This window comes from Triticum urartu, chromosome 2A, assembly GCF_056163025.1.
Source record: "Triticum urartu cultivar PI428250 chromosome 2A, HENAU_Tu73, whole genome shotgun sequence".
NCBI lineage: Eukaryota > Viridiplantae > Streptophyta > Magnoliopsida > Poales > Poaceae > Triticum > Triticum urartu.
In genome coordinates, this window is record NC_141874.1 from 58198426 (window position 1) to 58270514 (window position 72089).

Consider the following 72089-nt stretch of genomic DNA (forward strand, 5'->3'; position numbering starts at 1 on the left):
GAGCACGATAACAATTGGAAGTGGTTCATGGGGGCGGTAGCGGGTAATAGTATTCTCCTTTGGGATCTATGACCTGGTCGAGCAAAAATCCCGCTATTTCCTCTTGAATTGCTTGTATGCGCTCCGTTGGTAGGAGCTGCTCCCACACCTCTTTGAACTATTAAGAAGGAGATCAATATGCATGTGTATTAGTTGTGTGACTAGATATTGATAATGGTGTAAAAATTGTGAATAGTGTTCTCACAAACGTACCCACTCCTGTCTTTGAGATTTGCTCCTTTCGGACGCCATCATGCGAATGTTCTCGCAAACGTAGTATGCACGCAGATTATTCCCCGACGCATGCTTTAGGGCCTTTACGAGAATGGAATTTGATCAGATAATAATTAATCAAGCATGATAATTAAAGAGATGGCAGCTAGCTAGTACTACTTAATTACTTACCTGGGGTCGATACCATTTCAGATCTTGTTTCCATGGGCCTGGAGTGGCCCTGATGAACTTTCCCAAGCCCTGCCCGCCGACAAAGAAAATGAATAAATGGGTTATTAAATAGTTGTTATCAGGAAATGACGAACTAATTAAATAGGCTGAGATATAGTTAATAATGATTGAAATTACCTGTTGACTATCCCCTTCACGATGGTGTAGTTACTTGCTTTTTTAAGTAGTGACTCTAGTACTTCAACTGTTCTTTCATCAACTTTAATGATTAACAAGATCCAGTGAAATCTGCATGCACACACGTTTGCATGTCTTAATTAAGCGGGCATATGTAAGCACTAGTAGAAAACAGAGCTTTAAAACCGGTTCGTAAGGGCCTTTAGTGCCGGTTCCATAACCGGCACTAATTGGTGGGCACTAAAGGCCCCCCCCCCTTCAGTACCGGTTCGGCATGAACCGGTGCTAAAGTGCCACCACGTGGCGTGAGCTCGCGCCCTGGTATGGGAGACCTTTAGTACTTTTGGAAAAAAAATTTGATTTTTTAATTTTTAATTTTTCTGAATTATTTGGTGATTTAGTCTCTAATCACCTATCTTAACTGCTCAAGTGTGGATCACTCATTCCAAATCATCTAACTTCCCGACCGGTCACCCATCCCTCTCACTACTCCAGCCCGAGCACGCTTAACTTTCGGGTTCTATTCTCCTTCGTTTCCAAGTCTGCACTTGTTGTTTTCCTGACAATAGTAAGATGCCAATCCTATTAACCCTCAGGAGTTTAGCTTGAGCATGAAGTCACACATTTCACTGTTTGAGTTTGAAACTATTATTCTAAAAAACAGTAATTATTTAGTAACACTAATATTTCTTGAATAAGTTTGACCATAGTTTGACCACAGTTTGACCATAGTTTGACCAGATTTGACCAAAATTCAAAAAATTGAAATAATTATTTAGTAACACTAATATTTTTGAATAATTATGTAGTAACATTAATACTTCTTGAATAAGTAGTTTTCCCAGATTTAACAATTTTTTTTAAAAAACCATAAATTTGACCATATCTTTTTTTTCCTTTTGGAATTTGAGGATTCTAAAAAATTGCAAACAGGCCGTAGGCGGTCTCCATCGGATGCGGATTTTCGTGCTGAATTTTTTGGTATATTATACGTTTTTTTCCGACATCGTATGCAAAAGTTATAGCCGTTTTACATTTTTCCTACACTTTTTGCAAAACATGTCCAAATTTAAGTTTTCAAATTTTCCTAACTAGTAGATGTAGTAATATAACTACCTCTCGAAGGATTTTATTTTTTGAAGTTTTTTATCATTTTCTTTTGATTTTTTCAGAACTGAAATGGCGACACACGAGGGGGGGGGGGTAGAGTTTGAAAATTGCCCTATAATGCCGGTTTGTGTCACAAACCGGTACTATAGGTCAGACCCCTTTAGTACCGGTTCGTGGCACAAACCGGTACTAAAGGTTAGCCCTTTAGTACCAGTTCGTGCCACGAACCGGTACTAAAGGTGATCATGGGGCCCCAGCCTGACGCCAGCCTGCCATCACCCCTTTAGTACCGGTTCGTGGCACGAACTGGTACTAAAGGTTCAACACGAACCGGCATTAATGCATAGTCGTTCGAACCGGCACTAATGGTACCATTAGTGCCGGCTCAAATTCAAACCGACACTAATGTGCTTCACGTTTGACCCTTTTTCTACTAGTGAAGCAAAAACATGTAGCTAGCTAGTAGGCAAAAAACAGAATTTGTAGTACAAGACAGTGTGACTCACTCGAAGTTGTAAGGAAGTAGTATATCTTCATTGTATTTGAGGCGCTTGAAGAACTCTAGCATGCTTTCCTCTACACTTTTTTCGTAATACAGATCTAATTTCCATGTGTATTCATTAATGGTATTTGGGTCAACGAACCCAATGCCATAGCGTCCACCTTTTTCATTTCATAAATCTTCATCCTGCATAATACCATAGAAAAGAATATAGTGAGGATAATTACAGGTAATGATTGATCAAAATGATCACTACAGCTAGCTTGAGACTTAAATTACAGAAAGAAATCACTTACAGACAATAGCAACTGACGATAGATTTGTCGAGTGCGTCTTGATTGTATAACTAAAACAGTTCTGAATATTCAACGGCCAGAGCTTTCTCATGGTAGTAATGCTCCTCCTTGACATTCACCATGAGGGACTCTTGATTGGAAATCTTGGTAATGTCCATGTACCATCGATGCAATTCATACATTCTCATTGGGAGGTTCTTGACCTCGTCTGGCTCGACCAAAGGTTGGCCCCAGACATATTTCCGTTTTATTTCCTCCTCTCTAGTCGGAGACATGGGCTCGATATCGAGGAGTTGTCCAACAGTGATCCCGATCGTTTCAGCCTGCGCAATATGCTCCTCGGTTATTACCAGATCGCCCACCCCGGGAACGTTAACGGTTTTCCCACAATAATATTGGGCACGCCTACTCTCATGTGTTGTTGGCACAACAAGCGGGGGGATTGATTGCGCCGCCTGTTCTCCCAGCTGGGGAACGGTTTTACCGCTCCTTTTGCCAGCTGATTTTCTCGAGCTCGAGCTCACCTCTTTCTGTAGATGTGCTCGATTTAACTTCTTGATGTGGCGCTCATAGTCTGTGTCAACAGGCTTGGGAGCTGGTGCTCCAGCCATACGAATGAAGTGGTCAATCTTTTCCACATGCACTTTCTCCCTTGGCAGCGATGGCGGTTTCGGTGCAAAATGGGCTTCCACCTCGGCCTTCGATATGGCTACGTTTTCCTCCTCGGACTTGTCGTAAGGCCTCTATGGAAGAGGCGCGAGGCTTGGACCATATTGAAATCGCTTGCCTCCGCCTGTACCTCCAGTACTACCTCGACTTGTACCGCTACGCACCATAGCTGAGGCGACTCTCTTCCGTGATTGCTGAGGCGGCGAAGACGGCTGATGTGGCTGAGTTGGAGGAGGAGGAGTGGCCTGAAGCTGTTCCGGACTTGGAGGAGGAGTGGCCTGACGCTTTGTCAGACTTGGAGGAGGAGGAGTGGCCTGAAGCTGTGCCGGACTTGGAGAAGGAGTGGCCTGACGCGTTGGTGGACTTGGAGGAGCGGGAGTCTGCTGACTCGGTGGCGGACTTCGACGAGGAGTCGGATGACGCGGTGTCGGTGGCCTTCGAAAGATGATGCAATCCTTTCTCCATAGGATGATACGATGGTTGGCCTCTCCCAGTGTGTGCTCATTGTCACCTCCAGGAATGTCAAGCTCTAGCCCCGAATATTGGTCCACCACCTCATCAACCAAGACACGAGCATAGCCCGCTGGAATCAGGTTGCAATGGAAGGTTGCCTCGGGGGGATTTGTAAAAGCAAGGGCGTCCGCCACCTTCATGGATATGTTCTTCATTTTGAAGTGTAGCTCGTAGTTAGTGTTCTCCATGATGTCATCCACTAGGTAGCTATCCAGCAATGCGTCGCCCGGGGCAGAACCCACGCTGCTTCTCGGCATGAATGGGACGGTGCTATCCAATGGTGGATCATCCGCTAGCTGCCGAGACCCCCTTTGTTGGCTAAGTGAGTCGATCTGCTCCTGCTGCCGCTGGAATTTGACTGCCAAGTCCGCGTGCGCTGATTCTAGGCCTTGAAGGCGTTCATAGTCTAGCTTCCTCTGCTCCTCCTCCATCTTCCTCTTCTTCTCCTCCGCAATCTTCTTTCTCGCACGGGTTCTGTAGTTGGCGTTCCAGTCCGAAAACCCCTCATACCACGGCATAGCGCGCATGCCTCATGTTCTTCCCGGGTGTTCAGGATTTCCCAGGGCGCGCGTAAGCTCGTCGTTCTCTCTGTTGGCCTCGAACACCCCCGATCGAGCCACTTCTATTGCAACAAGTAGCTTATCTTCGGCTCCGTCCAGACATGCCTTCTTCGAAACTTTGCCTGTCTTCAGGTCCAACTCCCCCCCATGCGCATAGAACCAAGTCCTGCACCTGGAGGGCCAGCTCAATGTTTCTGGAGTGACACCTGCATCCAGCATCTCTTTCTCAGACTTATCCCACTTAGGCATTCCCACCACATAGCCACCTGGCCCCAGCTTATGGAACTTATCCTTTTTTGCGGCATTGGCCTTGTTTATTCTCGGCCGTTCCTTAGATAATTCTGAATCCTTGAATTTCACGAAATCGTCCCAATGAGCGCTTTGCCTCTCTAGTGTTCCCTCGAATACTGGAGTCTTCCTTCCTCCCTTGACATACTTGGCCCATTCACGAATCTTGTGGTTCTTGAATGCAACCGCCATCTTCCTAAGAGCAGCGTCCTTGACTTTCTCCACATCTGCATCTGTGAAATGATCTGGTAGGGTGAAATGTTCCATGAGCGTTTCCCAAAGCAGAAGTTTTTGTCTGTCATCGACAAAAGTAACTCCTGGACGTGGCTTTGCTGGCTCTCTCCATTCTTGAAGGGAGATCTGGAGTTGGTCCTTCACAAGAACTCCGCACTGACGAATGAACTTGTCCGCAATCTTCTTAGGCGCTAATGGTTCGCCATTAGGTTTGATGGCCTCGATATTGTACTTTACGCCCTCCTTCAACTTTTTGTTCGGGCCTCGTTTCCTGTTGCCTGAAGATTTGCTCGATCCGGACGGCTGAAAGAAGAAAGATCGATTTGTTAATATATCTTCAAGTCATTTAAAACATGTGGTGATCACCAGATGCCTGCTTATATAAATATATATACCTCGCGCGGTCTTTGTTGTTTCAAGATCAAAATTTTCTTCGTCATGTTCATAGTTCATGACTTCATCAATTCGGTCGTCGTGATCGAATATCATATCACCCTCCCCGGTGTTGTTTAGATATTCGGAGCCGTCATAATCTTCTTCATTCTGATCATCATCTGGCCCGCGAGGATTGCGTATGATCTTGAACAGGGCCTCTTCTCCCTCTCTGCCGGTATTGTCCGCCATAGGTTTTGTTTAACTAATCCAAAAGAAGTATATTCAAATTACAATGCATGGATGCAATCAATTAATAAGGAAAAACTGAATCAATCATAGTACATAATAAGCATCATCGAATATAATCTCGAATACGTCGTCTCGAATAATAGATATAATCTCGAATACATCGTCTCAAATAATAGATATAATCTTGAATACATCGTCTCGAATAATAGATATAGTATCGAATACATCACTAGCTAGCTAGCTAGCAAGCTAATAAAGATCGAATACTACAGAGTAATCTAGGCCACTCGCGGTTCCTGAGGTGCGGGCGGTGGACACCCAAAGAGAAGGAACCATCACTGGATCACAGCTTGGGTGATCCCCCAAAAGAACCCGCCAGGTATTGGAGAACCTGACGTCCATAGCAACCATGTAGCGATGGACGTGCTCGTCCTCCTCCCTGACACGGCGACGTACCACCTCCGGCGGGGCCGGCTCCCTCCGCACCGAAAGTGGCCCACGCGAACGCCACCAAAGGAGATGAGGGTCGACGACGGGACCCGGGGCCGGATTCCTCACCAAGCGTCGCGCCCCTGAAGGTAGCACCTCCCAGTGCCAGCCCGGCGGAGCCCAGTCCCGGACATGGGTCCTTTGAAGCAGGACGTCGTCGCGAACGGGTCGACGGCGAGGATGCGGGTCGGGCATCGTCGACAACAAATACTATATGCCGCAAAAGTAAAGTAACATTTTTTAAATGATGGATTGTGATTTCATATATGCAAATTCTAAATTTTATAACTAAAACTAACATTTCTAATATTTCTATAACTAAAAAACATTTCTATATAACTAACATTTCTATATAACTAACATTTCTAATATAACAAACATTTCTATATAACTAACATTTCTAATATTTCTATATAACTAACATTTCTATAACTAAAACTAACATTTCTAATAATTCTATAACTAAAAAACAGAAAGATTGCTAACAATTCTATAACAATGTGTGTGTGTGTGTGGTTGGCGGCCGGTGCAGGAGCTCACCGGCGAGGCGCGACGACGGTGGGCGGCGACGGGGACGGAGACGAAGACGGGGCGGCGACGATGGGGACGGGGCGGCGACGACGGGACGGGGACGGGCCGCGCGGGGACGACGAGAGGACGGGCCAGGCGGGGACGATGGGAGGACGGGGCGGGGCGCGGTGACGGGGCGCGGCGCGGCGACGGGGATGGGGACGGTGACGGTGACGGACGGCGACGGGGGCGGCGACGAGGGGCGGCGGCGACGGGGCAGAGGAGAAAGAAGCAGGGAGAGATGAGAAACTGACAATTTTTTTGAAGTGTTTTCTTATATAGAACCCACCTTTAGTACCGGTTGGAGCCACCAACCGATACTAAAGGTCTGTTTTGGCCAGGCGAAGCGGCGGGAACCGCACCCCCTTTAGTACCGGGTCGTGGCACCAACCGGTACTAAAGGCCCCCCCTTTAGTACCGGTTGGAGCCACGACCCGGTACTAAAGGGTGTGCGCTGCCAGGCGAGGGGCGCAAAATTTTAGTCCCACCTCGCTAGCCGAGGGGCACTCGCACCTGCTTATAAGCCCCGCCGTCGCTGCTGTCTCGAGCTCCTCTCTTAAGCAGGCCTTCTGGGCCTACCTCTTCTGCGATGCCCTGTTGGGCCTACTGGGCTAGCGGGCCTGCATCCTGGCCCAACTAGAATTTGGGTTTCTAGTCGTATGCAGGCCGCTGTGGCCTAGTAGGTGGGCTTTTTTTCTTATTTTTTTGCTTTATTTATTTTTGTTTTGTTTATTTTAGAGTTGTTTTTTTGCTGTATTTAGAGTTTCTTTGTGAATATTTTTACTTTAGGTACAAAAAATTACAAACTTTCTATTAGTACCGGTAGTTTACAAATTTGAATAGTTTAAATTTTGAATTATTTGAAATTTGTGTGAATCACTAGTTTGTGAATAACTTAACTTTGAAAATAGATTTTTCAGTGATTCTTTTTTCTTATGTTTAATATTAATGTGTTTTATCATTATATTCAATTTGGTAATGCTTAGGTTATTTAAAAAATGAAATGCCTTTGTAACGGATGAGTTTTTGTCCGAAACCCTGATACTTCGAAAGAGATTGTAAATTTTGTACACGAAGTGCATCCAATTTTTGCGGTAACCCTCTCTACTTTTTTGCATATGCTATGTGGGTGAAATTATGATACCATGCCAACTTTCAACCTTTTCTGGGTTCATTTGAAATGCTTTTCAATTTCAGGGTCATTTAGCTGAAAAAATCAGTAAATGCATGAAAGAATTTGCTTGCACATAAAATTTCTTCGCGTTTCAAATGCCAAAACACATAACTAGCTACCCTAACTATTACAGAGATTCCCTCCTGGGTGTGAAACACAGAAGAAAGTGATGATAGTGAAGCCGATCACATCCTAGATCTTTGGGTGTCTTCGCATGTGTCCCTTTGCGCCGTAGCCATGGAAAATCTTCATCATTTAACTGGATGCTGTTGGGGAACGTAGCAGAAATTCAAAATTTTCCTACGTGTCACCAAGATCTATCTATGGAGAAACCAGCAACGAGGGAAGGAGAGTGCATCTACATACCCTTGTAGATCGCTAAGCGGAAGCGTTCAAGTGAACGGGCTTGATGGATTCGTACTCGTCGTGATCCAAATCACCGGAGATCCTAGTGCCGAACGGACGGCACCTCCGCGTTCAACACACGTACAGCCCGACGACGTCTCCCATGCCTTGATCCAGCAAGGAGAGAGGGAGAGGTTGAGGAAGACTCCATCCAGCAGCAGCACAACGGCGTGGTGGTGATGGAGGAGCGTGGTGATCCAGCAGGGCTTCGCCAAGCACTGCGAGATATGAGGAGAAAGAGAGGGATAGGGCTGCGCCAAGAAAGAGAGGAACTCATGTGCATTGGGCAGCCCAAACCTCAACTATATATAGGGGGAGGGGAGGGGCTGCGCCCCCACCTAGGGATCCCTCCCTAGGGGTGGCGATAGCCCCCTAGATCCCATCTAGGGGCGGCCAAGGGGAGGGGAGAGGGGGAGGCGCACCAGGGTGGGCCTTAGGGCCCATCTGCCCTAGGGTTTGCCCCTTCCCCTCTTCCTCGCGCCTTGGGCCTTGGTGGGGGGGGGGCGCACCAGCCCACCTGGGGCTGGTCCCCTCCCACACTTGGCCCATGCAGCCCTCCGGGGCTTGTGGCCCCACTTGGTGGACCCCCGGGACCCTCCCGGTGGTCCCGGTACATTACCGATAAAACCCGAAACTTTTCCGGTGACCAAAACAGGACTTCCCATATATAAATCTTTACCTCCGGACCATTCCAGAACTCCTCGTGACGTCCGGGATCTCATCCGGGACTCCGAACAACATTCGGTAACCACATACAAACTTCCTTTATAACCCTAGCGTCATCGAACCTTAAGTGTGTAGACCCTACGGGTTCGGGAACCATGCAGACATGACCGAGACGTTCTCCGGTCAATAACCAACAGCGGGATCTGGATACTCATGTTGGCTCCCACATGCTCCACGATGATCTCATCAGATGAACCACGATGTCAAGGACTTAATCAATCCCGTATACAATTCCCTTTGTCTATCAGTACGATACTTGCCCGAGATTCGATCGTCGGTATCCCGATACCTTGTTCAATCTCGTTACCGGCAAGTCTCTTTACTCGGTCCGTAACACATCATCCCGTGATCAACTCCTTGATCACATTGTGCACATTATGATGATGTCCTACCGAGTGGGCCCAGAGATACCTCTCCGTTTACACGGAGTGACAAATCCTAGTCTCGATTCGTGCCAACCCAACAGACACTTTCGGAGATACCTGTAGTGTACCTTTATAGCCACCCAGTTATGTTGTGACGTTTGGCACACCCAAAGCACTCCTACGGTATCCGGGAGTTGCACAATCTCATGGTCTAAGGAAATGATACCTAACATTAGAAAAGCTTTAGCATACAAACTACATGATCTTGTGCTAGGCTTAGGATTGGGTCTTGTCCATCACATCATTCTCCTAATGATGTGATCCCGTTATCAATGACATCCAATGTCCATGGTCAGGAAACTGTAACCATCTATTGATCAACGAGCTAGTCAACTAGAGGCTTACTAGGGACATGGTGTTGTCTATGTATCCACACATGTATCTGAGTTTCCTATCAATACAATTCTAGCATGGATAATAAACGATTATCATGAACAAGGAAATATAATAATAATCAATTTATTATTGCCTCTAGGGCATATTTCCAACAGTCTCCCACTTGCACTAGAGTCAATAATCCAGTTCACATCGATATGTGATAAACACTCAAGGTCACATCCCCATGTGACTAACACCCAAAGAGTTTACTAGAGTCAATAATCAATTCACATTACCATGTGATTAACACTCGATGAGTTCTGGGTTTGATCATGTTATGCTTGTGAGAGATGTTATAGTCAACGGGCCTGAATCTTTCAGATCCGTGTGTGCTTTACAAATCTCTATGTCATCTCCTAGATGCAGCTACCACATTCTATTTGGAGCTATTCCAAATAACTGTTCTACTATACGAATCCAGTTTACTACTCAGAATAATCTGGATTAGTGTCAAAGTTTGCATCGGCGTAAACCTTTACGACGAACTCTTTTACCACCTCCATAATCGAGAAAATTCCTTAGTCCACTAGTTACTAAGGATAACTTTGACCGCTGTCCTGTGATCCATTCTTGGATCACTCTTGTACCCCTTGACTGACTCATGGCAAGGCACACTTCAGGTGCGGCACACAGCATAGCATACTGTAGAGAGCCTATGACAAAAGCATAGGGGACGACCTTCGTCCTTCCTCTTTCTTCTGTCGTGGTCGAGCTTTAAGTCTTAACTTCATACCTTACAACTCAGGCAAGAACTCCTTCTTTGACTGATCCATCTTGAACACCTTCAAGATCATGTCAAGGTATGTGCTCATTTGAAAGTACCATTAAGCGTTTTGATCTATCCTTATAGATCTTGATCTCAATGTTCAAGTAGCTTAATCCAGGCTTTCCATTGAAAAACACTTTTCAAATAACTCTGCATACTTTCCAGAAATTCTACATCATTTCTGGTCAACAACATATATTCATCAGAAATTCTATAGTTCTCCCACTCACTTCTTTGGAAATACAAGTTTCTCATAAACTTTGTATACACCCAAAACTTTGATCATCTCATCAAAGCATACATTCCAACTCCGAGATGCTTACTCCAGTCCTTAGAAGGATTGCTGGAGCTTAGCATACTTATTAGCATCTTTCAGGATTGACAAAACCTTCCGGTTGTATCACATACAACCTTTCCTCAAGAAAATCGTTGAGGAAACAATGTTTTGACATCCTATCTGCAAGATTTCATAAATAATGCAGTAATCGCTAACATAATTCCAACAGACTCTTAGCATCGCTACGAGTGAGAAAGTCTCATCGTAGTCAACTCCTTGAACTTGTCGGAAAACATCTTAACGACAAGTCGAGCTTTCTTAATGGTGATACTTACCATCATTGTCCGTATTCCTTTTAAAATCCATATGTACCTAACAGCCTTACGACCATCAAGTTGTTCTTCCAAAGTCTACACTTTGTTTTCATATATGGATCCTCTCTCGGATTATATGACCTCGAGCCATTTTGGAATCCAGGCCCATCATCGCTTCTCCATAGCTCGTAGGTTCATTGTTGTCTAGCAACATGACTTCCAAGACAGGATTACGTACCACTCTGAAGTAGTACGCATCCTTGTCATCCTACGAGGTTTGGTAGTGACTTGATCTGAAGTTTCATGATCACTATCATAAGCTTCCACTTCAATTGGTGTAGGTGCCACAGGAACAACTTCCTGTGCCCTGCCACACACTAGTTGAAGAGACGGTTCAATAACCTCATCAAGTCTCCACCATCCTCCCACTCAATTCTTTTGAGAGAAACTTTTCCTCGAGAAAGGACCCGCTTCTAGAAACAATCCCTTATTGCTTTCGGATCTGAGACAGGAGGTATACCCAACTGTTTTGGGTGTCCTATGAAGATGCATTTATCCGCTTTGGGTTCGAGCTCATCAGCCTGAAACTTTTCACATAAGCACCGCAGCCCCAAACTTTTAAGAAATGACAGCTTAGGTTTCTCTAAACCATAGTTCATACGGTGTCATCTCATCAGAATTACGTGGTACCCTATTTAAAGTGAATGTGGTTGTCTCTAATGCCTAACCCATAAACTATCGTGGTAATTCGATAAGAGACATCATGGTATGCATCATATCCAAAAGGGTGTAGTTATGATGTTCGGACACACCATCACACTATGGTGTTCCAGGCTGTATTAGTCGTGAAACAATTTCCACAATGTCTTAATTCTGTGCCAAACTCGTAATTCAGATATTCATCTCTATGATCATATCATAGATATTTTATCCTCTTGTCACGACGATCTTTCAACTTCACCCTGAAATTACTTGAACCTTTCAATAATTCAGACTCGTGATTCATCAAGTAAATATACTCAACATCTACTCAAATCATCTGTGAAGTAAGAACATAACGATATCCACTACACGCCTCAGCACTCATTGGACTGCACACATCAAAATGTATTACTTCCAACAAGTTGCTTTCTAGTTCCATTTTACTGAAAACGAGGCTTTCAGTCATCTTGCCCATGTGGTATGATTTGCATGTCTCAAGTGATTCAAAATCAAGTGAGTCCAAACGGTCCATTTGCCTGGAGTTTCTTCATGCATATACACCAATAGACATGGTTCGCATGTCTCAAACTTTTCAAAAACGAGTGAGCCCAAAGATCCATCAACATGGAGCTTCTTCATGCGTTTTATACCGATATGACTTACGTGGCAGTGCCACAAGTAGGTGGTACTATCTTATATCTTTTGACATGAACATGTGTATCACTACGATCGAGATTCAATAAACCATTCATTTTAGGTGCAAGACCATTGAAGGTATTATTCAAATAAACAGAGTAACCATTATTCTCCTTAAATGAATAACTATATTGCGATAGACATAATCCAATAATGTCTATGCTCAACGCAAACACCAATCTCGATGGTAGAGGGAGCGTGCGATGCTTGATCACATCAAGCTTGGGAAAAACATCCAACATATATCGCCAGCTCACCTTTAGCCAGTCTCCGTTTACTTCGCAACCTTTTATTTCGAGTTTACTAACATTTAGCAACCGAACCGGTATCTAATACCATGGTGCTACTAGGAGTACTAGTAAAGTACACATTAACACAATGTATATCCAATATACTTCTATCGACCTTGCCAGCCTTCTCATCTACCAAGTATCTAGGGTAATTCTGCTCCAGTGGCTGTTCCTCTTATTACAAAAGCACTTAGTCTCGGGTTTGGTTTCAACCTTGGGTTTCTTCACTAGAGCAGCAGCTGATTTGCCGTTTCATGAAGTATCCCTTCTTGCCCTTGCCCTTCTTGAAACTAGTGGTTTCACCAACCATCAACAATTGATGCTCCTTCTTGATTTCTACTTTTGTGGTGTCAAACATCGCGAATATCTCAAGGATCATCATATATGTCCCTGATATATCATAGTTCATCACGAAGCTCTAGCAGCTTGGTGGTAATGACTTCGGAGAAACATCACTTTCTCATATGGAAGATCAACTCCCACTTCATTCAAATGATTGTTGTACTCAGACAATCTGAGCACAAGCTCAAAAATTGAGCTTTTCTCCCTTAGTTTGCAGGCTAAGAAAATCGTCGGAGGTCTTATACCTCTTGATGTGGGCACGAGCCTGAAATCCCAATTTCAGCCCTCGAAACATCTCATATGTTTCGCGACATTTCAAAACGTCTTCGGTACCTCAACTCTAAACCGTTTAACTGAACTATCACGTAGTTATCAAAATGTGTATGTCAGATGTTCGCAACATCCACAGATGACATTCGAGGTTTAGCACACTGAGCGGTGCATTAAGGACATAAGCCTTCTACGAATCAATGAGGACAATCCTCAGTTTACGGACCTAGTCCGCATAATTGCTACTATCATCTTTCAACTAAACTTTCTCTAGGAACATATCTAAACAGTAGAACTGAAGCGCGAGCTACGACATAATTTGCGAAGACCTTTTGACTATGTTCAGGATAATTAAGTTCATCTTATGAACTCCCACTCAGATAGACATCCCTCTAGTCATCCAAGTGATTACATGATCCGAGTCAACTAGGCCGTGTCCGATCATCACGTGAGACGGACTAGTCAACATCGGTGAACGTCTTCATGTTGATCGTATCTTCTATACGACTCATGCTCGACCTTTCGGTCTCTTGTGTTCCGAGGCCATGTCTGTACATGCTAGGCTCGTCAAGTCAACCTAAGTGTTTCGCGTGTGTAAATCTGGCTTACACCCGTTGTATGTGAACGTAAGAATCTATCACACCCGATCATCACGTGGTGCTTTGAAACGACGAACTTTCGCAACGGTGCACAGTTAGGGGGAACACTTTCTTGAAATTTTAATGAGGGATCATCTTATTTACTACCGTCGTTCTAAGCAAATAAGATGTATAAACATGATAAACATCACATGCAATCAAATAATAGTGACATGATATGGCCAATATCATATAGCTCCTTTGATCTCCATCTTGGGGCTCCATGATCATCTTGTCACCGGCATGACACCATGATCTCCATCATCGTGTCTTCATGAAGTTGTCTCGCCAACTATTACTTCTACTACTACAGCTAACGGTTAGCAATAAAAGTAAAGTAATTACATGGCGTTGTTCAATGACACGCAGGTCATATAATAAATAAAGACAACTCCTATGGCTCCTGCCGGTTGTCATACTCATCGACATGCAAGTCGTGATTCCTATTACAAGAACATGATCAATCTCATACATCACATATCATTCATCACATTCTTCTTGGCCATATCACATCACATAGCATACCCTGCAAAAACAAGTTAGACGTCCTCTAATTGTTGTTTGCATGTTTTACGTGGCTGCTATGGGTTTCTAGCAAGAACGTTTCTTACCTACACAAAAACCACAACGTGATATGCCAATTGCTATTTACCCTTCATAAGGACCCTTTTCATCGAATCCGATCCGACTAAAGTGGGAGAGACAAACACCCGCTAGCCACCTTATGCAAGTAGTGCATGTCAGTCGGTGGAACCAGTCTCACGTAAGAGTACGTGTAAGGTCGGTCCGGGCCGCTTCATCCCACAATGCCGCCGAATCAAGATTGGACTAGTAATGGTAAGCATATTGAACAAAATCAACGCCCACAACTACTTTGTGTTCTACTCGTGCATAGAATCTACGCAATAGACCTAGCTCATGATGCCACTGTTGGGGAACGTAGCAGAAATTCAAAATTTTCCTACGTGTCACCAAGATCTATCTATGGAGAAACCAGCAACGAGGGAAGGAGAGTGCATCTACATACCCTTGTAGATCGCTAAGCGAAAGCGTTCAAGTGAACGGGGTTGATGGAGTCGTACTCGTCGTGATCCAAATCACCGGAGATCCTAGTGCCGAACGGACGGCACCTCCGCGTTCAACACACGTACAGCCCGACGACGTCTCCCATGCCTTGATCCAGCAAGGAGAGAGGGAGAGGTTGAGGAAGACTCCATCAGCAGCACAACGGCGTGGTGGTGATGGAGGAGCGTGGTGATCCAGCAGGGCTTCACCAAGCACTGCGAGATATGAGGAGAAAGAGAGGGATAGGGCCGCGCCAAGAAAGAGAGGAACTCATGTGCATTGGGCAGCCCAAACCTCAACTATATATGGGGGAGGGGAGGGGCTGCGCCCCCACCTAGGGTTCCCTCCCTAGGGGTGGCGGCAGCCCCCTAGATCCCATCTAGGGGTGGCCAAGGGGAGGGGAGAGGGGGAGGCGCACCAGGGTGGGCCTTAGGGCCCATCTGCCCTAGGGTTTGCCCCCTTCCCCTCTTCCTTGCGCCTTGGGCCTTGGTGGGGGGGCGCACCAGCCCACCTGGGGCTGGTCCCCTCCCACACTTGGCCCATGCAGCCCTCCGGGGCTTGTGGCCCCACTTGGTGGACCCCCGGGACCCTCCCGGTGGTCCTGGTACGTTACCGATAAAACCCGAAACTTTTCCGGTGACCAAAACAGGACTTCCCATATTTAAATCTTTACCTCCGGACCATTTCGGAACTCCTCGTGACGTCCGGGATCTCATCCGAGACTCCGAACAACATTCGGTAACCACATACAAACTTCCTTTATAACCCTAGCGTCATCGAACCTTAAGTGTGTAGACCCTACGGGTTCGGGAACCATGCAGACATGACCGAGACGTTCTCTGGTCAATAACCAACAGCGGGATCTGGATACCCATGTTGGCTCACACATGCTCCATGATGATCTCATCGGATGAACCACGATGTCAAGGACTTAATCAATCCCGTATACAATTCCCTTTGTCTATCGGTACGATACTTGCCCGAGATTCGATCGTCGGTATCCCGATACCTTGTTCAATCTCGTTACCGGCAAGTCTCTTTACTCGTTCCGTAACACATCATCCCGTGATCAACTCCTTGATCACATTGTGCACATTATGATGATGTCCTACCGAGTGGGCCCAGAAAGACCTCTCCGTTTACACGGAGTGACAAATCCCAGTCTCGATTCGTGCCAACCCAACAGACACTTTCGGAGATACCTGTAGTGTACCTTTATAGCCACCCAGTTACGTTATGACGTTTGGCACACCCAAAGCACTCCTACGGTATCCGGGAGTTGCACAATCTCATGGTCTAAGGAAATGATACCTGACATTAGAAAAGCTTTAGCATACGAACTACATGATCTTGTGCTAGGCTTAGGATTGGGTATTGTCCATCACATCATTCTCCTAATGATGTGATCCCGTTATCAATGACATCTAATGTCCATGGTCAGGAAACTGTAACCATCTATTGATCAACGAGCTAGTCAACTAGAGGCTTACTAGGGACATGGGGTTGTCTATGTATCCACACATGTATCTGAGTTTCCTATCAATACAATTCTAGCATGGATAATAAACGATTATCATGAACAAGGAAATATAATAATAATCAATTTATTATTGCCTCTAGGGCATATTTCCAACAGATGCTCGGGTCAATATTCACTGTGAATGGAGCAATTTCATCAAACTTTTCATAATCTTCTGACATGTCTGTCTTGTCATCCACTCCCATGATGTTTCTCTTCCCAGAAAGAACTATGTGCCACTTTGGCTCATCATACGATGCATTCGCTTCCTTATCTTTTCTTTTTCTCGGCTTGGTAGACATGTCCTTCACATAGAGAACCTTTGCCACATCATTGGCTAGGACGAATGGTTCGTCTGCATACGCAAGATTGTTGAGATCCACTGTTGTCATTCCGTACTGCCGGTCTTCCGTTACCCCGCCTCGTGTCATATTGACCCATTTGCACCGAAACAAAGGGACCTTCAAACTACGTCGATAGTCAAGTTCCCATATGTCCTGTATATAATCATAATATGTTTCCTTTCCCGTCTTGGTTTCTGCATCAAAGCGGACACCACTGTTTTGGTTGGTGCTCTTCTTATCTTGGGCGATCGTGTAAAATGTATTACCATTTATCTCGTACCCTTTGAAAGTCATTTTATTCGAAGATGGTAACTAGGACAGCAAGTACAGGTCATCTTCAATAAAGGCGTCATGCATGGTACGTGTCTGCAACCAGCTGGCGAAACTCCTGGTTTGTTCACATGTAATCCAGTCATCGTACCGCTCCAGGTGTTTGGAGCGTAGCAAATTCTTGTGTTCATCCATATACGGAGCCACCAATGCGGAATTCTGTAGAACTTTGTAGTGTGCTTCAGTGAGAGAATGTCCATCCATACATATTATTTGTTCCCCTCCTAGCGTGCCTTTTTCATCCAGTCTGCCCTTATGTCGCGATTCAGGAACACCAATCGGCTTAAGGTCAGGAATAAAGTCAATACAAAACTCAATGACCTCCTCATTTTCATGGCCCTTGGAGATGCTTCCTTCTGGCCTAGCACGGTTATGAACATATTTCTTTAAGACTCCCATGAACCTCTCAAAGGGGAACATATTGTGTAGAAATACATGACCCAAAACGTTAATCTCTTCACATAGGTGGACTAGGACGTGCGTCATGATGTTGAAGAAGGATGGTGGGAACACCAACTCGAAACTGACAAGACATTGCACCAAATCATTCTCTAACCTTGGTATGATTTCTGGATCGATTACCTTCTGTGAGATTGCATTGAGGAATGCACATAGCTTCACAATGGCTAATCAAACGTTTTCCGGTAGAAGCCCCCTCAATGCAACCGGAAGCAGTTGCGTCATAATCACGTGGCAGTCATGAGACTTTAGGTTCTGGAACTTTTTCTCTGCCATGTTTATTATTCCCTTTATATTCGACGAGAAGCCAGACGGTACCTTAATACTGAGCAGGCATTCAAAGAAGATTTCCTTCTCTTCTTTGGTAAGAGCGTAGCTTGCATGACCCTGATGTATGCCGTCTTTTCCGTGCATACGTTGCTGGTCCTCCCATGCCTCAGGTGTATCTTTTGTCTTCCCATACACGCCCAAGAAGCCAAGCAGGGTCACACAAAGATTCTTCGTCACGTGCATCACGTCAATTGCGGAGCAGACCTCTCGGTCTTTCCAATAGGGCAGATCCCAAAATATAGATTTCTTCTTCCACATGGGTGCGCGTCCGTCAGCGTCATTCGGAACAGGTTGTCCACCAGGACCCTTTCCAAAGACCACCTTCAAATCCTTGACCATATCATGTACATCAGCACCAGTACGGTGGCGAGGCTTCGTCCGGTGATCCGCCTCACCTTTGAAATGCTTGCCTTTCTTTCTTACGGGATGCCTGCTCGGAAGAAATCGACAATTCATCAAACCGGCACTATAGGGCAATTTTCAAACTCTACCCCCCCCCCCCCCCCGTGTGTCGCCATTTCAGTTCTGGAAAAATCAAAAGAAAATGATAAAAACTTCAAAAATAAAATTCTTCGAGGGGTAGTTATATTACTACATCTACTAGTTAGGAAAATTTGAAAACTTAAATTTGGACATGTTTTGCAAAAAGTGTAGGGAAAATGTAAAATGGCTATAATTTTGCATACGATGTCGGAAAAAAACGTATAATATATCAAAAAATTCAGCATGAAATCCGCATCCGATGGAGACCGCCTACGGCCTGTTTGCAATTTTTTAGAATCCTCAAATTCCAAAAGAAAAAAAAGATATGGTCAAATTTCAGTTTTTTTAAAAAAAAATCGTTAAATCTGGTCAAACTACTTATTCAAGAAGTATTAATGTTACTACATAACTATTCAAGAATATTAGTGTTACTAAATAATTATTTCAATTTTTGGAATTTTGGTCAAATCTGGTCAAACTATGGTCAAACTGTGGTCAAACTATGGTCAAACTGTGGTCAAACTATGGTCCAACTTATTCAAGAAATATTAGTGTTACTAAATAATTACTGTTTTTTAGAATAATAGTTTCAAACTCAAACAGTGAAATGTGTGACTTCATGCTCAAGCTAAACTCCTGAGGGTTAATAGGATTGGCATCTTACTATTGTCAGGAAAACAACAAGTGCAGACTTGGAAAGGAAGGAGAATAGAACCCGAAAGTTAAGCGTGCTCGGGCTGGAGTAGTGAGAGGTATGGGTGACCGGTCGGGAAGTTAGATGCTTTGGAATGAGTGATCCACACTTGAGCAGTTAAGAGAGGTGATTAGAGACTAAATCACCAAATAATTCAGAAAAAGTAAAAATCGAAAAAAAAAAATTCCAAAATTTTCAAAAAAAACCTTTAGTACCGGTTGGTAACACCAACCGGTACTAAAGGTCCCCCATACCAGGGCGCGAGCTCACGCCACGTGGTGGCACTTTAGCGCCGGTTCGTGCTGAACCGGTACTAAAGGGGGGGGGCCTTTAGTGCCCACCAATTAGTGCCGGTTATGGAACCGGCACTAAAGGCCCTTACGAATCGGTTTTAAAGCTCCGTTTTCTACTAGTGACATCACTCAAGCCTTGCAAGCATTGCAACTAATAAGTTAGTTGCGGGATGATGTATTACGGAACGAGTAAAGAGACATGCCGGTAACGAGATTGAACTAGGTATTGAGATACCGACGATCGAATCTCGGGCAAGTAACATACCGATGACAAAGGGAACAACATATGTTGTTATGCGGTCTGACCAATAAAGATCTTCGTAGAATATGTAGGAGCCAATATGGGCATACAGGTCCCGCTATTGGTTATTGACCAGAGAGGTGTCTCGATCATGTCTACATAGTTCTCGAAACCGTAGGGTCCACACGCTTAACGTTCGTTGATGATATAGTACTATATGAGTTATGTATGTTGATGACCGAATGTTGTTCGGAGTCCGAGATGAGATCACGGACATGACGAGGAACTCCGGAATGGTCCGGAGATAAAGTTTGATATATGGGATAGTAGTGTTTGATCTCCGGAAGGGGTTCCGGATGTTTCCCGAAATGTTTGGGCACGAGAACACTTTATCTGGGCCAAAGGGGAAAGCCCACGAGGCTTTTTGAAAGTGCAAAAGGAAGCTTTGCGGAGACCAGAGGCTAGACGCCAGGAACCCTGGCGTCTAGGGGGTAGACGCGGGAACCCTGGCGTCTAGCCCTGGAGTCCGAGAAGGACTCTTGCCTTTCGGGTGAAACCGACTTTGAGGGGGCTTTTACTCCAAGTTTCGACCCCAGGGCTCAACATATAAATAGAGGGGTACGGCTAGCACCAAAGACACATCAAGAAACACCAAGCCGTGTGCCGGCAACCCTGTCCCCTCTAGTTTATCCTCCGTCATAGTTTTCGTAGTGCTTAGGCGAAGCCCTGCGGAGATTGTTCTTCACCAACAGCGTCACCACGCCGTCGTGCTGCCGGAACTCATCTACTACTTCGCCCCTCTTGCTGGATCGAGAAGGCGAGGACGTCACCAAGCCGAACGTGTGCAGAACTCGGAGGTGCCGTACTTTCGGTACTTGGATCGGTCGGACATGAAGACGTACAACTACATCAACCGCGTTGATATAACGCTTTCGCGAACAATCTACGAGGGTACGTAGACAACACTCTCCCCTCTCGTTGCTATGCATCACCATGATCTTGTGTGTGCGTAGGAATTTTTTTGAAATTACTACGTTCCCCAACAAGTAGTTGATCCCACTGCTTTTATCCATCTCAAATTCTCAATACGCATACATGCCACCTCATTAAAAGCCCACCTCAACATGCATGGGAAAAGGTTTTCCATATTAGTTCATCCAACCACTTATATTTATCTTAATATGCACGCATGCCACCTCATCAAAGGCTTAACATAACATGCATCACAAAACATCATTAATTTTTGCTACTTATATTCAATAAATAGTTTTTTACTATACAATAATAAAATATAATACATAAAATGCATTTTTCACTTTTAGTTCATACTATATCATTACTCCAAATATTTATTTTTATTCATGTTTCATGCAACCAAATCTTATTAAAATAAAATGTAAGTAGTTGATCCCCACTACTAGCAATACTCTCTACATGCACACTATCCACGTCAGCACATGTCATAACAACATTCAATTTCAAACACCAATTAATCCACTAACAAGAATCCCTCTCTGGCCAGCCACTTTTCATGGGCATAATTTTGTAATGTATCATCAGTTATTTTTTGGCGAGGAATAACGCATCATCGATTACCGATGGTCACAACATTTATGCATTATATTTGATTTTTGTTGTAGGGTTGCGATTTTGAATGTAAAATTGAAGAAATTGCAATTCAGTTGGAAAAAACTATGTTGTGATATTTTATATATACAACTATGTATTGTGATTTGAGTAATATTTCAGTGTATAATCAATTCCTAGTGGCTTTCATAATTGCCCAATCGACATACGGTTTCCCAAAGGTGGTATGCAAGTTTTTTCCCCCAAAACACCTCATATAGATCATATGTTGAAGGTTTTAATACTTGCTCTAATTATATTGGTTGTTTCCCATTTGCGGATAAGTGGGGAGAATTGTGAAACAACAAAGTGATATAGTCTATTAAAATGTTACAAGGGAATCAATAGCTTTTAGCCCTTTGGTAAATGTTGTGCAAGTTTTGTTGTACAAAATAGTAGAAATGTGTTAAAAATAAGTGTCTCAACTTTATACAATAATCAAATATAATACTCCCTCCGTCCTAAAATAAGTGTCTCAACTTTATATTAAATTCAATACAAAGTTGTACTAAAGTTGATAGAAGTGTCTCAACTTTATATTAACTTCAATACAAAGTTGTACTAAAGTTGAGACACTTATTTTGGAATGAAGAGAGTACATACATGCATTTTTCACTTTTAGTTTATATATTATTAATCCAAATATTCATGTTAATTCATGTCTCAAGCAACCAAAACTCATTAAAATAAATTGCAACCAATTCCTATGACAACACGAGGGGTATCATCCTACCCCTATGAGGGCATAACCAAAATAGAGCTCACTGACACAATTAGATATATAATTTAAGGTTATTAACAGTCGAGAATCCAAAAGAACTAGACAAAATGTATTAAAACAACATATAGTAGTAAAATGTTGTCAACATTTATCAGACACCGCTAGCAAGGGCATGTAAACTAGCAAGGTCACAACCACCCTCGTATTTCATCGGCAAAGGAACAACAACAGAGAGCTCAAACGAACCATGACGATGCAGTAAGCTCCGAGGAAGAGGGCCATGCATTAGCGCATAGTTAAGTGGCGATCTCAAGTTTGCCGTGGTCGTGTTCACCAAACTAGTAGGCTCGCCTTTTTTCCATCAGTTGTTTGATCGATCAATTAGTCATTGTTTTCTCTCCAAGGGAAATTCCTATAGTACATACATCATCGTTGGCAAAACTTGCCATGTAGGTTATTCAATGGTGTGACAGCGAGTAAATGAGGAGAGACATCAAGCTTGCATTTATATAAACCAACGACCCCACAAGCTTCAGGATGAAAAGAGAGAGCAAACTTGACGCGGTGTTTTGGCTCCTAAGTGCATATGCACCCATTATCTAAATACACATTTTGAAAAGTTCATAAATTCGGAACAATAATCCCGCGGGTATATCCGGACATTCTATGTATATGCACAAAGTTTCGGTGAAAAACGACGTTTTTGTGGCTTGTGTAAAAAAGATAAAGAAATGCAAAATGAATACTCCCTCCGTCCGCGAATAAGTGTACTTCTAGCCTTTGTTCTAAGTCAAAGTTTTAAAATTTTGACCAAATATATACAAAAGAGTAGTAACATATATGACATAAAATTGATATAGTATGAAACTACAATTCAAAACGAATCTAGTGATACTAATTTAGTGTCATAAATGCTGCTACTTTTTCCTATAAAGTTGGTCAAAGTTTTAAAACTTTGACTTAAGACAAAAGCTAGAAATACACTTATTCATGGACGGAGGGAGTAGTTGTAATGAAGCATTAGAAATTGTCTTTTTTACACAAGCCACAAAAAACCTCGTTTTTCACCCAAAAACTTTGTGCACGCGCATAGAATGTCCGGATATACACGCGGGATTTTTGTTCAGAATTTTTCAACTTTTCAAAATGTGTATTTAAACAATGGGTGCATATGCACCTAGGTGCCATTGCCAATTTCCGGAGCAAACTTTATATTTTATAATCTTTATTGAACAACTTGAGATACACTCTACTAGAATACATATTATGTATTGTTGGATACCCATTTGACGATAGAACCTTGAATATCCATTTGACGATTGGTTCCCTCAAGCTGGTGTTTCCGCTAAAGATGATACGTTGAACGAACCGGAAAACCAAGTACCTTGAATAGTGCCTCGAGATGAAATCCTCAAAAATATTGTGATTAAGAGGCATTTGAATACGGTGTCGGCCACATGAAATATGGAACTAATAAGCACCTCATCCCACCCTCCTGTCATCGGGTCAATCAGGTACATAACCTTGGTGATGATTGCATGTCCCCTCTCTTCCTTGATGGACTACTGGGGGCCCACACGAAATAGAGATATTTGTGTCACGTCAACCTAAATCACCAAAATTTCAGAAAGATCGAGAGCCTTTTAACCGAAAGGTTTTGATAGTTTAACATGTGTTCTGACGGGCTTTTAGAGTTCGGATTGTTAACTAAGGTCGTCCAATATATTAACCGTTCTAAGCAATATTTTTCTCTACAGAGAAGTGGGACATGCATGGTACTATCGGAGAGCATTCTATTTTGTGTTTCTTAAAAGAACATTCTATTTCGTTTCTGGTTATCTGCGTGCGCGGTTTGTTTAGCCGAGCACATATATGCTTTTGAGCTTATTCACAAGATGATGGTACAAAACTCCCTCAAAAATAAAAAAGGTTATGGTGCTAAACACCTTGTTTATTTCTGCACTATTTGATTTCTAGTTGTATTATATCCTAGAAAATATGTGTTTGGTGGAATAAGTTTTGTCTCAACCACATGATTTTTTACTCCTATTCTCACAATTATGTTTTGGATCTTCACTCTTATATTGATTACACAATCAATTGTACTAAATAACTCACTTTTCTCTAGTATACTACTCCCAGTTCCTAATGTGTTGTTGACAACTCTACCAAATGGCTTGTACCTCACGATCGATCAAATATTTCAATATAGGATAGACACCACTTTAATTAAGAATGTAACGAAATTTCAACCTCGCGTGCATCCCTTTGTGCAAACTTTTCCTCATGTGCCGACTCTCACAATCGGACACATAGGGTTGGATGGCGTACAGTTCGTGAACTGCACATGGCGGATGGCATGAGGAGGCCTTCGCTCGCTGTCCGACACCAATGGCACTAGCGAGCATCTCCCCGATGTCGCTGCTCCATTCATCGAATCGAATAAAGTAGGCTTGCCTCCTAGGCTCCAAAATCCCCCCCCCCCCCCCCTCCCGATTTGATTCCATTCACCACTTTCTCCGAGTTAAGAGTCAATACATTGGAACTGTCTTAGGCTAGCCATAATGGTGGTATCTTAGCTGATATCATGCACTCGGGAATAACAAACATGCTGATGTGGCACATAATTAAAGAAGAGAGAGAGGGTTAGAGTAACATAGATAGATATTGTATCATAATAAATGCTATGTTATTATGTGTCATGCATGTCAATAAATAAGATCATCTATGATACTAATATAGTACTGAGAGTAGCCTTATGTTTACCATGTTCGTCTTGGTGAGCTCGCCAAAACATAATACTATATGATAACTAGCCGGTTGGAGGACCGGTTCTCCATGAAGAGGGCACGTAGGTAGAAATGAAATTAGGCATGCATGCAATGTTTTTATTAAATTGATAGAATAATGCCAATGCGTTGCAGTGAGATATAAATATTATAGTACGTTAGCTTTTGATTTACATGTCAATAATAATGTGATTGTGTAAATAAATGTTCATCAAATTCTGCCCGTGAATTACCTTATATTTTGATTAGAAATTTGAGTAAATTAAAGTGGAATTGATTCAGAATATAATTAAATTAAGGTGATTGATTATCATATACATGAAAGGTTGGACGAAGGGGTGGTGCGAAGAAAGGTGAAATGGAAACCTTACATTCTTAGTAGAGATTAATTATTCAAACTCCCGCCGAGTGCTCCCATGGCCAATTAAGAGGTAGTACTATACTCAAGCATACATGTATCGGTGTATTAAATTCATCACACAGGACCAACAACGGAACAGAGCATGTCGCGTCATTTATAGTATAATAGTTCACTTATTTAGTACCACTCCCTTTAGCTCCATATTAGTTGTCTCGGAATGAAGGGAGTACTAGTTAGCTATACGACTATACACTAACATTAGAACCATGCTATATACCCCCTCCATACCTAAATATAAGACGTACGGAGGGTGTACATCCATTCGATTTTCTGTACGGCAGCTTAAATCGAGCCGTATAAGGTTCAGACTGTAGACGCAAGGGCCGCTGGATTGATTTTGTCATACAGAAATCGAACCACGGGTGTCGTTCATGGAGCAGTTTCAATGACACTAATACATGACCTACCTTAATCTTTCACAATAATGATTACTGGAGCATGTGTTGTAGATCTCTATATCGACAACCCGCTTCGCTTGAAAGGAGAGGACGAGAAAAATAGAGCAGGGTGCAACTCTCACTAGCTCCATAAATGAAACCAGACTTAGAAATCTCAATTAGCATTCGTGGCCCTCTAGCCCTTTAAACTCGATCATGGGAGTAACCTCTACAACATCAAATATATATTATAAAAATGCACTTTATGACAAATGAAACCAATTTGTTGTTGTAGATGATGACATGTATTGCTATAAATTTGGTCAAGTGTAAAGAAGATTGACTCATGACTGAGCAGAACTTCAAATAATTTGGAACCGAGTGAGTAGGTAGCCATTCATCTCCTCGTCTTGGAAGTATGTATGTGCTACTTCATGATATCCCCCCCCCCTCTAAAATTTAAGATATATTTATTGGCTAAGTTTCCAGAAAAAATATTAACATTGACAGTACAGTACTAAACCAATATTATATTTTGTTTGTTACTTTTGGTGCTGATATTTTATCTACAAATTTGGTGTTATTTTACAAAGCTTGACTTCATACAAAATTGACATGTTTTACAATTTCAAATAGACGCAGTGGCGGAGCTTGATAAGAAGTATAGGAGGGGCTAACCCATGTAAGGAGGGGCCATTCACTCTTCACTCAAAGATTGGGCAGAACTCCATCATTCATGTCTAATTATGTGCTAATGATATAACAAAACTACACAAGCTGGGGGGGGGGGCATGGCTTGGGTTGGCCCTAAGGAAGCTCCGCCACTGGAGGGAGGGATGGACAGAGAGAGAGAGAGAGAGAGAGGGGGGGAGGGAGGGAGGGAGAGAGAGGGGGGGGGGGAGGGGGGGGAGCCCATTGAAAGGATAGTGACGAAGTCAAGATTGACCAAAAACTAAGCACCTATATGATTCGAGAGTACCCCTATAAAGACATAACTAAAGTGTAGCTCCATGACACAATTGAAATATATTATTTGAGATCAGCACTCAATGATCCAACAAATTAGATAAAATGTATTAAAAATATATCTTCTTTGTATAAATAGCTAGCCTTCACTAACTTATTTCTCTCAACATGTAAGCATGACACCTCATCATGCAACGTGCATGGGAATGGCTAACCTCAACATGCAATCTTGCCATTTATATTTGTTAAAGATTTTACAACTATACAATAGTCGAACTCAACCAAGCTCATGGAACATGGGCATTGGTGATTCAAAAAGTAGGTAACTCAAGTTTACCATGTTTGTCTTGGTGAGTTCGTCTTTTATGTCAGTTGTTTGATCGATCTACTATTCGGTGTTTCCTCTCTAGGGGCAATCGCAATAGTACTTACATCATAGTTGGCAAACTTGCCATATAGGGCATGTGATGGTGTGACGTAGAATAAATTAGGAGAGATACCAAGCTTGTATGTACATAGACCAACAATCCCACAATCTCTATGGTGAAAAGGGAGAGCAAACTTTATAATTCATCTTCTTCTATTGAACAAGTCAAGAACACTATATAAGTGTTTTGGTGTTGACGACAACTAAATTTACGGACTAACCTGGTTCCGTCTTTGGAAGCCAGCCGGTACGGGCGATGTAGTCGGAAATCGCGAACCAAAACGTCTAAGTTCCTGACGGACACGGACGGACCTGGTCGCCATATAATCAGATCGAGACGTTTCTTCTTTCTCCCCCAAAAAGAGGTCGATACCCAGAGTTCCAGACGCGCTCCGCAGCAGATATCGAAGAACCCTACTTCATGGCCAAGACGCAACAGCAGCCGTGGTTGGTACAATTCAACGGCACGAGCAAGCCCGTCCTCGTCGCACCGTTCGAGGGATGGCGCCGCTGGGACGAGGCGCCGGGCATGCCGGCGCTGCAAGGGAAGCGATGCATCGGCCTGGATGGAGGTTGGTCGCTCATGCTCGACGAGGTTACCAACGGGTGCTCCCTCGTGAGCATCGCTGATACGTCGCCGTCGGCCTCCACTGTGATCGCTCTCCCGTCCTTGCCCGAGGATGCGCCACCGCCGCACCTGCTGTTCAGCTGCGCGCTCTCGTCGCAAACCCCACCCGACTGCACCGTTGTGCTCAGCTTTTTCACGGGTATGACGTCCCTCATCCACTGCCGTCTCGGCGATGCTGAGTGGTCCTGCCTCCAAATGGACCTCCCCGAGGAGGGAGACGAGTTCGACGGCCCCATAACCGCCGGCCCGGAGGGGAGGGTGTACGCAACGACCATGCTATCCCTGGTGGCCGTCGATGCGTCGAGCCCGACATTGGCCGTCAAGACGATGGAGAGGCATCCGCCGTCCTGCCCCGTGCACGAAGGGTACAAGTGCTATCCGGTGGCATGCCCTGGTGGAGATCTCTTCTTGGTGCGCTGCTGCAACTTTGGCTACCCGTCAGAGGTTGTGGATATAAAGGTTTTTCGATGGAATCAGGATGACAACGCGTGGGAGACGGTTGAAACTATTGGGGACAGAACATTTTTCGTTGGCAGGTTTTCTTTCGCTGTCCCATCGGCGGCTGAAGCAGGAACCCAGCCCAACTGCATCCATATGCTTCACAGAGATTGCGGTGAAGCTGGTGTCTATACCATGTCTCTGGACAATATGACCATAAGGCTCAGTGTAGTCAAGGGATGTGATGAGGACCAACTACTCTGGGCTCTTCCTACTAGGTAAGTTTAGTGGACGTTTAATTCACTCGGTTGATTAGTAGGAGTGGTAGTATATTATTTGTGAGATGGTTTAATAATGTTTCTATGTATGTACCAGCTTCGGTTTGAAAGCAGTACGATCCATTGACACTCCAGATGATGTCTCCAATGAGGTAAGTCTGTACATTATTATATTATTGACAACTCATTAGACTAGCTTAGTGCAAATTGGAATTAAACAAGGCAAATTAACCTATATACTTGATAGGTGATTCAAAGAAGAACTGCACATTGCAGCGGAGAGGAAGAAAAAGAGGGCACTGCGGCCTCTCCAGATGAGAGGCGGTGGTGTGAACTCGACACCGACTTGCTGCAGCTACTACTATCCAAGATTTCATTCATCGATTTCATACACATTAATGCTGTCTGCAAGCAGTGGAACTCCAATAACAGCCCGATCCAAGATGCAAAAGTGTCGCCATTGCTCATGACAGCTCGGTCAGCAGGAAGGACCAAGGAGGATCTTCTTGAGATTTTCGATCAGTGAGCAAGAAGAAATACGTTATCAGGGTTTACATCCCCGCTTCAGGTCTCAAATCACAGGGATCGCATTTATTGCATTTCACAAAGAATGGTTGGGTCATCATGTCAAGAAGTGGCGACCACATGTTCTTCCTAGTGAATCCGTTCAAGAATTACTCGGATGGTGGCCATGTGATTGCTCTTCCACCTTTGGATGTCCTTGGCCTCAAAGGATTGTCGTTTTCTTCGGTGCCAGGTTCTTCAGACTTCGTGGTCCTCGCCGTAGGATCTACCCCTGGCGGCGAAGTTATCATTATACAAACTTGGCGAATGGGAGATGAAGAGTGGAAGGAAGAATGCTTAAGCGATGATGATGCACCGTTCTTCATGGCATCTCACGGCCCCGTCTTCCTAGACGGAGTCTTCTATTTTCTGGACATCAATGGTAGGCTTGGAGTCGTGGACCCGAACGAGGATGAGATGGAATTTTGCGTCCTCAAAAAGCCGGATCAACCAATACGTGGAAGCGATGATGTGCATCTTCGTGAACGGAAGTGCAACTATCTGGTGGAGTGGAAGGGGGAGCTAATTGCCATTTTCCGGAAGAATGCCAATGGATTGGTCAGAATGTTCAAGCTAGACAGGTCTCAGATGCTTTGGGCGGAGTTGCAAGGTATGGAGGATGCGGCGGTGTTCTGGGATAGGAGCAATGCTCTGATTGCTGTTCCTCTGGCTGGAGAAGATTTATGTAACATGATGTTCCTACCGAACTATACTGAGACTGAAGGTGGTGGAAGGACTCAGGCATTCTACTCATTTCGGGAGCAATGCTACTACCCTTCCTTCTGTGCCAAGGAGCCCATGAACACCATATGGTTCCAGCCAGACTTGGATGTATTTACCTTGACTCACCACTAGTGCATGTTATTTCCATGTTGACCGAGAGCCTAGCCAGGAGTTCTTGGAAATTCATCGCACCATAGATAGAGCTAGCTAAGGAACAAACAACTGTACGGGGTCTAAACATCTAATGCTATATTACTGGCAAGCGAACCATCATGTTTCTTCGCTTATGCTAAATCATATGTTCTGTTAATCCTATATAATCTCTACTACTATTAAACAATCAAATAAGAACTTCCTTACATGCACCCAGCAATTAGTCCCACAAAATGCATGAGTTAATCAGCACCACACAATTAGTCCCACAAATCTAATCTAACTGCCATCATTGATCTAATACCTTTAAGGTGTGCACGTAGCAAATTCCCTTGACTGACCGTGCTCCACCTCCACCATCCATCCACCAGCATAGAAATACCAGTCCCGCGTCCATCCCCTACAATCACGCATCCGTCCACTAGCACAAAAATACCAATCCCGCGTTCGTCCCCTACATTCACGCGGTTGTCATCGGAAACTAAGGAAACTAACGAAATCAGATCCAATCGCCCTTATCCTCGATGCCGCCCACCAACACTGTATCCTGCACGCCGACCTCGCGGCACTGCATCAGAACATCGCACCATCGCCATCGCCATCGCGGATTGTTGCCGCCAGCAGCGTGGCATCCGTACACGAGGTCGCCAGAGCAGGGAGGCCAGGCGACGGAACACCCAGCGGGACCCTGCCCTCGCAGCGTGGCATCCGTCCGCGAGATCCTCAGTGCCAGGAGCCCGCCCTGCACGTCCCTTGAACCAGCCGGATACACCTTGAACCAGCCGGATACACCTTGAGCCAGCCGGATACACGCAGCCGTAATTCTTCTCTGCATTTCTTTAGGTTCAACTTCTTCCTTTGACCTGTTGCAGCATTACTCGGAATTAGAATTTTCATAATAGAGTTATAAACTATAAACTGTTGCACATCAGAATGCTAGAAGCCGTTTGTTTTACATATGTAATTAATGGTTAGTGTTTTGGCTAACTGAATCATGCACCCTATCCCCCTAGGCCTGGTGTCAAATAAAATTGGCGTTCAGAATTTAGAAAAGGTGGCTTGATTTGCATCCCCAGCATATACATAAAATCTAAAGATACGTGAGGATAAAGAATAGAACTCTATTGCCCCACCAGAATTAGATATTACCCCGTCTAAAAAATGCCATAAGACCACTAAATCACAGTCCTCTTGACAAATTAATTCTCTACTTGTCAAAGGAACAACCTATGTTTGAGGATCAACAGCAGGGCCAATATCATCATCGGCGTCACCATGGACGTCAAGGGCAGGGCCAACAACTGAATGTGGTCCAGAAAGGGGATCTGTCATTCCAAATTCGTATTAATGTCAATAAAGCTCTACTGAAACACAATATCAACAGAAATGACAGTGTACTATGTTTGCATCTGCTGCTGGTGTTCATAATTAATTTCCACAATTTCCATGCTTCTCAAAATTTAATGACATTAATATTCACATGAAGGCGAAGGTATGTCATCTCCCAATAATGCGGAGGCGCGCACCCCATTTCAGGATATAAGTAACAACCAGTTATTCAGTAACTATCATCAACCTTTTCATAAATTCTGGTGCTGTTTTTGCTGTTTCTTGTACCCTAACTTGTGGTATGTACTTATGCAGACCCTAAAGAATTAAAGAGGCAGAGGAACAGAGAGTATTATGCATACAATAAAGATGATATTCTTAGAAGGCGTTGTGAGGCCCGTGAGAAGAAACGGGCATCAACACCACTGTTTAAGTACCACATGCTTATGTATTGTTCAGATAACTGATGAGATGACATGCACCAAAATAACAACAATGTGCCATAGATGTGGACCTAATGAAATGCAGAGGCAAATGGTTGGGGAATAGTATTCACAAAACATGGAAGATGTATTCATTATTCAAGAGACAATGTCAAGCCTACAGTGATAAAAAAAATGGCCCCTGTGATTGCCGATATCAATGAACAAGAAAATGAAACACAAACACCGTGTCCATGTCCACTGGTAATGATGATCAACAAATTAGATGCAGCCCTATGTGGTCATACTAATTATCTTTATGACACATACATGCAGACCCTAAGGAATTGAGGAGGCAAAGTGACAGGGAGCTAGCGGTATGCACAAAACATGGATGGGATATTAAAACGACAACGCCTATCCGGTGAAAAGAGAAAGACTACTACTGACCTCCTCAACGATGATAACACTGTCACACACACCAGCTACAGGACAATCCGGTGTCACCCAACTACAAAAGTTGACATGTGCCACTACAGGTTGTGGGGTACCATAAAATATTTATTGCATGTTCTTAGCACATCGAATATGCCCAAAAAAGGGTACTAATGTGGTGCTGAATTTGTTTGGCAGGCATATGAAATACACAAAATTCATCTCATGAACGTGTCCCTCACAACAAGGGCAATAATTTAAGATGTGAGGATGAATCCAATTGGTTGCACAGGAATGATGCATATCAGAGGCAACAAATTACAGGAAGCTCAAAAAGAGCTATTGTTGTGTCTCTTGGACAGAAAATGCAACCAATTGGGAGCATCATCAAAGATATTGCACAAGGTGTATTTAGCTGGCTTTGCTATAATGTTTCCTGACATTCTGATTGTAATCCTCTTCTAGATGAAAATTAATTGTGCATGCAGGGCCTCTCACCCAAATTTCAAGGGTTGAGGTAACCCAACTGAGCAATATACGTGACCCAGATCGCACAATTGAGGGTCCCCACAATTGAAGGGAGGGTCCCGAGCAGCAGCACAACATGCGGAGGTCTTCGTGGTCATCCTAATCAAGATGGAGGTCACTAACAGCAACTGCTCCTGCTCCTAACCTAATCGAACAAAGAAATCAAGATGGGGTCCGACAGCAGAGCATCTGGATCGAGGGGAGAAGAAGAGTTCGAACCGGACCTTCATGGCGTCCCGAGCAGGGGGCGGTGAATAGCCTCATGTCGGCGACGGCGGGTGCATCAGGACGAGGGAGGGCCCCGGCGTCGCCGGCGAGCATGCCGAGCTCGAGCGCTCCGTCGTCTCCAGGAGGAGGGAGGGGCGGGCCAGGACAGGGGCCTGCGCATCCGCCAGCGGTGGTGACGAAGAGGAGGGGCGGCCACCAGAGAGCGCCGGCTGTGGATGGCCCCGGCGTCACTAGGAGGAGGGAGGGGCGAATCCCACGCCTCCGCATCCCGCTCGTAAAGATTTTGGCGGCGGCGGCTGCAGCTGGGCGCGGCGCCGGCGATAGAAGCAGCTAGGCGTGGGGCGGGCGCGGTTGAGCTCAGCGTAGCGAGGGCCAGCTTGACGAGGTGGACAGGGGTAGCTAGCGACCACGAGAATGGGGAATGGAAGGGAGATATGCCTAGCGGGGCTGGAGTGAGTGTGCAGCATTGTGAATTTTTTTTCTTTAAAGGGGTGTGTCCGATTCAGCTGCGTGGGTCTAATTTTTTATCATCATGACTTATGTTATATCACAAAGATTTTTTTAGTCGCGATCTTGTGATGATTTTAAAAGCTTTTATAAAACTTTTTGTAAAAACTGATAATTTTTTTATTTTAATTTCATAATCATAATACGTGTGTTGGATCACAAATATGTCGCACTTTTGAAAATACCATTTGAGTGACATGATAACATTTTGTAGCCATTTGAATTTTTTTAATTTTTTTAGTATTATATCATGTGAACTCATTTTGTTTGAGACGTGTGTTGTACGTGCATGTTAGTTCCATGTTGACAGAGAGCCTAGCCAGGAGTTCTTGAAAATTCATCGCACCATAGATAGAGCTAGCTAAGGAACAAACAACTGTACGGGGTCTAAACATCTATTGCTATATTACTGGCAAGCGAACCATCATGTTTCTTCGCTTATGCTAAATCATATGTTCTGTTAATCATATATAATAGGTTCCAAATTACCAGTTGGTAAAGTTTCTCTGTAGCTCAGGCTACATGGAACCTCTTATCTCCATCCCTCCAACATTACTTTGAGATCCGTACTCTTCAACTAACTTACAGCAAGAAGATTTCTCTTTTTTGTTGTCGATCATATGATGGTTATAATTGTAATAATGATGTTGACTTGAAATCTAATGCACTCTCTTTGATCCAAATTAATTGACCCAACTTTAGTACAACTTTGATAATAAAGTTTTTCAGCCAAGAAAATCAGCTGATAACTAATGCTAAAAAAAAATCAACTGATGAAAATAATAAAGTTACACGTTTGTTCCAAACTCGAAAAGTCAACCCGTACCCATGTTTGTGTACAAGCAGCAGTTCTATTTTGACATGTATGGCATGCATGACCTCATGTTCATGCCATCCATTGTTTTTCTTATTTGCTTACACTATATTTGTGCATGTAAAATAATATCTTCGTCGCTTTTGATTACTCCTCGATAACATATGCTCCGTATGGAGTCGCCCCTCCCGAGTCGCTCCCGCGGGCGACCGGGAGGGAAACCCTAGTGCCGCCGGGCTCGCGCCTCTCCTCCCATCTCTCCTCCTCGCCATTAGAGCAGCGGTGGGACCCTCTCCTCCCTTGGCTGGCGAGATCTGGCGCGAGCATCTCTCTTCGGCGGACGGCAGCGTGTTGGCGGCGGGACGCGTGGGCGTGGACTCGGGCGGCCACAGTGGGATCCTATGTGTGTCGCGCGCCCGTGGTGTCTCCTGGTAGCCGAGTGATAGGTTGTTCGGGGCGCGCACATGGTTGGGTGGTACGATCTAGTGCGGCTAGATCTGGCCGCCAGCGCCTGGGATGGCGTGGGGCTGACCACCAGCGGCGGTTGCTAGGGATCCCCTCCGGTGGCTGGTGTTGCCCATGGTTGGCCTCGGCTGGGAACCACCAGTGCTTCGGGTTGGTTTGCTGGTGGTGGCTCAGGGGTGCACGGGTTGTTGGCCGACGCGACATGGTGTTTGGTTCTTGACGGTAGGGTGCAGGTGGCGGTGACCTCCCTTCTCCTTGGTATGGGTCGGCGACGTGCGGGCTCATGCTCGTTGAGGTGGCTACGAGCTAGGGATTGTGCTCGGGCAGGCCTGATTTGGGCTCGAGGCAGATCGGAGAACTTGCTCCGGGTAGGTGAGGTGGGGTTCAGTATGGGTTGTGCTCTCTGATGGTGCTCTTGTTATCCTCGCGGGTACGGTGGTCGGCGTTGTTGGTCGTGATATCGTTGTGTTGCAAGGCGGATTGGCGCTCGTGGCCACAGACATGGCGTCGTGCATGCTAGCTTGGGCCAGGGCTTGGATCTTCTTGCCGGCGGCCGTTAGTAGTGACGGAGTCGTGTCCCCCCTCCCCTCAATCCACCGGAATTTGCTGGGGATGCAGGCGTGGGTGCCTCCTATGGTGGAGGCACCTACCCAGGCTCGGTGACGGATGCCGGGCTAGGAGTAGGGAGCGTTCCTTTTACTTTTTCTCCCGTGGCTAAGTGCGATGTGAAGTGAGTGGTGGACGGTGTCTCGCGACATGGATGCCGAGTTGGAGGCCCAGGATGGCAGTCTGCATGGTTTGCTCATCAGCAGGCACCATTGCAGTGGTGGTGGCTCTCCTTCATGGTTGTGCGGGCAACAGGAGGTGTAGCAATCGGTTATTCATGTGTGCCCTTTGTCCTCTCATAGGCGTCGCCTTGATTTGGATCTGGGGATCTGACCTCGTCACACTTGTCCTGGCAGCCTCGTCATAGCACGGGTGAGTTGCCGAGCGAAAGCTCGACTTGGTCAGGGAGAAGTCGCTCCTCCACTGCCGCCCCGGCGACGCCGAGTGGTCCCGCCTCACCGTGGAGTTCCCCAAGGAGGGGGACGAGTTCGACGGCCCCATAACCGCCGGCCAGCACGGGAAGCTGTACGCGACGACCATGGTATCCCTGGTGGCCGTCGACGCGTCCGGCCCGACGCCGGTGGTCGAGAGGACGGACATGAGGCACCCGCCAGCGTGCCCCGTGCACGAGGGGTACAAATGCTACCCGGTGCCATGCCCTGGCGGTGAGCTCTTCTTGGTGCGTTGCTGCCTCTTTGGCCTCCCGGCGGAGGTGGTGGACGTGAAGGTTTTCCGATGGAACGGTGAGGACAATGCGTGGGAGACGGTTGTAACCATCGGGGAGAGAACGTTCTTCACCGGCAGGTTTACTTTCGCGGTCCCGTCGGCGGCTGAAGCAGGAACCCGAGTCAACACCATCCATGTGCTGCGCTTAGTTTACGGTGTATCTCATATCTACACTGTGCCTCTCGACGACATGACCTTAAGGATGAGTGCAGTCGACGGATGTGATGATGATGATGATGATGATGATGATGGCGACCAAGCATTTTGGGCTCTTCCCACTAGGTAATTAAGCTTAGTTTCAATCGCTCGATTTGAACAAGTTACTCACTTGTATAGGAGTGCTACTAGTATTTGTGAGATGGGTTAATTTTTCTATTTATATCAGCTTCGGTCTGGTAGCAGCACGATCCAGCGACACTCCTGATGGTCTCTCCAATGAGGTAAATCTCTATATGATCTCTTATAATATTGATAACTCAGTTGACTAGCTCACTGCAAATTATATAGGATTACCAAAGAAAGAAGGGAAATTAACGTGTACTTGACAGGTGATGCAAACAAGAACTGAACATTGCTGCAAAGAGGAAGAAAAAGAGGACATGACGACGAACACTGCGACCTCTGCAGGCGAGAGGCGATGGTGTGATTTCCACACTGATTTGTTGCAGCTACTAGTACCTAAGATTTCATTCATCGATTTCCTACACCTGAGCTGTCTGCAAGCAGTGGAATTCCATTACAAGTCCTATCCAGAATGCAAAAGTGTCGCCATTGCTTATGACAACCCGCCCAGCAGGAGGGGCCAAGGAGGATGTCCTAGAGGTCTTTGACCCGATGAGCGAGAAGAAATACAACATCAGGGTAAACGTCCCTGCTTCAGGTCTCAAATCGTAGGGATCGCAGTTACTACATTTCACAAAGAACGGCTGGATCATCGTGTCCAGAGGCGGCGACCACATGTTCTTCCTAGTGAACCCATTCAAGGATTACCCAAGTGGGGGCCATGTGATTGCTCTTCCAGCTCTGGATCTCCTTGGCCACAAAGGATTGTGGTTTTCCTCGGTGTCGGGGTCTCCGGACTTCGTGGTCCTCGCCACTAGTTGTACCCCTGATGGCAAAGTTATCACCATACAAACATGGCGAATGGGAGATGAAGAGTGGAAGGAAGAATACCTAGGCAATTATGACGTGCCGTTCTTCATGTCATCTCACAGCCCCGTCTTCCAAGACGGGGTTTTCTATTTCCTGGACATCAATGGCAGGCTTGGTGTCGTGGACCCAAATGAGGACGAGATGGAGTGGAGGGTCCTTGACAAGCCAGATCAACCGATACGTGGAAGCACCGACGACCGATTGGCCTCCTGGTGGTGGCTAGGATTGTAGCCGCCAGGACGAAAGGAATTCCTGTCTTCTTCCTAGCGATTTTATGGTGTTATTGTTTTTTTTTGTTTTTTTGGCGAGAGATGTTGTTATTGTTGAAGCTCGAGCCATACTACATGGTTCATCTTGGACTACTCTCAGTCTGAAACGTTGTATTGTATAGAAAAAAATACAGCCTTTTCCCAAAACAACACAGCATTTAATCCTTGAGGTCATGAGGTGACACTTCAGTTTGATCCCTTCTAGAGAACATCGATCACCATTGAAACCCTGTCTAATTGTTCTTTCACAGGTTGATTCTACTGAAGACCATGCATTGCTTCTTCACAGGTTGAAACCCTGTCTAATTGTTCTTTCACAGGTTGATTCTACTGAAGACCATGCATTGCTTCTTCACTTCTTTGAAGAACAAATGTGCTATGTTGGAGGTTTGTCATACACTTGCAACTATTTGTTGGTGCTTTCCAACATACACAAGGAGAACCTTGTTCATCTTCCCTCTCACAAGCATATCCATCGTGGCTGGCATCATTGATTCTTTTTTCTATTATATCATGGCATCGTGCAATCAAGAAGTGATGGAGATCAGAAAGCTTGGATAAATTCCAACCCGAGCAGACTCTATCTTAGTCAGCCCGCAAAACGTCGGTAAGTCTACCGTAAGTGGATCCACTGGGGAAACGTATCGTCTATCGTGTATAGATAGGGGTCGGAGCCGCCAGAAAAATTCGCTCTCCAAAGGATGGATCGAAGTCAATCCCGAATCCCGAGTTCCCGACACAGCCGGGTGTGTCCTCTCAAACTTCCATATAATCAGATCAGATCGATCTAGACGAGCTGCTCAACAGAGATTGAAGGACTGTGCTCCATGGTCAAGACGCCGCATTCTCCGCCATGGGTGATCCAGTTCAACTGCACGAGCAAACCCGTTCTTGTCGCCCCGTTCAACGGATGTCGCCGCTGGGACGAGACGCTAGACATGCCGGTGCTCCAAGGAAAACGATGCCTCGGCCGGGATGGTCTCTCATATTGAGTAACGTGATTGTATTAGGAAACATAGGTTAGATTAAAAAATATTTTGGCTTACCTTGTACTTCAAATAAACCATGTACTTTTATATATATGCCCACGAAGACCAAACAATACATCAAACTATTCCATCAATCATCTCTTTCCCTTTAACATGATATCAGCCTAATCACGATCTAAACCCTAGCCGCCGCCGCTTCCGCACCCGCGCGTTGCCTCCGGGGCGGTCGGCCTCCATGACCGCCGCTGGGGGCCGCGCCGCCCGTACCTAGGGTTCGTTCGCCGGTCGTGTTGGCCGGCTGTCCTAGAGAGTCTTTTTCCCGAGCCCTTACTTCGGGTTTTTTCGCTCTCTTGCCGGTCGTTTTGATCGGCGTTTTTCTTTTTAGTTTTCCGATCTAATCTTGATCGGTTTGCGTCGCCCGCCGCCGTCGTCGGCCCCCGTACGTCTCTACTCCAATCCCAGCGCGACCAGCCGGCCTCTCCTCCGATTCGGCGTCCACGCGCGCCAAGGCGGCCCGTCAAGACTAGCCGCCGTCCGTGCGTCGGTCCACCCGTCGACCTGCGTCAGCCGTCACCGCCTTGCTCTGACCGGGAAGCCTGCATCACCCCGACCCGGCGGCCTCGCGCCATGCGACGGTTAATCATAGCTGTCGCTCGATCGCGCGCCGGCCCGCCCATCGATCCCGTCACCCGCCTCTGTCGCGTCTGCACGGCTGCCCGGCGGTCTACTTCGCCGGCCTCGTCCCCGGCTGCGTCGGGCCGACTGCGTCAGGCTCGTCACTGCCACAGCTCGGGCCCCGCTGCTGTCGCTCGGGCCTCGCTTCCCTTGACAGCCCGGGTGCCAGTGCTGACGCGCTCGTCCGCACGACGTCCCACGCCGTCCGCCACCGCCGGCTTCATCTCGGACTCCATCGTCACCCCGCCTCCACCGAGCGGCATCCCCGACCTCGCGCGAGATCGGTTTGATCACCCGCTCGCCGCCGCGATCCGCCTCACCTACGCCGCGCGACTGACCTGGCCCGTCGGTTACGCGCGCCTCCGCAGGTCCCGTGAAGATCGTCTCGAGTACCGCATGCCTCTCCGCCGATCGAGTATCGGGCTGCCGCTGTGTCGCCCCGTCGGGCCGTAGCGCCGCCGCCCCGTGGTTCTCCTCGCTGCTGCATCGACTCGTGCGTTGATACGTCTGCGTCATATCTACTTTTCCAAACACTTTTGCCCTTGTTTTGGACTCTAACTTGTATGATTTGAATGAAACTAACCCGGACTGACGCTGTTTTCAGCAGAATTGCCATGGTGTTGTTTTATGTGCAGAAAACAAATATTCTCGGAATGACATGAAACTCCATGGAACATCTTAGAAAAAATAATAAAAAATCCTCGCCAAACATGAAGACCAGGGGGCCCACACCCTGTCCACGAGGGTGGGGGGCGCCCCCCCTCTAGGGTGCGCCCCCTACCTCGTGGGCCCCCTGGATGCCCTCCGATGCCAACTCCAACTCTATATATTTGCTTTTGAAGAGAAAAAAAATAAGAGAGAAGAAATCATCGCGTTTTACGATACGGAGCCGCCGCCAAGCCCTAAAACCTCTCAGGAGGGCTGATCTGGAGTCCGTTCGAGGCTCCGAAGAGGGGGATTCGTCGCCGTCGTCATCATCAACCATCCTCCATCACCAATTTCATGATGCTCACCGCCGTGCATGAGTAATTCCATCATAGGCTTGTTGGACGGTGATGGGTTGGATGAGATTTATCATGTAATCGAGTTAGTTTTGTTAGGGTTTGATCCCTAGTATCCACTATGTTCTGAGATTGATGTTGCTATGACTTTGCTATGCTTAATGCTTGTCACTAGGGCCCGGGTGCCATGATTTCAGATCTGAACCTATTATGTTTTCATGAATATATGTGAGTTCTTGATCCTATCTTGCAAGTCTATAGTCACCTACTATGTGTTATGATCCGGCAACACCGAAGTGACAATAATCGGGACCACTCCTGGTGATGACCATAGTTTGAGGAGTTCATGTATTCACTATGTGCTAATGCTTTGTCCCGGTTCTTTATTAAAAGGAGGCCTTAATATCCCTTAGTTTCCAATAGGACCCCGCTGCCACAGGAGGGTAGGACAAAAGATGTCATGCAAGTTCTTTTCCATAAGCACGTATGACTATATACGGAATACATGCCTACATTACATTGATGAATTTGAGCTAGTTCTGTGTCACCCTATGTTATGACTGATACATGATGAACTGCATCCGGCATAATTATCCACCACTGATCCGGTGCCTACGAGTTTTCCATATACCGGTTCTCGCTTATTTACTTTCCCGCTGCTACTGTTACAATCAGTACAAAATACCAAAAACATTACTTTTGCTGTCTTTACTTTTGTTGCCGCTACCACTACTATCATATTACTTTGCTACTAAACACTTTGCTGCAGATACTAAGTTTCCAGGTGTGGTTGAATTGACAACTCAGCTGCTAATACTTGAGAATATTTTTTGGCTCCCCTTGTGTCGAATCAATAAATTTGGGTTGAATACTCTACCCTCGAAAGCTGTTGCGATCCCCTATACTTGTGGGTTATCAAGACCAATTTCTGGCGCCGTTGCCGGGGAGCATAGCTCTATTCTTTGAGTCACTTGGGATTTATATCTGCTGGACACTATGAAGAACTTAAAAGACGCTAAGACAACAATTTATCCCTCAACTACGAGGGGAGGTAAGGAACTGCCATCTAGCTCTGCACTTGATTCACCTTCTGTTATGAGTAGGCTAGCGACACCTAAACCTGCTTTTGCTATTTGTTCCGATATGTCACATGTTATTGATGATGCCACTTTTGCTATGCATGATACTTATGATGAAACTGCTTCTATGCCTGATACTACTGTGCCCCTTGGTGAATTTCTTGATGAACAAATTGCTAGGGCTAGAGAAAAAGAAATTATTGAATCTGAATACGATGATGATAGTGATGATGAAAATATGCCTGTTATTCCTGAGGGTTATCTTTTTGATTGGAATCTTCTGCCGCTATTTTAGCTTGCAGGGATAGATATGAGCGAGGTTATTAGTTAAATGGAACAAAGAATCACTTAGAGATAAAATGAAACCCGGCCCTGCTTTTGCTACTTCACCTATCTGTGCTCCTGATAAGGATTATGAATTCTCTGTTGATCCTGATATAATTACTTTGGTGGAATCTGATCCGTTTTATGGCCATGAATCTAAAACTGTTGTGGCACATCTTACTAAGTTAAATGATATAGCTGCCCTGTTCACTAATGATGAGAGATCGCGTTACTTCTATATACTCAAAATATTTCCGTTCTCATTAAAGGGTGATGCTAAGATATGGTTTAACTCTCTTGATCCTGGTTGTGTGCGTAGTCCCCAGGATATGATTTATTACTTCTCTGCTAAATATTTCCCTGCTCATAAGAAACAAGCTGCTTTGAGGGAAATATACAACTTCGTGCAAATGAAAGAAGAGAGTCTCCCACAAGCTTGGGGGAGGCTTCTCAAGTTACTTAATGCTTTGCCTGATCATCCTCTTAAGAAACCCGAAATACTTGATATCTTTTATAATGGACTAATCGATGCTTCCAGAGATTACCTGGATAGTTGTGCTGGTTCTCTTTTCAGGGAAAGAACACCGGATGAAACTGAAATTCTCTTGAATAATATGTTGACAAATGAAAATAATTGGGCACCTCCTGAGCCAGCTCCTGCTCCAATTACTGAGTCTATTCTTAAACCAACTCCGAAGAAGAGAGATGTTCTATTCCTCAGCCCCGAAGATATGCGAGAGGCAAAGAAATCTATGAAAGAAAAAGGTATTAAAGGTGAAGATGTTAAGAATTTACCTCCTATTGAAGAAATACATGGTCTTAATATACCGCCTGTTGAAGAAACATATGATCTCAATTCTTTATTTATTGAAGAACCTCCTGATCCCGATATCCCGACACAGGTAGTAAAGGTAAATTCTCTCTGTAGATATGATAAAGCTGAAGTCCCTCCTACTAAAATTGCTAGTCAGTGCTTGGATGAGTTTGATAACTTTATGTTTAAGCAAGACGAGTTCAATGCTTATTTTGGTAGACAATTAAAAGAAAATGCTTATATGATTAGACGCTTGGGTGATTATATGGCTAATATTAAAGGTGAACTTAAACTTGTTAGCAAACATGCTTCTATGGTTACCACTCAAGTAGAACAAGTACTTAAGGCTCAAAAAGAAGTGCTTGATGAAATGAATAGTAAGAAAAATGATTATGCTGTTAGAGTGGCCACTAGAACTGGTAGAATGACTCAGGAACCTTTGTATCCTGAAGGCCACCCTAAGAGAATCGAGAAAGATTCTCAAAGAAATAATATTGATGTTCCTAGTTCTTCTAAAAAGAAGAAGAAGAAAAATGATAGAACTGTGCAAACTTCTAGTGAACCTATTGCTGAACCACCTGATAATCCAAATGATATATCTATGTCTGATGCTGAAACACAATCTGGTAATGAACATGAACCTAGTGAAAATATTAATGATGATGTTCATGATGATGCTCAACCTAGTAATGACAATGATGTAGAAATTGAACCTGCTGTTGATCTTGATAACCCACAATCAAAGAATCAACGTTATGATAAAAGAGACTTTGTTGCTAGGAAACATAGTAAAGAAAGGGAACCTTGAGTTCAGGAACCCATGCCTTTTCCTCCAAAACCATCCAAGAAAAAGGATGATGAGGATTTTGAGCGCTTTGCTGAAATGATTAGGCCTATCTTTTTGCGTATGCGATTAACTGATGTGCTCAAAACAAATCCTTATGCTAAATATATGAAGGATATCATTACTAATAAAAAAAGATGCCGGAAGCTGAGATTTCCACCATACTTGCTAATTATACTTTTAAGGGTGGAATACCAAAAAACTTGGAGACCCCGGAGTACCTACTATACCTTGCTCCATTAAAAAAATTATATTAAAACTGCTTTATGTGATCTTGGAGCCGGTGTTAGTGTTATGCCTCTCTCTTTACATTGTAGACTTGACTTGAATAAGTTAACACCTACTGAAATATCTTTGCAAATGGCTGATAAATCAACTGCTATACCTGTCGGTATCTGTGAGGATGTGCCTGTTGTGGTTGCAAACATTACTATTTTAACGGACTTTGTTATTCTTGATATTCCCGAGGACGATAGTATGTCTATTATTCTTGGAAGACCTTTTCTTAATACTGCAGGGGCTGTTATTGATTGCAACAAAGGCAATGCCACTTTTCATGTTAATGGTAATGATCATACGGTACACTTTCCGAGGAAACAACCTCAAGTTCATAGTATCAACTCCATTGAAAAAATTCCATCGATTATAACTGGAGGTTTTGAATTTCTCTTCCTACTGTCAAAAAGAAATATGATATACTTATTATAGGGGATGTGCATATCCCCGTTGAGGTAACTTTCAAAATTTCTCCGGTTTCATGATTATTGGAATGAGTTTGTTAACAAGACTTGATCAACCTTGTTAGTGGATTCTTTTTGATGAGCATGAGATGGATGAAACTAGAAGCACAAACTTCTGTACCCTCTCTATATTTTCTGTTAATTAGTAGAAATAAAGTAAAAATAGTATTTTTCTGTCTGTTTCCTGGCTTATCCGTGCAATATAAAAATATCCCGAAAATAGAAGTCCTCAGAATGACATGCCAATTTAATATGATTTTTCGGGAATATTTGAGGATTTACTGTGCAAAAATTATCGCGGGAGGAGCTGCTACCTGGCCACGAGGGTGGTGGGCGCCCCCCCCCTGTAGGGCGTGCCCCCTACCTCGTGGGCCCACAGTGGCCCTCCTCCACTTATCCCAGCACCCATCTTCTTCCTTTGTCTCACACAAACCCGAAAAACCAACTCAAGCACGAGTTCCAGCCACTTTTGCTGTGATTTTCGATCTCCTTGCTCAAAGCACCTCTCGCAAAACTGCTTGGGGAGATTGTTCCTTGGTATGTGACTCCTTCATTGGTCCAATTTGTTTTTGTTCTAGTGCTTTATTCTTTGCAAATTTGTGCTTCATAGGTGACCATGTTCTTGAGCTTGCATGTCAAATTTATATGGTTCCAAGTAGTTCTAATGCTTGATTTAGGCTCTGGGCACTTGTAGGAGTAGTTGCTATCAGTTTTATTGAAGTTGGTTCACTTTTGTTTGAAGTTACTAAAAATTTATTTCAGAAAAATAATGAGGAGATTTTTGAGGGGTTCATCGAGCCGAAGCTCAAAGGATAAACAAAATGAAGAAGCTCAGAGGCCCAAATATAATTTGCCTCGTACTGCGGAGATCCGACCGTGTGAATGGCCTTCTGATAATTTCTTGAGAGAGGCCGGGATTTATGAGGATTTCTATTCATTGATTAAGAATGCTGGCCTCACCGACTTCGTCTGCGACCAACGTCCACAGTATCTCTTACTCACAAATACTTTTGTGCAAAACTTCTACTTTTCCCCTAAAGAGTCACCTCCTTCAGTAGAGTTTCATTTATATGACATTGTGAAGAAAATGCCATTGTCTGAATTTTGCGCAGTCTGCAACATACCTCCTGATGGTATCTTAGAGGAACCACCTCGTAAAGAGTTGGAACCATTTATTAACCTTATCTCTATGGGAGAAACCAGGAAGGTTTCTGATGCAAGAATCACTAGCATACATTTTCCTGTGTTACACTATTTTGCTTTATTTGCTAGTCGATGCTTGATTGGTCGTGGGAACTGTGGGAACCTTAGTGTTCCTGATATTATTATTCTATTCCATGGTTTATACCGCGACAACACTGTCAGTATGGGTGGAATTATCACTAGGCGGTTGAGTCTGAACCGTACTAAAGGCCCCATCTTTGGAGGCATTTATGCTTCTCGCCTTGCTGCATACTTTAACATAGCTATTAGGCATTATGAGAAAGAAGAAAAATTGTTGCCTAATGCCTATCTAGACTATAAGAGCATGATAGCCCATGATTTTATTGTTAAGAAGAGGAATGGAGAGCTCAAATATAAGTTATACTTTGATAAACATTATCCTAAAACTATTATGTTGCCTGCTCCTTCTTTGTTTAATTTTGTAGGACCCTACCTCGTTACGTGGGCTGCCGTCCAAGCTTACAAGAATCCTGCACCAGCCCCGGAACAGGAACCACAAGATTAGCCTCCACGACAATCTGTCATTCTTGGGATCTAGAGATGACTGTCAGCCAGTGGCAGTCAGAGTCTTGTTCTTCATCATAGTATGATCCCAACTATTCTTCGTCGCAGTATGACCCCAGCTACACCTATGGGTATCCGCCAGGCTATCCCTGGCAATAGACCAACTTAGGCCAAAAGCCTAAGCTTGGGGGAGTACGTATTTCTCACCGACATTACATTTATGTTCACACACACTCATGCTAGATGTCGGTGCTCATACTCTTTCACTGTAATATCCATGCTAGTTTATTTTCTTTTTCCTGCTTTCTTCTTGTGTGTTTGTTAAACCTTAAGAAAAACCAAAAAAATAGTAGTAGTTTATTTTTCTGCTGTAGTAGTAATAATTAAAAAGAAAACCCAAAAATATTTCCCGTTCTTCTTTTTCTTGTTGGGAGCTTTCCCGTGTAAATAGTTTTATTTCTTTTCTTTTCTTTTCTTTGGGGGTCAGTAGGAGAAGACCATAATTAAATTGTTGAAGTGACTCTTATATGCATTATTGTTGAATTAACCCAGAGCCCATATTGCGTTGTCTTCTCCTGTTTATTGAATGCTCGCATATTCCAGCTTAGTCCAATGCACGTGCACTCTTATTATTATTCACATCGTTCGGTCGTGCAAGTGAAATGCAATTATGATGATATATGATGGGCTAACTGAGATGAGAAAAACTGGTATGAACTCGACCTCTTTTGTTTTTGTAAATATGATGAGCCCCTCGTTCTTGATTCAGCTTATTATGAATAAACATGTTTGCAATGACAATTAGAGATCATAGTTGCTTGCTCCATGCTTGATTAGCTATGTTATAATGATTTACCTTGTGTGCCAACATGCTATTGAGATGATTATGATGTGGTATGATGGGGTGGTATCCTCCTTTGAATGTTTTAAGTGACTTGACTTGGCACATGTTCATGCATGTAGTTGAAACAAATCAACATAGCCTTCACGATATTTATGTTCATGGTGGATTATATCGTACTCATGCTTGCATCCAATGTTTATTAATTTTAATGCATGTACATGGATATTGTCGCTCTCTAGTTGGTCGCTTCCTAGTCTTTTGCTAGCCTTTACTTGTACTAAGCGGCAATACTGCTTGTGCATCCAATCCCTTAAACCCCAAAGTTATTCCAGATGAGTCCACCATACCTTCCTATATGCGGTATCTACTTGCCGTTCCAAGTAAATTTGTATGTGCCAAACTCTAAACCTTCAAATAAACATTCTTTTTTGTATGCTCGAATAGCTCATGTGTCAACCAAGGCTGTCCTTATCTTCCGTGTTAGGCGGGTTATTCTCCAGAGGAGTGGACTCCGCTCCTCACTCACGAGAAAATGGCTGGTCACCGGGATGCCCAGTCCCATGCTTTATGCAAACTAAATCAAAATCAATTACAAAAAAACACCCCCTGGGACCTGATGTATATTGGAGGCACTCGTTGTTTCGAGCAAGCCATGGATTGATGCTTGTTGGTGGAGGGGGAGTATAAACTTTACCATTCTGTTTGGGAACCGCCTATAATGTGCTTAGCATGGAAGATATCGCCATCTCTTAGTTGTTACGTTGACAATGAAAGTATATCGCTCAAAATACAATTTATCTCTATTTCAAAACAGAGCTCTGGCACCTTTACAAATCCCTGCTTCCCTCTGTGAAGGGCCTATTCATTTACTTTTATGTTGAGTCATCACCCTCTTCTTAAAAAACACTAGCCGGAGAGCACAGCTGTCATTTGCATTCATCACTATTAATTTATATTGGATGTGACTATGATTGGATCTCTTTTACCATGAATTACAATGTCTAGTCAGTCCTTGATCTTTAAAGGTGCTCTGCATTTATGTTTTGCGGTCTCAGAAAGGGCTAGCGAGATACCATCTTGTTATATCATATTATGATTGTTTTGAGAAAGTGTTGTCATCCGAGATTTATTATTATGACTTGCTAGTTGATTCTGCTATTGATATGAGTAATTATGAGACCTGAGAATTATTGCAAATGTGGTTAGTTATGATCTATGCTGAAAACTTGAACGCTGGCTTGACATAGTTACAACGACAAGAGCAAACAGAGTTTGTAAAAGTTTTTCTTTCTTTCTTTCAGTTTGTCAACTGAATTGCTTGAGGACAAGCAAGGGTTTAAGCTTGGGGGAGTTGATACGTCTGCGTCGTATCTACTTTTCCAAACACTTTTGCCCTTGTTTTGGACTCTAACTTGTATGATTTGAATGGAACTAACCCGGACTGACGCTGTTTTTAGCAGAATTGCCATGGTGTTGTTTTATGTGCAGAAAACAAATATTCTCGGAATGACCTGAAACTCCATGGAACATCTTAGAAAAAATATAAAAAATCCTCGCCAAAGATGAAGACCAGGGGGCCCACACCCTGTTCACGAGGGTGGGGGGCGCCCCCCTCTAGGGCGCGCCCCCTACCTCGTGGGCCCCCTGGATGCCCTCCGACGCCAACTCCAACTCTATATATTTGCTTTCGGAGAGAAAAAATAAGAGAGAAGAAATCATCGCGTTTTACAATATGGAGCCGCCGCCAAGCCCTAAAACCTCTCGGGAGGGCTGATCTGGAGTCCGTTCGAGGCTCCGAAGAGGGGGATTCGTCGCCGTCGTCATCATCAACCATCCTCCATCACCAATTTCATGATGCTCACCGCCGTGCGTGAGTAATTCCATCGTAGGCTTGCTGGACGGTGATGGGTTGGATGAGATTTATCATGTAATCGAGTTAGTTTTGTTAGGGTTTGATCCCTAGTATCCACTATGTTCTGAGATTGATGTTGATATGACTTTGCTATGCTTAATGCTTGTCACTAAGGCTCGAGTGCCATGATTTCAGATCTGAACCTATTATGTTTTCATGAATATATGTGAGTTCTTGATCCTATCTTGCAAGTCTATAGTTACCTACTATGTGTTATGATCCGGCAACCCCGAAGTGACAATAATCGGGACCACTCTCGGTGATGACCATAGTTTGAGGAGTTCATGTATTCACTATGTGCTAATGCTTTGTTTCGGATCTCTATTAAAAGGATGCCTTAATATCCCTTAGTTTCCAATAGGACCCCGCTACCACGGGAGGGTAGGACAAAAGATGTCATGCAAGTTCTTCTCCATAAGCACGTATGACTATATACGAAATAAATGCCTACATTACATTGATGGATTGGAGCTAGTTCTGTGTCACCCTATGTTATGACTGATACATGATGAACCGCATCCGGCATAATTATCCATCACTGATCCTGTGCCTATGAGTTTTCTATATACTGGTTCTCGCTTATTTACTTTCCTGCTGCTACTGTTACAATCACTACAAAATATCAAAAACATTACTTTTGCTGACTTTACTTTTGTTGCTGCTACCACTACTATCATATTACTTTGCTACTAAACACTTTGCTGCAGATACTAAATTTCCAGGTGTGGTTGAATTGACAACTCAGCTGCTAATACTTGAGAATATTCTTTGACTCCCCTTGTGTCGAATCAATAAATTTGGGTTGAATACTCTACCCTCGAAAGCTGTTGCGGTCCCCTATACTTGTGGGTTATCATGCGTCGCCGCCGCGTCGCCCTTTCGGGCCGTAGTGCCGCGATACGCGGTCCCCGCCGCCACCCCGAGGCCGTCCCCGTGGTTGCACCGACCCACGCTTCGCCGCTGCACCGCCCCTTCGGGCCGTAGCGCCGCGGCCCATGGTCCCGCCACCGCCCCGAGGTCTTCCCACCGTCGCCCCGTTCCTCCTGCCGCCGCTGCATCGCCCCTTCGGACTGTAGCGCCGCGGCCTGCGGTCCACTCCGTCGTCACCGCACGTCGACCTCCCGTGCTATGCGTCATGCCGTCTCCCTTGGCGGAAGAATGCCACCGTCCGCGCCAGTCTTCGTCACGCTGTCAGGGTTCTTCGCCAACTTCGAGCACCGCCGCCGCTCTTCTTCGGCCGCCGCCGCCGCAGCTGCCCGTCCACCCCTTCGTCTTCGTCCAGCACCAGCCCGTTGCCAGCATCGCCGTCATCTACCCCGAGCGCTTCATCTACTCCGACAACCGCGGGCGACATTGGCCCCGCGCCGATTGGCGCCACAACCGTCGTCGAGTCCTTCTCTGCTGGCCTCTCCGACCTCTTCGACATGGTGTACAGCTCGTGCAGGTCCCAGTCTACGCATGCTGGTGCTGGCAATACCATCATGTGCCTTCGTCCACGACGTGTCCCCGGGCCTGGCAAGCCTGGTGCGGCGCTTCGTCAACTTCGTCTTCGACTGTCTACGCATGCCCGGTGCTGGCAACACCGGCATATGCCTTCGTCTACGACGTGTCCCCGGGTTTGGCAACCCCGGCACGACGCCTCGTCAACTCCGTCTTCTCCCCGGCGCACCACTTCCTCGACACCGGCCACCCTGACTCGACATCGACCACGTCATTCTTCGCACGACTATCTCGACCACGCCTCCACCTCCCACGCTCTTGGCTACATCGAAAAATGGCACAAAGGGCTACCGCCTGCTTGAGCAACCTCGTTGGTTTCCACTCCAGCCATGACTCCGTGATGCGTTGACCGTTACGACTGGGGGGGGGGGTATCCGTCGGCTTGCCTTCAGGTTCTTCTCCAGTCTCACCATCTGCTTCGTTACCGTTGTTACTGCAGGGGGATGTTGAGTAACGTGATTGTATTAGGAAATATAGGTTAGACTAGGAAATATTCTGGCTTGCCTTGTACTCCAAGTAGATCATGTACTCCTATATATATGCCCTCGAGGCTCAAGCAATACATCAAACTATTCCACCAATCCTCTCTCTCCTTTCTAACACCTCATGCTCGACGAGCGTACCAACGAGTGCTCCCTCGTGAGCTTCGCTGATACGTTCTTGTCGGCGTCAGCCCCCATCGTGATCGTTCTCCCGCCGCTGCCCAAGGAGTCGTCTGGGCCGCACCTACGGTTCGGCTGCGCGCTCTCGGGGCAAACCCCGCCCGATTGCACCATCGTGCTCGAGAAGGCGAGGTCCCTCCTGCACTGACACCCCGGTGATGCCGAGTGGTCCAGCCTCCCGGTGGAGCTAGTCGATGACAATGATTGGTTCGATGGACCCATAACCCCTGGCCGCCAGGGGAAGGTGTAAGCGACGACCACGGCATCCTTGGTGGCCGTCGACGCGTTCGGTCCGGCGCCGGTCATCGAGAGGGTGGACATGACGCCTCCATCGCCCTACCCAGTGCACAATGAATACAAGTGCTACCCGGTGGCGAACTCTTCTTGGTGCGCTGTTGCCACTATGGGTGCCCGCTGGAGGTGGTCGATGTGAAGGTTTTCCGATGGAACCATGAGGACAATGTGTGGGAGACGACCGAAACCATCGGCGAAAGAGTGTTCTTTTTAGGCAGGTTCAATTTCGCAGTCCAGTCGGCGTCTGAAGCAGGAGCCCAACCCAACTGTATCCATGTGCCGCACAAGGTTTGCGGTGAATTTGGTATCTACATTGTGTCTCTGGATTATATGACCATTTTTCTTAGTATAGTCGAGGGATGTGACGTTGATTATGATGGTGAGGAAGTTTACGGTCCCCTCTCTTCCTTGATGGACTACTAGGGGCCCACACGAAATAGAGATATTTGTGTCATGTCAACCTAAATCACCAAAATTTCAGAAAGATCGAGAGCCTTTTAACCGAAAGGTTTTGATAGTTTAACATGTGTTCTGACGGGCTTTTAGAGTTCGGATTGTTAACTAAGGTCGTCCAATATATTAACCATTCTAAGCAATATTTTTCTCTACAGAGAAGTGGGGCATGCATGGTACTATCGGAGAGCATTCTATTTTGTGTTTCTTAAAAGAACATTCTATTTCGTTTTTGGTTATCTCCGTGCGCGGTTTGTTTAGCCGAGCGCATATATGCTTTCGAGCTTATTCACGAGATGATTGTACAAAACTCCCTCAAAAATAAAAAAGGTTATGGTGCTAAACACCTTGTTTATTTCTGCACTATTTGATTTCTAGTTGTATTATATCCTAGAAAATATGTGTTTGGTGGAATAAGTTTTGTCTCAACCACATGATTTTTTACTCCTATTCTCACAATTATGTTTTGGATCTTCACTCTTATATTGATTACACAATCAATTGTACTAAATAACTCACTTTTCTCTAGTATACTACTCCCATTTCCTAATGTGTTGTTGACAACTCTACCAAATGGCTTGTACCTCACGATCGATCAAATATTCCAATATAGGATAGACACCGCTTTAATTAAGAATGTAACGAAATTTCAACCTCGCGAGCATCCCTTTGTGCAAACTTTTCCTCCTGTGCCGACTATCACAATCGGACACATAGGGTTGGACGACGTACAGTTCGTGAACTGCACATGGCGGATGGCATGAGGAGGCCTCCGCTCGCTGTCCGACACCAATGGCACTACCGAGCATTTCCCCGATGTCGCTGCTCCATTCATCGAATCGAATAAAGTAGGCTTGCCTCCTAGTCTCCAAAATCCCCCCCTCCCGATTTGATTCCATTCACCACTTTCTCCGAGTTAGCAGTCAATACATTGGAAGTGTCTTAGGCTAGCCATAATGGTGGTATCTTAGCTGATATCATGCACTCGGGAATAACAAACATGCTGATGTGGCACATAATTAAAGAAGAGAGAGAGGGTTAGAGTAACATAGATAGATATTGTATCATAATAAATGGTATGTTATTATGTGTCATGCATGTCAATAAATAAGATCATCTATGATACTAATCAAGAGATAAGAGAAGGATGTTCCTACAAGGCTTCACAGAGTTCAGTGATTCTCGGCCGTCGGATCGCGATGCTTGATGGGTTTTGGGTCGTCCGATCGAGCAGATGGAAGATATGGGCCGTCTGTCGTGGTTCTAACTCTGACAGTGATGTAGGGGGGTGTGTATGGAGAGGCTAGATCTCAGCTATGGAGAAGTTGTAAGCACACGAGGATTACGAGTTCAGGCCCTTCTCGGAGGAAGTAACAGCCCTACGTCTCGGTGCCCGGAGGCGGTCGATTGAATTATGCGTGTGTAGATAACAGGGGTGCGAACCCTTCATACTGAGGAGGGGGGTGGCTTATATAGAGTTCGCCGGCCCTCTCCTGCCCCCAGTAATGCAGGGTTTAAAGTACATTTAAGGTTGGTCGTTACTGGTAACGCCCCTAATAAAGTGCTATAATGACCATAAAGACTACTTAATAGCCGACCGTTTGCCCGCGGAGTGACTTTAGGTCTCCTGGCGGTCGAGTGGCTAGCTTCATGGTCGAGTGATAGCTTCTTGGTCGAGTGTCTTGAACCCGTCGAGTGGGATACCTTCAAGTCGATTGAAAGGTGACTTCTTCTAGGGATGTCCTCGGGTAGGGCTCTTAGGACAGGTCCGTGCCCCTACCCTAGGTACATAGCTTCATCATTAGCCCCCGAATGGATCGAGGTTAGAGTGGGGGAAGAGTTGGAGATCTTTCCGACTGGTTCTTTGGGCTACATGAGTGCCTCGTTCTAGGCCAATCGTCACGGATGATGTCATCAACCTCTTTCAGTCGCCTTGATCCATTCTAGGCCTTTCGTCGAGTGAATTTCTTTACTTGTGACATACCGAGTGTCGGCGCGAGTGGGGTCTTCTGTTTTGACAAGTTGTTCTGCAGCCCGCGGATGTCGCGGGATTCGGATTTCGGGAAGCGCGCAGGACGGGAGCGGTCGCAGTAATCGGAAGCGATGAAGCGGAAGCTCCTCGATCCCCGCATCGCCTTTTTCGCCACATACTGCGCGCGTGTCTGCTGCGGGATTTGACTGGATAGCCTGGGCCTACCAGTCAGCCACTCGGGAGCGGCCCCTTATAAGTCGCCGGCTCGGGGTTTCCAAACAGTGTGCTTTCTTCTTCTTTCTTATTCCTCTCTTCCTTCGCAAGTTCTTCCGCCACCTTCGCTCTCACCCTAGCGCCGCAGGCCTGTGCGAGATTTGCCGGCGACGATGGCGAAGGACAAGACATCCGCTCTGGAGCGGGCGAAGAAGGCGGCGGCGCAGGGGAAAGGGAAGAGGTCTGCTCGGGGCGGATCCTCCTCAAGGTCTGCTCTGCCCCGGGGCTGGATCCAGGGCGATTGGATGCCGTCGGTGATCTGGCAAGAGGATCTCGATGACATGGTCGAGGGGGGAGTCATTCCCCACGAAGCTGCGCGTCTCCCGGGGAGAGAGATCGAACCTCAACCCCGCGACGGTGAGTGCGTGCTCCTAGCCACCCACATCGACCGAGGGTTTTCTCTACCGCCCCATCCTTTTTTTCGGAGCTTCCTGAACTTCTTCGGAGCGCAGCTCCACCACTTCACTCCCAACTCCATCGTATACCTTGCCGCTTTCATTTCCATGTGCGAGGCTTTCTTGGGTTGCCGCCCCCATTGGGGACTTTTCAAGCACATCTTTACCTGCCGTTCTCAATCGGTCAAGAAGGCCAAGTCGAGCGATGAAAGGACACAGGTGATCCAGCTGTGCGGGGGCCTGGCGATCCATACGAGGGGAAAGAGTTGTTTTCCATCTATCACTTTCCCGGAGTCGGTCCGTGGTTGGCAGGCGACCTGGTTCTACTGTCAGGACCAGGCGACCCCAGGACAGTCGACTGGTCTTCCCCCTTTTTCTCTCGACCGAGCTGAAAAACCTGCTTCTCTGAAAGTGACACCGGAAGAAAGGGCCCAAGTCAAAGTGCTGGCAAGTCGAGTGGTTGAGCTTGTCCGCGAGGGCGTGACTGGTATGGACCTGCTGGAGGTCTTCCTTCGGAGGCGCATCCAGCCGCTCCAGGCTCGTGACCACCCGATGTGGCTGTACTCGGGTCTCGACGACACCACTCGGGTCCACCCGGAGGAGGTCACCGATGAGATGCTGGAGGGGTGGTTGTCGAGCATCACAGGGAACAAGGACAACCCCCGAGCAGCCAGGAGGGTAATTCCACTCGACAACTCGTATGACGTGGACCAGGTATGTCTTTATGCTCCCGACTGAGATCTTGTTTCCTTAATTGGTCTTCTTTGAGTTGGTCGATTGACTTTTGTCTTGTCTGTTGTTTTCCAGGCGACCACTTAGATGTACTCGACGCTCAACGGGGCACAGGAGCCGACTGAGGAAGGGGAGGCGAGCGGAGGTGAGAGCGGAGGCGAGTGGGAGTCCGACGGTGAAGGAGAGGGAGACGACGACGTCGACTCCAGCGAAGAGGAGGAGGAGGAGGTTGAACCCCCCTGCCCGGAGAGGCGATCCAAGTTCACACACGATCCAGCGCAGGAATGTGGCAAGGAGACTGCTCCTGTTGGGCAATCGTCGAAACGCCCTCGGACCTCTTCTCCTACGCCGACTGGAAAGGCTCCCAAGCACCCCCGTGCGATGCCGTCCAAGCCGCCCAAGGCTCTGCCCAAGATGAAGATGGCTGTCCCTACCATTTCTGGGTAATAATAAAACTTGTTTTCCTTTGTCGACCGTGGACAGATCCTTGGTCGATTCATTGAGCCAACTGATTGACTTTCGAGATTTGTAGCGCTGCTACTTCTGAGATCTCCGCCAAGAACGACGACCAAGAGATGGAGGATGCTGTTACTTCCAACCCTGGTACGATTACTGATGTTCTACTTTGAGTCAACTGGACATTTATTGCAACTCTGGTCGATTGAAATTTTTCCTTGTAGCTCCTCCTCATGTTATCGACCTCCCGGATGACGACGACAATGAGCCGCTGAGAGTGAGGAGGAACAGGAGGGAGTCGGCTGACAAGACCCCTCAATCTGCTCTAGCGTCTGAAGCTATAGCTCGGGATGGTGGTGACACCACTCGGGCTTCTGTGACTTTCGCCATTCCTCTGACAAGTGTGCGGCCCTCGACGTCGACTGCGGATCCGCCTTCGCTTTTTGCCGCGTACCCCGCCCCTGAGGACCAAGCAGCTGCTGCAAGGGAGGCTATACGCCAGGCGGGGATCATGATGGAGCAAGTGAAGGTGGCTCGGGAAGCCAGCCAAGCAGCTTATGACGCAAGTTCGGCTCTTCAGAGTAACGTCCAGGTCAGTCGACTCAACACTTGGTCTGTTACGGTATGCTGTTTGAAGAATCTTTTGAAGAATCTCTTTTCCGAAGATCTTTGTATCTGTACACCCACTGGGTGTGTCTTTCAATTTTTTAGTGGGGGCACGCTGAGTGCACCCACTGGGTGTAGTCCCCGAGACTACGGTGGACTGCTGGCAGTCGACTGTAGTCTCTACATTGTGTTGCTGTAGCTGTATTTCTTCACTCGGTCTGGTCAGGCCATGCCGAATGGAACTGTATCCGGTCGACTGCTGGCAGTCGACTTTTTTTTAGTGGGGGCACGCTGAGTGCACCCACTGGCTGTAGTCCCCGAGACTACTGTCGAATGTTTTTGATTCGGCTGTGGTCTTAGAAACGTCATCATTGTCTCTTAGTTACTCGGAAGCAACTTATCTTGTACGTCTGTCGACAGATTTTTCTTTTTACAGAAATCCTGCAAACTTGTAGCTCGCTATACTGAGTTGGAGAATCAGCAGATCCAGCTCAACCTTAACTTGAAGCTTGCTCAAGAGAACTTAAAGAAGGCGCAAGAAGAAGCAAAAGGTATGGCTGGTGAGGTTCTCCATTCTTGACGAGTGGATTTTCTTCCTTGTCCATTCTTGATGTTGATTTCACTCGACGCGCCGCAGATAAATTGGAGGAAGCTCTAAAGAAGAAGGATCAAGATATTGCAGAGGCACAGAAGGAGGTCTTGGACAAAACGAGGCTTGCTAAAGAGAAAATGGCTTCGGTCGGAGCTCTTGAGCAGGAGAACTCCAGACTGAAAGCTGCTCTTGAGGTAGCCAATCGGGAGGTCAGCCGACTGAAGAACGACAACGCGACTCTGTGTGACAAGGCAGGTGAGCTGGTGGGGAAGAGGAACGATCTGGAGGCTTATCTCGGTGGACTCGCCAAGAAGCTGTTTGTCATGCTCGAAGGTAATTACTCTGCCCCGACTGTCTTGCAGTTACCAAGCCTGTGTAGGGCCACTATCTTACTCTTGAATCGTGTTTGCAGAATTCTGCCAGAACTTTGAAGAGGAGACCAGTCGAGTGGAGCCAAGCTTGTACCCTGCTAACTCTCTTGTGAAGGACGAGGCTGCAATGAACGTGCTCCGTCTGGAGTCTCGTACTGCCAGCGTTGTTGACTATCTGGCTCAGCTGAAAGTTGCGATGTCGTGGATCGACACATCACTCTGGCCTGGGACGACGCTTCAGAACGACCTCGAGTCCTTGATGGCTCGACTTAATGAAGTCCCAGGTCGAGTGGCGGAATGGAAGAAATCTTCTGCTAGATGTGGTGCTGATGTCGCTCTGTCTCTGGTCCGCGTCCATTGCAAGGAGGCGTGAGAAGAAAAGTTGGCTGCCACCCAAGTTGCCAATACCAGGAAGCACAACTTTCAAGACTTCATGGAGACTTTCATCGCTGCTGCCACCCGTATTGCAGACGGGATCGACTTGGACGAGTTCGTCGCCCCTTCCAGTCCTCCTCCCGAGGAATGAAAAACTCCTATGTTTCACTTTAAATTTGCCTCGGAATGCCGAGTGGATTTGTAACCGTTAAACTCTGCCGAGCCGAGGGCTCGAGTACTTTGATCTGAGGTCTGGGACCTTTTAGGCTTTATCTGAACTTGATTTCTCGTTGAATATCTTCATGGTTTGATTCGTCGAGTGGAACTTGATCTTCACTCGGAATAACCTTGTATTTGTGGCGTAACTTCTTGCGGATTGGGTTGTGTCCTGTACTTAGGCGAGCACTGGGCTGCAGCTAAGCCTCCGAGTGGGAGGTTTGCTCTCACTCGATAGGATTTTTAAATACTTAGGCGAGCACTGGCTGCAGCTAAGCCCCCGAGTGGGAGGTTTGCTCTCACTCGATAGGATTTTTAAATACTTAGGCGAGCACTGGGCTGCAGCTAAGCCCCCGAGTGGGAGGATTGCTCTCCACTTGGTAGGATTTTTAAATACTTAGGCGAGCACTGGGCTGCAGCTAAGCCCCCGAGTGGGAGGTTTGCTCTCACTCGATAGGATTTTTAAATACTTAGGCGAGCACTGGGCTGCAGCTAAGCCCCCGAGTGGGAGGATTGCTCTCCACTCGGTAGGATTTTTTCAAACTTAGGCGAGCACTGGGCTGCAGCTAAGCCCCCGAGTGGGAGGTTTGCTCTCCACTCGGTAGGATTTTTTCAAACTTAGGCGAGTGTCTGACTGCAGCTAAGTCTCTTAGAGGTAGAACTTAGGCGAGTACTAGACTGCAGCTAAGCCCCCAAGTGGGAGTCTGGCTCTCCACTCGGTAGGATTTTTTCAAACTTAGGCGAGTGTCTGACTGCAGCTAAGTCTCGTAGAGGGAGAACTTAGGCGAGTACTGGACTGCAGCTAATCCCCCGAGTGGGAGTCTAGCTCTCCACTCGGTAGGATTTTTTCAAACTTAGGCGAGTGTCCGACTGCAGCTAAGTCTCTTAGTGGGAGAACTTAGGCGAGTACTGGACTGCAGCTAAGCCCCCGAGTGGGAGTCTGGCTCTCCACTCGGTAGGATTTTTTCAAACTTAGGCGAGTGTCTGACTGCAGCTAAGTCTCTTAGAGGGAGAACTTAGGCGAGTGCTGGACTGCAGCTAAGCCTCCGAGTGGGAGTCTGGCTCTCCACTCGGTAGGATTTTTTCAAACTTAGGCGAGTGTCTGACTGCAGCTAAGTCTCTTAGTGGGAGAACTTAGGCGAGTACTGGACTGCAGCTAAGCCCCCAAGTGGGAGTCTAGCTCTCCACTCGGTAGGATTTTTTCAAACTTAGGCGAGTGTCTGACTGCAGCTAAGTCTCTTAGAGGGAGAACTTAGGCGAGTACTGGACTGCAGCTAAGCCCCCGAGTGGGAGTCTGGCTCTCCACTCGGTAGGATTTTTTTGAACTTAGGCGAGTGTCTGACTGCAGCTAAGTCTCTTAGAGGGAGAACTTAGGCGAGTACTGGACTGCAGCAAAGCCCCCGAGTGGGAGTCTGGCTCTCCACTCGGTAGGATTTTTTCAAACTTAGGCGAGTGTCTGACTGCAGCTAAGTCTCGTAGAGGGAGAACTTAGGCGAGTACTGGACTGCAGCTAATCCCCCGAGTGGGAGTCTAGCTCTCCACTCGGTAGGATTTTTTCAAACTTAGGCGAGTGTCCGACTGCAGCTAAGTCTCTTAGTGGGAGAACTTAGGCGAGTACTGGACTGCAGCTAAGCCCCCGAGTGGGAGTCTGGCTCTCCACTCGGTAGGATTTTTTCAAACTTAGGCGAGTGTCTGACTGCAGCTAAGTCTCTTAGAGGGAGAACTTAGGCGAGTGCTGGACTGCAGCTAAGCCTCCGAGTGGGAGTCTGGCTCTCCACTCGGTAGGATTTTTTTCAAACTTAGGCGAGTGTCTGACTGCAGCTAAGTCTCTTAGTGGGAGAACTTAGGCGAGTACTGGACTGCAGCTAAGCCCCCAAGTGGGAGTCTGGCTCTCCACTCGGTAGGATTGTTTCAAACTTAGGCGAGTGTCTGACTGCAACTAAGTCTCTTAGAGGGAGAACTTAGGCGAGTGTCTGACTGCAGCTAAGTCTCTTAGTGGGAGAACTTAGGCGAGTACTGGACTGCAGCTAAGCCCCCAAGTGGGAGTCTAGCTCTCCACTCGGTAGGATTTTTTCAAACTTAGGCGAGTGTCTGACTGCAGCTAAGTCTCTTAGAGGGAGAACTTAGGCGAGTACTGGACTGCAGCTAAGCCCCCGAGTGGGAGTCTGGCTCTCCACTCGGTAGGATTTTTTTGAACTTAGGCGAGTGTCTGACTGCAGCTAAGTCTCTTAGAGGGAGAACTTAGGCGAGTACTGGACTGCAGCTAAGCCCCCGAGTGGGAGTCTGGCTCTCCACTCGGTAGGATTTTTTCAAACTTAGGCGAGTGTCTGACTGCAGCTAAGTCTCGTAGAGGGAGAACTTAGGCGAGTACTGGACTGCAGCTAATCCCCCGAGTGTGGAGTCTAGCTCTCCACTCGGTAGGATTTTTTCAAACTTAGGCGAGTGTCCGACTGCAGCTAAGTCTCTTAGTGGGAGAACTTAGGCGAGTACTGGACTGCAGCTAAGCCCCCGAGTGGGAGTCTGGCTCTCCACTCGGTAGGATTTTTTCAAACTTAGGCGAGTGTCTGACTGCAGCTAAGTCTCTTAGAGGGAGAACTTAGGCGAGTGCTGGACTGCAGCTAAGCCTCCGAGTGGGAGTCTGGCTCTCCACTCGGTAGGATTTTTTTCAAACTTAGGCGAGTGTCTGACTGCAGCTAAGTCTCTTAGTGGGAGAACTTAGGCGAGTACTGGACTGCAGCTAAGCCCCCAAGTGGGAGTCTGGCTCTCCACTCGGTAGGATTGTTTCAAACTTAGGCGAGTGTCTGACTGCAACTAAGTCTCTTAGAGGGAGAACTTAGGCGAGTGCTGGACTGCAGCTAAGCCCCCGAGTGGGAGTCTGGCTCTCCACTCGGTAGGATTTTTTTCAAACTTAGGCGAGTGTGTGACTGCAGCTAAGTCTCTTAGAGGGAGAACTTAGGCGAGTACTGGACTGCAGCTAAGCCCCCGAGTGGGAGTCTGGCTCTCCACTCGGTAGGATTTTTTCAAACTTAGGCGAGTGTCTGACTGCAGCTAAGTCTCGTAGAGGGAGAACTTAGGCGAGTACTGGACTGCAGCTAAGCCCCTGAGTGGGAGTCTAGCTCTCCACTCGGTAGGATTTTTTCAAACTTAGGCGAAACGGATTCGCAGCTAAGTCACCCACTGGGGGATTTCTATGCAAACAAAAGTGACAACAATTATTGGAACACTCTTGTCTTTGATAAAAATGAACTGCAGAAATTTTTTCTTATTACATCTCGTCCAAGGGAGAACTCAAGTGTAAAAGGGGCGGAGCAGTTCCGCATTCCAAGCTCGCGGCTCGTCGATCTGGCGATCAACATTGTAGAGGTGATACGCTCCATTGTGGAGGACTCTGGTGACGATGAAGGGGCCTTCCCAAGTAGGAGCAAGCTTGTGTGGTTTCTGTTGATCCACTCGGAGGACCAAATCTCCTTCTTGGAAGGCTCGACTCTTCACATTCCGGGCGTGGAATTGACGCAAGACTTGCTGATAAATGGTCGATCTGATCATGGCCATCTCCCTCTCTTCTTCTAGGAGGTCGACCGCGTCTTGCCGGGCTTGTTCTGCTTCATCTTCAGTATAAAGTTCGACTCGGGGTGCGTTGTGAAGAAGATCACTCGGCAGAACTGCTTCGGCTCCATAAACCAGAAAGAACGGAGTTCTTCCAGTCGACCAGTTAGGGGTGGTCCTCAATCCCCACAGAACTGACGGAAGCTCGTCGACCCAAGCACCTGCCGCGTGCTTGAGATCACGCATCAGTCGACGCTTTTGTCCTTTGAGAATCAGACCATTTGCTCTCTCAGCTTGTCCATTCGACTAGGGATGGGCGACCGATGCGTAGTCGACTCGAGTGCCTTGAGAGGCGCAAAAAGCTCTGAACTTGTCCGAATCAAAGTTTGACCCATTGTCAGTGATGATGCTATGCGGGACTCCATATCTGAATGTTAGCCCTCTGACGAAACTGATAGCAGTGCAAGCATCAAGATTCTTGATGGGCTTAGCTTCAATCCATTTGGTAAACTTGTCGACTACCACAAGCACATGAGTGAAACCGCTCCTGCCTGTTCTCAGTGGACCAACCATGTCCAGTCCCCAGACAGCAAAGGGCCAGACGAGTGGAATGGTCTTCAGGGCTGCTGCAGGCTTGTGTGACATGTTGGAGTAGAACTGGCACCCTCCACACTTGTCGACTATCTCTTTTGCCATCTCGTTTGCTCTTGGCCAGTAAAATCCCGCTCGGTATGCTTTAGCCACAATGGTCCGAGAGGATGCATGGTGACCACAGGTCCCCGAGTGGATATCATCAAGGATTATCTGTCCCTCTTCTGGTGTTATGCACTTCTGACTGATTCCAGTCACGCTTTCTCTATACAACTGTCCCTTTATGACTGTGAAGGCCTTGGATCGGCGGATGATCTGTCGAGCTTCTTCCTCGTCTTCGGGGAGTTCTTTCCTTAGGATATACGCGATGTACGGTATCGTCCAGTCGGGAGTGATTGCCAAGACTTCCATGATTAGGTCGACCACAACAGGAACTTCGACTTCAGTCGGATCTGTGGCACTTTTCGGCTGCGGGGCTTCTTCTGTAAAAGGATCCTCTTGGACTGACGGCAAGTGAATGTGTTCCAGGAACACGTTGCTGGGAATGGCTTCTCTCTTGGAGCCTATCTTTGCCAAATCGTCAGCTGCCTGATTTTTCAGTCGGGGGATGTGATGAAGCTCCAACCCCTCGAATTTCTTTTCTAGCTTTCTCACTGCATTGCAATAACCAGTCATAGCCGGACTTCTGACGTCCCATTCCTTCATCACCTGATTAACCACCAAATCCGAGTCGCCATAGACCATGAGGCAACGGACGCCGAGTGAAATGGCCATGCGCAACCCATATAAAAGTGCTTCATATTCTGCTTCATTATTGGAGGAATCGAAGTGAATCCGGAGAACGTATCTGAGCTTATCTCCTCGGGGGGAGACTAATACTACCCCAGCACCGGAACCATTCAACATCTTAGATCCATCGAAGAACATGGTCCAGTGCTCCGAGTGAACTTGAGTCGGAAGTTGCTGTTCAATCCACTCGGCGATGAAATCTGCGATTGCTTGGGACTTGATAGCCTTCTTTGCTTCAAACTTAATATCTAAGGGAAGGAGTTCAATCGCCCACTTGGCCACTCGACCGGTTGCATCTCTGTTATGCAGAATCTCTGACAGTGGGGCGTCGCTGACGACTGTAATGGAGTGGTCAGAGAAGTAATGTGCAACCTTCTTCGTGGTCATATAAATCCCATATACAAGCTTCTGGTAGTGAGGGTATCTTTGTTTTGAAGGGGTCAAAACTTCAGACACATAATAGACTGGGCGCTGAACTCTGAAGGCCTTTCCTTCTTCTTCCCGCTCGACCATAAGTACTGTACTGACAACTTGTCCTGGGCTGCAATGTAAAGCAGCAGAGGCTCTTTGCTGATTGGGGCAGCAAGCACCGGCTGGGTGGAGAGCAGAGCTTTGAGCTCTGCAAATGCTGCATCAGCTTCTGGAGTCCACTCGAACTTGTCAGACTTCTTCATCAGTCGGTAAAGAGGCAACGCCTTTTCACCGAGACGAGAAATGAATCGACTTAGGGTGGCCAAGCAGCCTGTAAGCTTTTGGACATCGTGCACGCGTACAGGACGCTTCATCCGGAGTATGGTGCCAACTTTTTCAGGATTGGCATTGATCCCCCGTTCGGAAACGAGAAAACCGAGTAACTTTCCACCTGGAACTCCGAATGTGCACTTTGATGGATTGAGCTTGATATCATACCTCCTGAGGTTGGCAAAGGTTTCAGCAAGGTCAGTCCGTAGGTCGGAATCTTTCCGTGACTTGACCACAATATCATCCATGTATGCCTCCACATTCTGACTGATTTGAGTGAGTAAACACTTCTGAATCATTCTGATGAATGTGGCCCCGGCGTTCTTGAGGCCGAACGGCATGGTGACGTAACAGAAGCATCCGAATGGAGTGATGAAAGCTGTTTTGATCTCGTCGGGTCCATACAGACGGATCTGGTGGTACCCGGAATAGGCATCTAGAAAAGACAATCTCTCGCACCCCGTAGTCGAGTCGACTATTTGGTCGATGCGAGGGAGAGGAAAATGATCTTTCGGGCAGGCCCGATTGATATGTTTGAAATCAATGCACATGCGGAGTGACTTGTCCTTCTTGGGGACCATGATGACATTGGCGAGCCACTCGGAGTGGTAAATCTCTCGGATGAACTCCGCTGCTAAGAGCCGAGCCACCTCCTCGCCAATGGCTTGCTTCTTCTGGACGGTGGACCGTCGAAGATGTTCCTTCATGGGCTTGAATTTTGGGTCGACTCGTAGACGGTGCTCAGCCAGCCCTCTAGGAACTCCAGGCATGTCAGAGGGTTTCCATGCGAAGATGTCCCAGTTCTAACGGAGGAGCTGGAAGAGCGCTTCTTCCTATTTGGAGTTGAGCGTCGTTGAGATGTGAGTCGGGGCAGCATCGGGGTCAGTCGGGTGAATGTGGGCTGGCTTTGTTTCACCGAACGACTGAAAAGCTGATTCTGAAGCAGGCTTCTTGGCCCGTAGCAATTCACTCGGATCGGCAGTCTTTTGGTACTCTTGCAGCTCGACCACTGCCATCTGAGCATCAGTGATCTTTGAGCCTTTCTGAAAACACTCTTCTGCTTTCTTTCGGTTGCCCGTAACAGTGATCACACCTTTGGGGCCAGGCATCTTCAGTTTGAGATACACGTAGCATGGTCGAGCCATGAAGCGTGCGTAAGCTGGCCTGCCCAAAATGGCATGATAAGCACTTTGGAAGTCCACAACCTCGAATGTCAACTTTTCCTTGCGGTAATTCTTTGAATCACCGAAAACCACATCAAGAGCAATCTGGCCGAGTGATTCGGCTTTCTTCCTAGGAATGACTCCGTGGAAGCTCATGTTACTGGTACTGAGTCTGGACATCGGAATGCCCATTCCTTTCAAAGTTTCAGCGTACAGTATGTTCAGGCCACTGCCACCATCCATCAGGACTTTGGTCAGTCGAGTGCCTTCGACAACTGGGTCGACCACCAGAGCTTGCCTCCCAGGGGTGGCAATGTGCGTCGGGTGATCAGACTGGTCGAATGTGATGGCAGTCTGAGACCACTTCAGGTAACTGGGTGTTGCCGGAGCAACCATGTTCACCTCACGGTTAATGACTTTCAGTCGACTTTTGCTTTCGACATCGGCAAAAATCATCAAGGTGGAATTGACTTGGGGGTATCCATCGTCACTATCATCCTTGTCCTCAACCCTGTCCGGCTCTTTTTCCTTATCTTTGGGCTGCTTGCCCTAAAACTGCTGGATCAGGAGTCGGCACTGTCGAGTGGTATGCTTTGGGTAAATAAAATTACCCTCTTCATCTTTCTTGGTGTGGATGTGACATGGCCGATCCAAAACATCATTTCCATCTTGATCCTTGACTTTCTTGGGCTTCCAGGTGCCCTTGGGTTTTCCCTTGAAGTTTCCCTGGGTTACGGCCAGGGCCTCCTCAGGAGCGGCTGGCTCGGCCTTCCGCTTCTGTTTCCGACTAGAGTTTCCTCCGGTTTCTTGGGCGACTGCCTTGTGCTTGCCGCTCCGGAGTCGGTCTTCGTCTTCACCATTGGCATACTTGGTGGCAATCTCCATCATCCGATTCAGAGACATCTCTCCAGTTCGACCGAACTTCAGATTTAATTCCCTGTACTTAACGCCTTCCTTGAAGGCACAAACTGCTTGATGGTCTGGCACATTCTCAACCGTGTGATGCAGCGCGATCCACCTCTGGATGTAATCCCTCAGAGTTTCATTCGGCTTCTGTACGCAGGACCGCAACTCTGTAAGGCCTGCAGGTCGCTTGCATGTTCCCTCAAAAGTTGTGACAAACACTCGGGAGAAGTCCTCCCAAGTGTAGATGCTGCTGGGCGCCAACTGATTTAGCCACGCTCTGGCTGAGCCCTCTAACATGAGAGGCAAATGCTTCATGGCCACCTCATCATTGCCACCGCCAATCTGTACAGCCACTTGGTAATCTTCGAGCCAAGTGTCAGGCTTAGATTCACCGGTGAACTTGCTGACTCCAGTCGCCAGCCTGAAGTTGGGAGGAATCACTGCGGCTCTGATGGCTCGACTGAAACACTCTGGCCCCGAAGCATGTACTCTGCTGCTGGCAGGCGCATCTCTGTTGTGGCCTTCTCGATGAGCTCTGTTCCTGTCAACCAAACCTTGAACGAGGATGGATCTCGCATCAAAGCCTGGGTCCCTGGGGTCGACTGGAATCCTCTGCCCAACACTATGAGGGCGTCTGTCATCTTGCCGTCGAGGCGCATATGACCCACTCCTCGGGGGAGGGGTTGGCACTCGACGTCGATCATCATGATCGAATCGGTGATCGTACTGCTCATTTCTTCTGTACTGATCGTGCCGGTCTCCACGTCCCTCATGCCTCAGGGGCGATCTCGGGCTGTGAGCCGACTCGACTGTATTTGTTGCAACGGATCGACTGTGGATCCTGTTCCGTGACTGAGAAACGGCGGAATTCTGGTTTCCCGCCGCCCGGAGCAACGCTCTGATCTGCAACAAGCCCCTGCCAGCCTCCGACTGGGAGGGCTGAATTGATTCTGCTATACGGGCCGCAGTGGCCAAATTCTGAACTAGGGTTCGATATACCTGCGGCGGCGGGAAGAGCTGACGCCGACTGGACTCGGGAGCTTGCTGACGTCGACTGGACTCGGGAGCTCGCTGACGCGCTTGCTCGTCGAGTATTCGCTGGAGATTCTCTAGTCGAGTGCGCTCGGCCAGGTTAGCCAAGCGCGCGTCCTCCAAGGCCCGGGCCTCGGGGGTTTCTCCGACAATAGGAGTATGGAGTGCGTCCATGTTCCAGCGGCGAAGCTCCTCTCGCTGCAATGACGTGAGAGGTTCAGGGAGATATTCGTCGTGAGGATGCGACGGGTCGCCCCCACCCGCGCCTCCATCAGCGCGAGGGAAACCGGGAGGACTGTGTGTTCCATCGACCGCCAGAACCTCAGCCGCTGGGTCGCTGCTGTCGCACTCGGATGCGGTCTCCGCGGAGCCAGTCAAACAGGCCGCAGAGGGATTCGTCGGGCTCGATTTCCGCGACTTGTGGGGCTGCCGACTGACGGGCCACGGCATGCCTCACCCACCGCTGAAGTCTCAACCGACCGGAGCGCTTGCGCTGGTGGGAGACAGGGCGGGGAGACGGCACGGGGGCCGACTGATACTGGGTCAACTACTGCCGCAGGAGGACGCCAGGAATGCATGCGCGGAAGTGCGTCGCACCGCGGACGGGGAGCGCGTCGATGTTGAGAGGCGCCTCCTGAAGCCAAGCGGAGTCGTCGGCGATGAACATGAGCGCGCCGAGACGGATCTCGCGGCCCTCCACCAAAACTCCGCACGAAACCATGATCAAAGGGATCGGAAAAATAGCAACTTCTCCAACTAGGCGCTAAGATTCCCAATCCACGGTGGGCGCCAACTGTCGTGGTTCTAACTCTGACAGTGATGTAGGGGTGTGTGTATGGAGAGGCTAGATCTCAGCTATGGAGAAGTTGTAAGCACACGAGGATTACGAGTTCAGGCCTTTCTCGGAGGAAGTAACAGCCCTACGTCTCGGTGCCCGGAGGCGGTCGATTGAATTATGCGTGTGTGGATAACAGGGGTGCGAACCCTTCATACTGAGGAGGGGGGTGGCTTATATAGAGTTCGCCGGCCCTCTCCTGCCCCCAGTAATGCAGGGTTTAAAGTACATTTAAGGTTGGGCGTTACTGGTAACGCCCCTAATAAAGTGCTATAATGACCATAAAGACTACTTAATAGTCGACCGTTTGCCCGCGGAGTGACATTAGGTCTCCTGGCGGTCGAGTGGCTAGCTTCATGGTCGAGTGATAGCTTCTTGGTCGAGTGTCTTGAACCCGTCGAGTGGGATACCTTCAAGTCGATTGAAAGGTGACTTCTTCTAGGGATGTCCTCGGGTAGGGCTCTTAGGACAGGTCCGTGCCCCTACCCTAGGTACATAGCTTCATCACCGTCGGATCAAAATAAGTTACTGCTGGAATGAATAGTAACTTCCTATAACGCCTCCCATCGCTCGTTTTTTACTACGTTTTTTGGTTCTAAAGTCAGTCTCTGACGTGTGGGTCCGTTCGCGGGTGGGCCTCGGTTGTCAGCGACCGTGGCTGTAGCTCCGGCTCGTTCCTCCCGTCACGTGTACCAGCGGTGAAATATCCCCTGCCACCGCACGTTATATCTTGCCCCCGCCGAGGGTATTTCGGTCTTTTTGCTCCCGGGGGTCGTGCGTGGCGTGCGGTGATTAGCTCGTCCGGCTATGGGGTGGGGGAGGGCAGCGACCCACCCTTTCGTGCTCTCATTCGTCCCTCTCGTCTCGCTCTTTCTGGATCTTGTTCTCTCTCGTCGCCGGCGCTCCTCCTTCTCGATTCGACGCCGTCCTTCAGGTGGTTCAGCAGTTGTTTTGGCAGTTCACCACCAACGCCGGGGGCTACGGCCACGCATCGCCATCGCCGGGACGAGCGTCGGCCGCCGAGACGGCCGTCCACGTCGTTTTTGTCGTCGTCCTCGCCCCGACAGATCGCCTCTCCGGCGCGGACTCCTCCTTAGACCACAACGCCGACAAGTGAAATGGCATCTTCTAGGTACGTACGCCCTCCGCCCCTTAATCCCCAAAGCCTCCCTTTTTCTTGGTTCATGGTTTGCCTAAGAAATGTTCGTGTTCTTGCGCTTTGTGTAGCAATTGGATGCACACGGGAGGGTGTAGCAGGAGATCAGCACGCGGCTGTCCGCCAGCACGTACGGGGAGGGTGACCTCATCATCCTCATGCAATCGTAATGCTCCCGATGACACTGATATTCATATAGTATTTATCCCACCATTCTGCTATGCTTCAGTTAATATGTTCATTCCTCTCCATTTTCTGTCAAGTCAAGCTCTAAACTTGTTTCTGCAAGCGTTTTGACCATCCATGGCTTACACAGCTATCTTTTTGTGGATCCCATCCTTGGACCCTGGTCCCTAAATACTAGAGGCAACATGGTCATTTAATAGCCTCTAGGAAGAGACTAGAGACTTTTTAGTCTCTGGAAACAAACAAGGAGGGACTTTTTAGGGACTAGGGACTTTTTAGTTGGGACTAAAATAAGTCCTAGGACTAAAGAACCAAACACCACCATAGTCGTATAGCTAACTAGTACTCCCTTCATTCCGAGACAACTAATATGGAGCTAAAGGGAGTGGTACTAAATAAGTGAACTATTATACTATAAATGACGCGACATGGTCTGTTCCGTTGTTGGTCCTGTGTGATGAATTTAATACACCGATACATGCATGCTTGAGTATAGTACTACCTCTTAATTGGCCATGAGAGCACTTGGCGGGAGTTTGAATAATTAATCTCTACTAAGAATGTAAGGTTTCCATTTCACCTTTCTTCGCACCACCCCTTCGTCCAACCTTTCATGTATATGATAATCAATCACCTTAATTTACTTATATTCTGAATCAATTCCACTTTAATTTACTCAAATTTCTAATCAAAATATAAGGTAATTCATGGGCAGAATTTGATGAACATTTATTGACACAATCACATTATTATTGACATGTAAATCAAAAGCTAACGTACTAGAATATTTATATCTCACCGATGGACAAAGGGAATTGTATACGGGATTGATTAAATCCTTGACATCATGGTTCATCCGATGAGATCATCGTGGAGCATGTGGGAGCCAACATGGGTATCCAGATCCCGCTGTTGGTTATTGACCGGAGAGTTGTCTCGGTCATGTCTGCATGTCTCCCGAACCCGTAGGGTCTACACACTTAAGGTTCGATGACGCTAGGGTTGTTAGGAAGACTTGTATGTGATTACCGAATGTTGTTCGGAGTCCCGGATGAGATCCCGGACGTCACGAGGAGTTCCGGAATGGTCCGGAGGAGAAGATTTATATGTAGGAAGTTGTCATACGGTCACCAGAAAGGTTCGGGGGCATATCGGTATTGTACCAGGGCCACCGGAGGGGTTCCGGGGGTCCACCGGGAGGGCCACCTCTCTCAGAGGGCCTAATGGGCTGTAGAGGAAAGGGAACTAGCCCTACATGGGCTGGCCGCATCCCCCCTTGGGCCCATGCGCCTAGGGTTGGGGGGGGGGAAACCCTAAAGGGGTCGCCCCCCTTGCTTGGGGGGCAAGCCCCCTCCCCTTGGCCGCCGCCCCCCCTCTAGATCTCATCTAGAGTGGTCCGGCACCCCTTCCTCCTTCCCCTATAAATAGAGGGGCAAGGGGAGGGCTGCACAGAACATCCCTGGCGTAGCCCCTCCCCTTCCCAACACTTCTCCTCCTCCGCAAGAGCTTGGCGAAGCCCTGCCGGAGTACTGAAGCTCCACCACCACCACGCCGTCGTGCTGCTGTTGGAGCCCTCTTCCTCAACCTCTCCCTCCTCCTTGCTGGATCAAGGCGCGGGAGACGTCCTCGCTCCATACGTGTGTTGAACGCGGAGGTGCTGTCCATTCGGCGCTAGGATCTTCGGTGATTTGGATCACGACGAGTACGACTCCACCAACCCCGTTCTCTTGAACGCTTCCGCTCGTGATCTACAAGGGTATGTAGATGCACTCCTCTCTCCCTCGTTTCTAGATGACTCCATAGATTGATCTTGGTGATGCGTAGAAAATTTTAAATTTCTACTACGATCCCCAACAACATTTGCATTATCAATTAAAACCATATGAGGAAAAGTTGCTTTCTCCTTAGTTAGCTTCACTTGGAGTTGATCATGAGACTCCTTGAGACTAGCGTGAATACCCTTCAAGGCCTTGTGGGCCTTGTCAAGTATATCAAGCTCCTCTTTGAGTCTAGCAAGATCAACCCCGAGTTTGGCCTTCTCGGAATTTAGCACACGAGAAACAATGAGGACATGATCATAATCTTTCTTCAACTTAGCATGATCAATGTTGTGTGACTCCTCAAGAGCTAAACGAAGACCACGCTCTTCCTCAAGAGCATTGGAGAGATCCGAAATCTCATCGGCATAGTCACGACTGTGCCCTTCCATCTTAGAGATGGTGTCTTTGTGAGCCTCGATCATGTCATTGGCTTCACCAAGTTGTTCCAAGAGAGCAACAAAGTGCTTCTTGGATTTTCCCTTGAGTTTGACCATAAAGGCCTCAGACTCGTTAGCCTCCACATTAACTCCCTCAAGTTCATTAATGCTATCCGACGGAGAAGGATGATTAATGAAGGTAGTTTTGATATTGGGGGTTACCTTGTTGGTAGCTTTATCCATGAGGCACTTGGTGGTGATGCTCTCATTGGGTGAATCGAAGAGAGACACCCGTGAAGTCGTTGCAATGGCAACGGAGGCCATGGCAACCGACTCATGATCTTCGTCATCATCATCATCCTCATTGTACTCTTCTTGTACAACCAATGCCTTGGGAGGAGTCTTCTTAGTGAAGTTGTTCTTGTTGGGGAACGACTTGGCCTTGTCCTTTCGGATGAGCTTGCCACCATTGTCTTCCCTCTTCTCATACGGGCATTCCGCAACAAAATGACTCACGTTGCCGCAATTGTAGCAAGTCCTTACACGTTGCTTGCCCCTCGTGCCACTCGAGTTGTTTTTGCTAAAGTTTGGCCTCGAGTTTTTCTTGCTCCAAAATTGCCTTGAAGCAAGTGCCATGTGTTCATGATATGCATACTTCATATCTTCGGGGTTGCTCTCCTCTTCTTCCTCTTCTTCTCCTTCAACGATGAGCTTGGCCTTCAAAGCAAGGTTAGGCTTCTTTGCCCGTTGAGAACGGAGCACCGCATTGTCGGCGGTCTTGTCCAAAATGTTCATGGCCACAAACTCATCCAACACTTCGCTTGAGGTCAAAGTGTGGAAGTCCGGTCTTTGACGAATGACGGAGGACATTGCCTTGTGGTAGGGCATCATTGCCTTGAGGAATTTGCGCTTGATCCAATGGTCATCCGTGTACTTGCTCCCGTGATCTCGTAGTGAGACCGCGAGTTTGGTTACTCTCCGATAAAGGTCACGAGGTTCTTCATCTTCTTTCATAGAAAACTCATCGGCCTCATCTTGTACCACTTCATAGTTGGAGCGTTGAATGCTTGCGCTTCCCCGGTAGAGAGAGACAACACAATGCCATGCATCTTTGGCCAAGGCGAAGGGACGAAGATGAGGTAGTTCTTCTAGTGGAATTGCATCTTGAATGATGAAGAGAGCATTCTCGTTGAATTGATTGTCTGCGGCTTCTCGAGGAGTGAAGTTGCTTGGATCATGTGGATAGAAACCTTCTTTAATGATTCTCCAAAGGTTAGTGTTCACATGATTTAAATGGCGTTTAAAGTGGTAAACCCAAGAATCAAAGTCCTCATTTTTCACAATCTTAGGGGGAGGACCAGCATGATTCAAATGAGTGGAAGGAACCGGTCCACCATAAACAAGTGGTGGTTCCACATGGGCAAAGATGCCGGTGCCATTCTTACCACTAGAATAAGGAGCCTTTTCACTACTAGCTTCCCCCTTGTCGGGGAGAGCATCCGTCACCTTGTTGGCGGGGTCACCCACATTCAACGGTGCGGTGGATAGTTTAAGCCCCTCAAGAAATTTAGTAAACATGCTTTTAACTTCGGTTGTCATGGAGGTTTTCAATGTCTCCAAGGCCACATTGAACTCCTCACGAGAGACCAAGGTTCCCCCATCGCCCGTAGACGAGATAGGATTCACACTGGAGTGTTCCTCCACACCGTCTACGGTATCAACCATACTCTTTAGACGGTAAAGTCCTTAATAAAGAGGCGAGGCTCTGATACCAATGGAAAGGATTGATATGGTTGACTAGAGGGGGGGGGTGAATAGGCAACTACCAATTTTTAGCTTTTCTTTACCAAATTAAACTTTGCATCAAAGTA

At 46.8% G+C, this 72089-nt stretch overlaps 3 protein-coding genes and 2 pseudogenes across 4 annotated transcripts; 4 read left to right on the plus strand and 1 right to left on the minus strand.

Moving 5' to 3' along the window:
• The first annotated feature begins 27547 nt into the window (after positions 1–27547).
• LOC147983715 (uncharacterized) lies at positions 27548–28834 on the plus strand. The gene is made up of 3 exons (XM_087540839.1): positions 27548–28308; positions 28406–28460; positions 28556–28834. The coding sequence occupies exons 1-3, from the start codon at positions 27548–27550 to the stop codon at positions 28832–28834; spliced, it is 1095 nt and encodes a 364-aa protein (XP_087396965.1).
• Positions 28835–29139: 305 nt separating this feature from the next.
• LOC147983716 (F-box/kelch-repeat protein At1g57790-like) lies at positions 29140–29727 on the plus strand. Its single transcript, XM_087540840.1, has one exon. The coding sequence runs from the start codon at positions 29140–29142 to the stop codon at positions 29725–29727; it is 588 nt and encodes a 195-aa protein (XP_087396966.1).
• Positions 29728–29927: 200 nt separating this feature from the next.
• Positions 29928–33132, minus strand: LOC125531464 (uncharacterized). 2 transcript variants are annotated; one of them, XR_015615723.1, is made up of 4 exons: positions 32687–33132; positions 32433–32607; positions 30976–31073; positions 29928–30611 (listed from the first exon to the last, which is right to left on the minus strand). XR_015615723.1 is itself a non-coding variant. In XM_048695855.2 (3 exons), the coding sequence occupies exons 1-3, from the start codon at positions 32690–32692 to the stop codon at positions 30248–30250; spliced, it is 468 nt and encodes a 155-aa protein (XP_048551812.1). In that variant the 5' UTR covers positions 32693–33132; the 3' UTR covers positions 29928–30247. The 2 variants fall into 2 exon arrangements, 1 of the variants encoding a protein (XP_048551812.1); XM_048695855.2 differs by lacking the exon at positions 32433–32607.
• A 2100-nt stretch (positions 33133–35232) lies between these two features.
• On the plus strand, positions 35233–36252 carry LOC147983717 (uncharacterized; annotated as a pseudogene).
• A 14033-nt stretch (positions 36253–50285) lies between these two features.
• LOC147983718 (uncharacterized) lies at positions 50286–51058 on the plus strand (annotated as a pseudogene).
• The last annotated feature ends 21031 nt before the right edge of the window (positions 51059–72089 follow it).

Coding starts and splice junctions, on each gene's coding strand:
- LOC147983715 (XM_087540839.1), top strand. CDS start 27,548: ATGCTCGACGAGGTTACCAACGGGTGCTCCCTCGTGAGCATCGCTGAT. Junction 28,309..28,405: donor CTCTGGGCTCTTCCTACTAG/GTAAGTTTAGTG, acceptor TGTATGTACCAG/CTTCGGTTTGAAAGCAGTAC. Junction 28,461..28,555: donor CAGATGATGTCTCCAATGAG/GTAAGTCTGTAC, acceptor TATACTTGATAG/GTGATTCAAAGAAGAACTGC.
- LOC147983716 (XM_087540840.1), top strand. CDS start 29,140: ATGGGAGATGAAGAGTGGAAGGAAGAATGCTTAAGCGATGATGATGCA.
- LOC125531464 (XM_048695855.2), bottom strand. Junction 30,612..30,975: donor CTGTTGATCCTCAAACATAG/GTTGTTCCTTTG, acceptor ATGCTGCAACAG/GTCAAAGGAAGAAGTTGAAC.